Genomic DNA, 72,089 nt, shown 5'->3' on the forward strand with positions numbered 1-72,089 from the left:
AATATTAAAGAGTTAAACAGATTACAACATAGTACTTATCTGTAATATAAGACCACTATAATGACTCGCGTAAAGCTTAACTCACTGACCACCTAGACTCCCTTTAGATGTGAGACTCCGTCTCAAGTGTTCTTAGGCTCCCCATAAGTTTGACAATATTAGTGTTGACCACTCGACTTTTGACAATGAGTGAGACTCCTCGCACGATGATATCTTTCCTCAAGTCAGCGAATTCCCTTCACTAATGAATCTTAAGATCCTCATAAGATAGAGAACTCCTTCTCTAAAGCTGAGTCTTAGACTCCCCCTAAGACTGAGAATCCTTTCTCAGGCAGCAATGGCTTAGGTTCCCCCTAAGACCGTGATTTACTTCAAAGTATTGCACTTCAACGGATAAAGAATTTGCACAGTGGAACAGTGAATAACTAGTAAGAACGCAATGTAGAGCAAAGCGGTCGTCGAACAAAAATCGTCTTGCTCAATAAAATATGGCTAACCTAAATGGATAGCATTATTCTTTTAAGTAGTCGAATCTAAGAAAGGTAAAAAAAATCCCCATTTGTAATAGAAGAATGTCACGCTTCGTTAAAGGAAAATACCATACGAAATATTATAGTCAAATATTTTCAAATAAGGAAAATATTATGTAGGAAGATACTCTGATGTCACAGACAGATGTTAAGACTTTATTTGAGACACATGCAGAAACCACTGTCTTAGAAAAATATAAAGCCAACTAAACAAATCTTCAATAGAGTAGTTGTCAAACGCTCCAATTTTTTTTTTTCAAAATGACTTACTTTTTAATTTAAACACTTGAAAATACATTCCAAACACGATCTAACCCTTGAATAATCTCTTCTAGAAAAAACTAACCCTTGAATAATTTTTCAAAACTTAGGAAACTTCATAAAAGTTAGCTCTACTTTTGCTTTTCCAATTTTTATATTGTGTATATGTTTTATAATCATTAAGAGGGTTTTTGGAGCAATGAGTTGGTTATTATAGTCCTAGGTTATTATAGTTGGGTAATAATAGTTTGTGTTTGGGGTATAGATTATTTTAGTTTGGGTTATATAGTATGTATTTGAGGTATAAGCTATTTTAACTTGAGATGAAAATAGTAAATACTGTAACAAATAATAAAAAAATAATAATGAATGTAAAATAGTAAAACTTGTAGCAAATAGTAAATATTGTAGCAAATGGGGTTTTGAAATAGGGTTGAGTGTAGCTAATTAGGGACTACAAAATAGTATTTACTGTAGTAAGTCGTGGTTATTATAGTCTTGGAATAGTCTTTGCCCCAAACATCCCATAACTGCATAAGAGGTTTTTCTCTTTTTTGTTTTTTGTTTTTTTTTTCTAACAATATCTAGAGCTAAAACTTTTATAGGGTTAAAAATACAACACTATTTTAAGTTTAAAGTTAAGATTGTGATATTTAAATAAGTTTGAGGTGTAATTTGATGAAGCTAATAGTTTACGCTTAAATTTGATACAACTTGACAAACTTTATGGTCAAATTTGATTCTTCCCATGCTAATCTCTTTTCATTTGGTCCTTAATTTTTAAGCTATTACATTCTTACCTTTGAAATTTGGGTTTAAATTTTATTTGATTGTTAGGTTTCAAAATTTGATTTTAAAACCAATAATGTATAACTTTCACAAATGTATAAAACCTCTTTTAAGTGCAAGGATGAATATAAATTTCAAAACAAATGCATGAATCAAATAGATAATAGTTTTTTTTCCAATAAATTTGAGCAATTTTTCATATGATTTGTCTTCCTTTTTATTTACTTATTAGAAAGAATTACATGACAAATTTTCTAGCTATTTTTTTGGAATTTTGGAGAATAATTTTATTATGTAATTGTAGTTTATTTTAAATGAAATAAGTGAAAATAGCTCTAAAAATTTCTAAATTGATTCACTCATGAAACTTCATAGTTTAAATTCATCCCATAGGGTAGTTTAATAAATTCAGAAGTAAAAACCTAATTTTTATGAGATTGATGTAGGCAGTTTGTTTGTTTGTTTTTTTTAATAGATGTAGGCAGATTGATGCCTTTTTATAAATTGAATTTTTAAAATGTAAATTACATAATTTTACCAATTAAAAATGTAAGGTTTATTAATTGATCTAAAAAACTATAATTAATTAAGTTTATTAAAATTAAATTTAAAATTTCACTTTATAATTATTTTAATTTAATTAATGTCTAATGACTGAAAAGTGAGTATATAATTAAAAAAAAATTAAAAGTGGAAATCTTAAAACCTATGAACCAAATTGAAACAAATCTCCAATATCAAAGGTAAAATTGTAATATTTTAAACCTATGGACTAAATAGAAACCAAATTTAAAATTTAGACTAAATGTGTAACATTATGAAATATAAGAACCAAATAGAAACTAAATCCAAAAGACCAATTTAGAGACCAAAATGATTTTTTTTTCCTCAATATTTTTTTAATGTTAGAGGACAGACTAAATATTAGTTTTAACGACTTGCTACCATGACAAACAATAAATAGAGGTAATGTAGTATTGATTTTTTATTTTGTTTTTATTTTTTTGATTTTTTGTTTACAAAACATAGTGAAGATTTCTTTTGTTTGTCCTTGTTTACGTATCTAATTATATATATAAGAAAAAGGAAAATTGTATTTGGTAGCCAAATATAATTGTGTATTTGTAATTGTAGCTTGAGTTTTTAAACTTTTGCCTCTATAGTAAAAAGAACATGCTAGATTTTTTTCTCATTGTTATCATTTGCATATTTTTCTCTTTTTTTTTTTTTTTTTTATCATTTTTCTTGCTTTCTTGTGTTTTTCTAATGTTGTGCGTGAATGTTTATTATTTCTTATCTATGAGGTTTCTTTTTTTCTTTTTTAATTGTTGTTGTGATTTTGTCTCACATAATTTTTGTTCTTCTCTCCTCTAAATCCTGTGAATTATATTTTGTTCTTCTCTCAATCGGGCGTAATTTTTTATTCAGTTTGCCCTTTTTTTCTCTCTCAGTTCATTGTGATTTTGTTCTCTATGTCAATCATCTTCTCTTTTTCATGGTGTGATTTTTAAAATTTAAATATACAACTAGGAGAACAAAAAGGAAGAAAAAATAATAAGATTTACACATGTACCTGAAACCAAAGAATAATATTATAACAATATGTTCGATACTTAAATCATGCTTGGGAGATAGTAAATCTTTTTTTCTTTTTTTTTTTCATTCACTTTCTCAAATTTAGTATATCTAACAATAATCAATGTGCATTTAGTATATTATCTTAAAGTAAAACATGTGCTTCACTTAAAATGTGGTATATTAACAGTAACTTATTTTAAAAGCATGATATTCCAAATGTATCAATTCTAAACATGCATTCTTTTACCCTTTTTCTTCTCATATATATTGTTTCAAACTTCAAATTTCATATTAAAACCAATAAACCAAAATTTTCCAACTCAATTCTAAATTTCTAAATTTCAAATCTTTCAAATTCTCCAAATCCTCAATTATCAAATCTCATATCAAACTACGTCAAATAATTATTTTATCAATTATCCCAATTATGGATCCAAATATCAAACAGAAATTGCATGATAATCAAATAACAACTACAAAATACTCAGTATCAAATAGCAATTAGATAGCTATCAAATAACAATCGGTATCACTTATTGCTATTTGATTGTTGCAATTAGATAACAATCAGGCAACAATATTTTAATTTGACTATCATTATCATATAGCAATCTGTATCATTGACAACCAGTATTAGATAGTAATCAGACAACAATCAAATATAAATTGGTATCATTGACAATAAAAAACATTCAATATCAAATAGCAATCAAACAACCATTAGATAGCAAATCAGTATAAGATAGCAATTAGATAACAATCAATATCAAATAGCAATCAAACAAAATTAATATATATCATATAGTAATCAGATTACAATCATATAACAATAAATATCAAATGAAAATCAAATAGCAATCGCATAACATTTACATATAAATCAGATAGCAATTAAATTCCAGACAGAAGTCAATGAATCATGGCCGCATGGGTAAGATTTATCATATTTACAAAAGAAACATAAACCAGGGACACGCTCCAAATTTTCAATTTACTTTCTAATAAAGTTGCAATGGGTCCTTAAAAAAAAATTATTCATAGTCATGTGAATCATGATGATACATTGAATACGAAAAGATAAAATTTCATTTTTTAGCCTTTAAAGCAAAAGATTACATTATATTAATAAGGGAGAGAGGCATAATGGATAAATGGGTACAAACAAAACCTAAAAATGAAGAATTGAAGGCATGATAAGCATGGTGGAAGTTGCAAGTGTAATTACTTGAAGAGTTGAAGACATGGAGGGCAAGCCTGTAATTTCAAATCAAGAATTTAATCAAAATAGAATCCAAGAAAAACAAACAAACAAATCCAACAGGATTTGAAGCAAGAAATAAGAGGGAAAAAAAAAATTCATCTCCACCTCTAAACTTATCAAATTGTACCCATTTTAAGCACAATTTTTTAATTTCATCATATTACAATTGTTGCAATTTTATCCTTTAACAAATTATTTCTCTTAATTATAACATTAAAATAAGTTTTTTTTTTCTCTTGCATTCGATGAATTATTAACACGAATACATGAAATTAATTAATTCTTTTTTAACAAAAAAGTACTAAAGCTTTTTTTAAAAAAAAAATTATGAATTTTGACAAAGCTATTTTGTGGATGTTTAGTTTATGCATATATATATATATATATATATACTTTAAACTAGGGGTGAGTTAGCAAATTTGAATAGATGGTAAACATTGAACAACTATTTGAATTTAGGATCAAAAGTACTGAGATGAAATTAATATTATGATATGAAATTTTCAACATGTCAAAATTGTTGAAAGTTCAAAGACCAAATTAATATTAGAAAATTTTTGTTGACATGTCAATATTTCATATTTAACATATATACGCGTTCAACATCAATATAAAGGATGTGAATCGACATTTCTAACATCCTAAAAAAATAAGAAAAAATAACAAAATATCACTAATATGAATATAAATAAAAGTTAAGCATTTCGGCTCAAAAGTAATTGCAATGGGTTAACTTTTGTGACTAATAGTTAAGTATATAACAACATTTTAAAATAATTGTAAATATAGCAAAATCTATATGCAAATACTTTGGGTGTGTTATATTTGTAATTGTCTTGTAAATTTAGGAGTGTTTCGATGTTGAATTAGTTATGAAGTCTAGAGTTGGGATCATTTTAGATTGAGTAAAGAAAAATGTGTTTTTCAAAGATAAAATCTTTTGATACAAATTATTTAAAACACACTTTAAAAGTATTTCAAAATTTGTTTTGAGTCATTACCAAACACTTAAATTTTTTTTCAAAATATCTTATTTTCAAAACTGAACCATTGTAAAGCTAAAATAAACATATGAGATCGGCAAGAGGTTCACTATTTATGAGATAAGGTATACGGTTCTAGAAAAAAGTAGTTATGCTCAACCATGTACCTCGAAACGCATACGCCACTACATGTTGAACTATACGACCATATTGAGTGCAAGGATAGACCCACTAAAGTATCTGTTTGAAAAGTCATCCTTCACGAGCCAATAAGATGGCAGAGTATCGTAAAAGTAACGAGAAACCCTAAATGAGTAAGAAAAGGAGCAGGCAATAGCAGACCATTGACGGATCATCCCGTACTGGCTATGAGCTTGATTTGATTAGTAAGCAAAATTGATTTCACGAGTTTAAGAAAAAAGCTTTTGCACAACTCTCTACCTTTAATATATAGAATTAAGAAATTTGTATTTGAGACGTAGAGTTGTAAGATAGGCTTGAGAAGAAAAGATGAAGTTGTTTGATAAATATGTGAACTATAATAGTAAATTGGATTATTTAAAGGCAACTTACATGAATGATGGGCCAAACAACCATTAAAATTGATGAATGTGAGGTGACGAAATTACCGGCGTTATTAGCGGTGAGGCAAGAGAGAGGATTAACATGTTCCCCACATCGAGCGGGCAAGAGTTGGGCCTGATTGATATCGATGCCGGCCGCCTCTGCTCGATTGCTTCCTTCTCTGCTAATTAAACCACAAAGGCAATCAGGATTCGAATCGATGATCGATCTCAGAGGATTACAGCAACTTTCCGGCGGATCTCCAGTTCCGTTTAGGTAATTTAAACATGGAATTAACCTATTCACACACGATGTGTCTTGATTTTGAGCCATTCCCATGGTTGCGCAACCTACTACGGCCAGTAGTACTATCATTTTCGCCATCGCGCTTCTAATTTCCATCGATTTCTTTGTTAATTGATTTGATCTGTGCTCTGTGTTTATGAATTTTACAATATATAAAGTTGGAAGTAGAAGAAAGAGATGAAGACTGGACAGATTGGGTGGGTGATCCAACTGGTGCCTTTCTGAATAATGAGGGATTGTTTTTTGACTTTTGAGATTGTTGATGACTCTCATGGTTGTTGTGATTTGTTAGATTAGATTCATGAAGCTACCCTCTTATTACTATCTTCTTCATTTCTGCTTCATTTTGAATTAGAGATGTCCACGAGATAGGTTAGGGCCATTGTCGTCTCTGCTTCCCATATCACTTCAAAGTAAATTCAATGCAGGAATGGGATTGGGATTCTTCATGAAGAATTCACAGGGTTCGAATTTCAATGCATGAATGGGATTGGGATTCTTCATGAAGAATTCACAGGGTTCGAATTTCCAGCAAAAAAAAATTTATCTATTTGATTTTTTGAAAAAAATTATGGAATATTTCGTGTTTCCAAATATGTATTTGGTAGCAATTCAAAAATTAATTTTTAATTTAAACAAAATTTTCAAAATGCGATTGGAAATAAGATGTTGAATCGAACACACAACGGCCACAAAATTTGAGGCCATATGATTAGAAACTTGGTAGCTGAATATAAACTATTACTAATTAATTTTTTTAATTTGTTTTATATTAAAACTTTTTTGTATAATTATCATTTTATAATATCATATATATATATATATATATATTACAAAAACAATTGAGTTTATAACATGAAATAGTGTAATTGTTATTGTTTTTATCATATTTAGTATAATTATGTATTTTAAAATTTAAAATTTAAAATCTGGATATACTGAAAATATAAAACGTTGCTTTTAGAATTTGCATGTGTTAGATCACAGAATCCAGAAACTTGTCAATTCAAACACATATTCGCTAACAAACCCTTAGTTCGGCAATTTAAATTTAAAAGAAACTATTCTAATTTTCTAATAAAGACCAATCAAATTATTCATACATAATCTGAATTTAAATGTTAATTAAACATATATATTATTTTGACTATTAAATAATAAAATTTGAAATTTAAATATAATATTTATATAATATTAATAATAACATAACATTAAATTATTATAAGAAAAAAGAAGAGACTTAACAAAAATAAGGGTGAGGAATACATTCTCCGTCCTCGTCTTCTTTTAGCTAAAAAAATATCTGTCTACTCAAAGAATCCTATCCCAATTCCAATACATGGTTTTTCAATTATCTTCTAGCTTTTTTCCTTCCAACTTCACATAATTTAGGGAAGTTGTCAAGGAAGGACCATAAACATAATTTACCTTAAATTTAAAAGTACAATAATGTTTTGGATTTTTGTATTTTATGTTTAAAAAATTATTAAAATCTCATTCTCTCACCTCATTCCTTTGTTAACTACTACTCACCAAACCCTCATAATTCTTAAGTAATATAGACTTAAAAGAAAAATATATAAGAATAAACATGAGAGTGGTTCAAAAGATTCAATGATTCAAAGAATTCAATCAATTCAACTCATTTCATTTGAGTTTGATTCAAATAAATAAAAATTTTGTAAGTTAAATTTATTCGTAAATTTATTTAAAATTTGTTTGAGTTGAATTGAACCAGATTATTAATTTTATCATATATATTAATTTCATATTTTTATTTTAATAGTTTATCCTCCACCCATTCTTAAAATACAAAATTTTGACTTTTGAAACGTAATTTTTCATAATATATAGTGAAATTGAGTTGCAACTCTTAATCAACCACTATTTGCTTTTTTGTTTTTTGTTTTTTATTTTTAAAAATTAAGCCTATATATTACTTCTATTTCTAAATTTCTTCCTAATTATCTATTTTTTTTACCAATAGTTTAAAAAACTAAGTCAAAATTTCAAAACTAAAAATAAGTAGCTTATAAAAACTTGTTTTTATTTTTAGAATTTAACTAGGAATTCAATCACTATACTTGATAAAGATGCAAATTATGGCAAGAAAAAGAGAGGAAATAGACTTAGTTATCAAAAACAAAAAACAAAAAACAAAAAACGAAATGGTTACTATGGTTGGGTTGAAAATTACAACCTTAACAATTGAATTGGGACCACATTTACCAATTCATAATGAAAATTTGTGTAATCATAATGAAATTCTATTGATAGATCAATTGTAATACACCACAATTAAAAACGTAATTAGATTTCTTTTGATCACATATTTAAAATTATGAATCTGTCACATTTATTGTTATTATTACTGTTTAGGGTCAAACATTAATGAGAATAACAATAAATGTGACAAATACCAAACATAAAAAAATAGATAAATGTGGCTTGAGTCTTACAAGTATCTCAATCCGACTTAACCTAACTCATGAATACCGTTACTAAATACGGTCAATGATCTAATCGACATTGAAAGTGGGATAAAAAATAGCAGTTAATTGATTGAAGATGTTCGAGCTTGGAAGTAATTCACAGCCAACAAAAAGCACTTTCTAAAGTCATCATATTAGCAAAACTGAAAAGTTTATTAAACTACACATGGTTGATTTGGTTTATACCTTTATCCAACAAGTCGATTACAGAAGATGTAAAAAAAGGGGGTTTCCAACTCCAAACCTTTTCCTGTTTGCAAGCAAAAGCACCCACCCAGATGATGTTGAGTTTAAGCCTTTTTCTAATTTGTAAACTGACTCACAACAATGTCTCAGTGAAAGATACCCCACTTGCCCCCATAACATCATATCCTCTCTTCATTTGGAAAATGCATATCCAAATCTTAACCAACTTATCATGAACACTATCTACAGCCAATCTCGGATGCTACCACAGATCTGAATATCATGCTGTTGGGTCTTCCCCTACCCTCTACTGCCAACAGACTGCAGATGCCATCACCGGAGAATCTAAACCAACAGCATCTCTACTCCGAACAATCAGAATATATATTGTTCTTCACAGTACTAAACATAATATATCATCCCCACTTCAATAAGACTGATGTGAGGGATATTGAGTGCAACAGATGGGCCTCTGCAGTTCTTACGAAGGAACGAGTACCCGATATCTATCACAAGCTTTTTCAAATATGACGAAGATCTTCTGGCCTTCACATATGAGTGTCCCATTATATATGCTACACCGGCTTCTTTGGCTTGGATCAAGTCTATTAACTCTTCCCTAACTCTAGGGTCCATTGAAGGGCTGGGAGATAGCTGAAACCTCACTTGGCGCCTTCTTAGTTGTGGATTCTCGTCCTCATAAACAGATCGTAAACTTTGGAGTGTGGCAGATTTGCTGCTATAGATGGAGTTGCTGGTACCAATTTCTTCATGCCCTGACACTATTAAGCTCAAGCTTGATTGTATAGTCCGCGTGCTTATTACTGCCAACCTCCCATCAACTGAAGAACTTTCAGAGCTTGAGAATTGTGGTTCCTCTGCCTCCATCTGAATAAATTCTGCAATGTTTAGTATCAATTGGTTCTCAAAGTCCCCATCATCCTTTTGAATATCCTTGTAGCCATACCTCACTATGCACCGATACATGCGATATGGTCTAGGGCAGACTCTCCCAATGAGAAAACGTTCTTCGGGTGAGACATATGGAACTGGAACAGACTTTACACAAACAAAGACTAAAACCTTGTGAAATGCAGGTAGATTTGTCACAAAGTGAGAAAATATTGCAGGTACTCCTGTCGCTAATTCTGAGTATATGAGACCAATACCAGGGACACGAACTATACCAAGGCTAGGGCCTAATCCAAGCAACCACTTCAGTGAAACTTTGTTGTGTAGATCAAAGTTGTACTTCTTGCGAGTGCCATAATGCCAGACAAACATAACAATCATAAAAAAGGCCGATAGCACAAGCGGGACCCACCCTCCTTGAGGCACTTTTATGATTGCTGCTGATAAGTAGACACCCTCAACAGACCAGAAGAAGATGAGAAAAGATGCGGCCAGCAGGATACTTTTTTGCCAAACGAATACTATGACAAGTGCCATAAGAAATGTCGTCGTGAACATAACTGTCATGCAGGCGAGTCCTGGACCATGAACAAAAACACAAAGTTATGTACAGGAAAGGCATAAACATTGCAAGCAGGAAGAAATAAAAATACCTCTTAACGCAAAAAAGAAACCAAGGTAAGTTTTAGAGACATAAAACTAAAAAAGCTCCATTTGAATCAGAGTTAATATGTTTCAGAAAACAGACGAAACAAGTCTATGGTTATCAACTTTTCTATATTCTCCACTTCATACATTAGATAAGCACTCTTGAGAACTCATAGCTCGTCCCCTCTCCATCAAATGTTATAATTGAAATAACTTTCAAAGTCCCTTTTCCTAAGAAGATGAGGCCTTTGTTTGCACCAAAGGAGAGCAAAAGCAAAGATGAAGAGAGAAGTTCCTACAATCTACATTGAAAACTGATGAAGAGAGGATATAGTAGATGATAAACCCCTGATTCATTTAACCTAAGGAAGAAGATGGAAGGAAGAGGAAGAGAAATTAAACTACTCTAAGCAGGCAGGAAATGGCTGAATTTCCTGAGAACCTGAGTCCGTTGGATGGAGGCTTGAGCTACATGAATTGTTTATTGACATAACCTAAGATTACAAGTTAGAACAAGAAAGGCGGCAGGCAGCTATTGATTTGCCAATGACCTGGAAATATGCGGAAGGAAGTGAGAGATGGGTGAGAAGTTAGCAAGTGGGTGCAGCTCTAATATGAGAATTTTTATTTCCACTACCACTTACAAATCAGGATTCTCTCTCTCACTAATCCATGCAAGAGATCTTCATGAAATGCATATTCTTTTTGGATAACTAGTGAAGTGCATATTAATAGCCATGCCCAACAAAGGTTGCATGCTGGACTCATTTAATGAGTTTTCAAAATGTATCATTGACCACTTCGTTTGGATACAAACTAAAGTGGCTTCCAATCCAAGTGTATGCATTTTAAGTACAAAAACATATCAAAGGAGTAGAAGGTTTACAAGAATGCAATGACCTATGTAATTTTAAAAAGTCATCAAAGGTGGCAAAGAATGTGCAATTTAGAGACTCGTAATGTGTTAGGAACAGATTTTTAATATCTAAAACGTGTTTTCAACTAATTATTATTATTATTATTATTATTATTATTTTACAGAATTTACATGATACTGCCTACATTTTAAAAAGTGATGTACTTAAAAGCACTATTCTTAAAAGCAATCCTTTAACACACTTTACAAGTGATCCAATTCTGCAAGTGGAGTACAAGGTTTAAACGAATGCAATGATCCTTATGTAGTTCAGAACTCATCTCAGGTGGCAAAAAAATGTACAAATTAGAGACTATTTATGTGTTCGAAATAGAATTTCAATATCTCAAAAGTGTTCTTAACTAATTAAAAACGTTTTACAGAATCATATGATGTTTGGCAACATTTTAAGAAGCATTGTGCTTAAAAATACTATTCTGAGAAGAAATCCTTAACACACTTTGACTTGACAAGTGATCCCATTACTTTCTTTAAAGCAGGTGGTAATTATAACCACTTACATACATCAAGTTACTGTTAGGTGACCTAAAATTGTTATTATTAAACCTCCACCAAAAACTAATGTGCATAGTGTATGCACACACCTGCAGATGAAGGTGTGCAATGTGCATGAGAGAGTGTCTAAAGCTCTTACCATAAGCATTTCCAATCAGTGTTGTATCTCGAAACCCTATTGTAATGGACAGAGTGAGGACCATTAATATCCAGTTTATTTCTGGGATGTAGATCTGCCCATATATGTGTTTAGAGGTGTGGACAACTTTCACTCTTGGAAAGCAACCAAGGGCGTGGCATTGTTTGACAATAGAGAAAGTAGCAGTAATGACAGCCTGGCTCCCCACAATAGCTGCAAGGGTGGCAATAACAAAAACAGGCCAAAATACAGGATCTGCAAGAGTAAATAACGGCAACAACAATGGTTAAGATCATAATACTTGAAAACCAAACGACTGCTCAGAAAACAAGTTTTGTCAACTAACCAGGTATTGAGTCATAAAAACTGTTTGGAAACAAATCAAGGTTCTTAGACAGAAAGGCAGCTTGACCCATGTATTGTACTACCAAACAAGGGTAGATAACAAATGCAAATGCAATCTGCAAGAGCATAGGTTCCGTATTAGTTGCTTACAACATTCATTAGTTGTTGCTAAATGAAACCATTAGTCATTGGCTTCATGCACAGAGCTAAGATCAAGTCATTGTCACTAATAGACTATAATATTCCAAAAAATCCTGCAAGGAGGAGCTTCTTTAATGTCATGGACAATCCAATTATCTCTACCATATTTTTTATACGAGTGGAATCGAAAAGGTGAGTATAGAATATATAAGCTCCCCCTCCACTCATTATGGAATTTGATTGCCCCGATCTCATGTCTATTTATTCTGCTGCACAATACTCAGATGGTCATAAAGCAAAGCTCACCCTTATCGACAAAGCAGTGAAATGACCAAGATCTGCAAACATCGCCTCAGTACCTAAGGAAACCGCAAAATTCTCATTAATGAGCTTGAAAGAAGAATAATAATTAACATTATGGTCTTATCTAAAAAAATCACAACCTTATAAGGATCCTATAGCACTCAATTTTCTAACAAAACTAACACCGAACTCTACTGTACTAATTGACAAGGAAAAGTCCCATTAGGCTAAGGAAAACAAAACTAAGCACATTTAACAATTCCAAATTCCACATACCAGTTATGGATAGAAGAATGCCTCCAAGAGAAAGCCAGCCATCTTTACCAGTGACTCTTAAGAACTTGATAACATAATGAGGGGAAATTGCACAAATAATACGTGGGTTCCAATGTATTATGTTGTACAGACCAATGGAGAAAATTGACAACAACCAGATGATAACTATTGGAGCAAACATAAATGCAACCTTATGGGTGCCACAATGCTGCAGAGCAAACAGACCAACCAATATGGCACAAGCAATCAAAAGGAGTGTCCCTACAGAATAGATCATCTTAAATGAGAATCAGAACAGAATATTATGATCAATGACTTACTCTTAAACATCACAGTTAGTCCTATGTAAAGATAATAGATTACCATTGGTCAATTTTGCTTCAGTAACTTGTAAACCTGACACTGAGGATAGAACTGCAAGGCAAAGGACATAATATATATGAGCCCAAAAGTCTTAAAGATCATGAAGACCAAAATTGTAGGCATTCAAGAGCCATAAAAAGGTGGTACCAGTATGGCAGCGAAGAATGACTTATTGAATATTGTTCATGCCGGACACAAGGATCCTTTGGTCCAAGAAAGTAGTAAAAGTATGAAAAGAAATGGTACATAAAGATAGCTTCCATTGGAAGATTTTATTCTCTTTTCAAATTGACAACTTGTTTACTACAATTGAACAAAGACACATGGTATTATTGAAGCATGGTGAAATACAGATCTCTAACCATAAATTCATGCCCACCATTTTGCAATTTCTTTTCAGAAATTTTGAAGAGTATTCTTCTTCACTATTGACTTCTTCTATCTTTACTTCATGGCAAATGATAGGCTGGGAAAGTCGGAGGTTGTTCTATGACTGATAGTTATTACTTAGTAATCATCTATTAATAGATGATAGTCAAAGGAACACATTCTTTGTTTTTTTGTTTTGTTGTTCCTTTTTTTTTTTTTTTTTTGTGTGTGTGTGTGTGAGAGAGAGAGGACAGAAACAACAACTTTCATTGAGAAAAAATGAAAGAATACAAACACAAGCGTACGAAAAACCAAGCCCACAAAAAGAAACATCACTCTACAAGGGACTCCAGCTATGCAAAAGAATGCCTATGGAGTAGTTACAAAAGGTCTTCGAAATTGAAGTCCACAAAGAAACATGATAGTGAACAAGAGACCAATCACTAGGATCCCTATCCCTCCCTCTAAATGTCTATCATTCTGCTCACCCCACAAATTCCATAAGATTGCACACCTCCTAGCAAGCCACAAAAAGCAACTCTCTCCCCACGCAACAGATTGAGGAGGAGCTCCTCGATCATACTGCTAGTAACCCTTTGACAAGCAACAGAAATGTCAAACATCTAAAAGAATAGCTTCCAAACAGAACTAGCAAACTTGCACTACCAAAAGGATATGATCTAGATCTTCTTTCGCCTTCTGACAAAGAATACAACAAAACGACCCAACAAGCAAAGGTAACTTCCTCACAAGCCAATCCATCGTATTAGCACAATCGAGAAGAACTTGTCAAGTATAAAATCGCACTTTCCTAGGAATCTTAATCCTCCAAAGAACGGAAAAGGCTGAGTCACCTAAGGGAGAATGATCGACCAGACTATGAAGGAAAGATTTACACAAACTTTTCAAGGACTGGTTTTCAGACTCTCATATCTCTTCTCCCACACCTAAAAGACTGACCCTCGAGTAAAGGAAGAAGAGAGGCCACATCTGACGCTTCCCTATTGGAGAGAGAACGGCAAAACCCAAACAAAAAGTAACATGAACTCCCAGACCAAACAAGAAAATCAACAATAAAGTGGTTTTTGAGAGAAGTGTAGAAGACAAATGAAATAGTCTCGAGAATAAGGCATGTAGAGGTCTCTCCTCCACGCAATGATCTTTCCAAAAATAAGCATTCCTCCTTCCTCACCACACAGTGGACTAAGTGAACAAAAGAAGGGAGCTCTTTCAAAATATCCTAAACGAAGCGTACCATTAATCCCCATAGACAACCACTTGAAAGAATGGGGGCCATGTAACAATGGTTTACGCTAAAGAGAATTGGGCTCAGAGGAGAAACACCCCAACCATTTGGGTAAAAGGCCTTTATTACGTAATCACAAAGATTTTAAACACAAATACTCAAAGAACCAGGCCCCCCCTCCCTCCCCGCCACAAAAGAAATCGGCCACTCCACAATCTCCCGCTTGACCAAATGTAAGCCATTGCCTTTCCCTTAATTGACCTCTTCCTAAAGGAAATCACAAATCAATCACTCCAAGCTCTTACAAACCTTGCATGGGGCTCTGAAAAGGAAAAAGAAGTAAATGGACATGTCATTCAAGACCGACCTAATCAAAGTAAGGCTACCAGTTTTAGAGAAGAATCCTTTTTTTTTTTCAAGAGGCTAACGTACTCCTACCTAACTTTATCAACCACAGGATCCCACAAAGCAATTGACTTAGGATTGCTTCCAAGGGGGAAAGCAAGATAGGAAGAAGGAAAACCTCCAATCTCACAAACCACCAACTCTGACCACCTCTTAAACTTCTCATCATCACAACTAATCCCCATAACACTATGCTTCCCCCTATTAATCCTCAAGCCAAAAATCTCCTCTAAAAAGGCCAAAATATGATTTTTTTTTTTTTTCCTTATTTTTTTTAAAAAAAAGTCCTCATTAAAAAACTAGAACAATATTGTATCATCAACAAACTAAAGATGTGAAAGGGAGACTCTATCCTCAGACACCTCAAAGGGGGTAATAATGTTGCCATCAATGCACTTACAAACAATTCTACTCAGAACGTCCACCACCAAGAGGAACAAAAAGAGGGATAGAGGGTCTCCTTGTCTAAGCCCTCTTGAAGCCACCACTTTACCCCTCAAACTCCCGTTAATAATAAGGAAAGAGTAACTAACATTCCTCGAGCAACTCTATATCCACATCCTCCATTTATAACCAAAGCCCTTTTTATCCATCACCTTATCCAAAATGTTCCTATCCACATGGTCATAAGCTTTTTCAAAGTCAATCTTAAAAACCACTCCTTTCTTCATAACTCTATAATCTTCAACAGCTTCATTAGCAATAAGAGCTTGATCCAAAATCTATCTCATAAAAATAAAAGCTCCCTGCGTATCGAAAATAGTCGACGAAAACACCCTCTTTAACCGATTAGCCAAAACTTTGGCAAGAATTTTGTATACACTAATAATTAAACTGATGGGTCTAAAATCCTTCACCCTAGTCACAGACTCGCATTCTCCTTCGTAACTAGGCAAACAAACATCTCAGACATCGAGCCATCCAAGATACCTCCTTCAAAGAATTTCTAAAGAACTTTGGCCAGATCCTCTTTAAGCAAGTTCCAATTATCTTGATAAAAAGTCACAAAGAAACCATTAGGACCTAAGGATTTAGATCTATCACTTGCAAAAACTACCTGTTTAATCTCTTCCAAAGAAAAGGGCCCAGTCAGCCCCTCCCTCTTCTTTTGCGAAATCAGACTCCAACCAATCCCGTGGATAAAAGGTTTAGGAGACACTACAAGCCCGTAAAGATTCGAGAAGAAAGATATGGCCTCCTCCACAACCTCATTATCATCCCTAATGACCTCTTCTAAATCCTTGACCAAAGGACCAATTGTATTCTTACTTTTCCTTCCACTCACAACTCTCTATGGAAGAAAGAGGTATTGCAGCCACCATCTTTAGCCCAATCCACCTTCACCTTTTGCCTCCAAGCACAAGATTCCTTTTTAACCACCTCAACAAATGGACATTTTAAGGACCCCCTCTCCTCTTTCAACGTTTCGTCCAAGAGACCCTCCACCTTCAAATTATCCAACCCTCTAATCCTAGCCAGAAGCTCATGCTTCTTGATCTTAATGTCTCCAAATCTTGAGCTCCCCTTTTAAGGCCCTCAACTTACCCATAAATCGATACCCTTCCCACCTCCCTTGAATAAGAGAATTCCACCAATCAGGGAGAAGGGCTTTAAATGAAGGGTGTTGAAGCCACTTATTCTTGAAGCAAAAAGGGCTTGTCCCCCATTTCTGACATCCCGAAGTAAGGATAATAGACCAATGGTCTAAGGTAACTCTCGGGCCACCCACCTGCTGCACTTCCCCAAACAACTCAACCCAAACCAAGGACAACAAAAATCTATCAATCCTACTTCTCGCTCTACAATTAGCTCAAGTAAACACCCCATTTAACAGAGGAGGACCAACCAAATTACAACCCTCGATAAAGTCATTAAAACAACTCACAAATCTAGTGTTTATCCCCAACGGAGCCCTTTCCACTTGAGAACGAGTAATGTTGAAATCACCAGCGATGCACCACTTCGAATTATGGAGTCCAAAAAGATCACCCAACTCATTCGAGAAGTCAACTCTACCCCTCGTTCTAGAAGGGCCATGGACTCCTCTAACCCAACAACTATCACCCCCACCAGCCTAAACAAAATTGAGATAGAGAAAACACCTCTAATCACCTCAATAGCCAAAAACAAACTATTTCAAATAATCAGAATGCCCCCTGATTTTCCAACAAAATCAATACTTTTCCATTCCACCCTTTTCAACCTCCATAGTTACCTCTAACATTCCAAGAGAGGATTTTCAACATTGAGATATAACTATACCCACTTCTTTTGAATCCTTCTTCCTCTCGTAAGTAACTGAGCTTTCCAACTCTCTGAGCTCCCTCTCAACCTTATCACTCACTTCACAACTAGCCTTTCTCCCTACACCTTTTTTTCTTTAAAGGAGCCCCTCCGTCTTTATCCTTCTCGATTTCCAGTCTATAAACACCAACAGACGCTAGCGCACCTCATTCCCCTTGCTAGTTTCCATAGGCCTCCCCAAAAGGTATCGGCTATGGAACTGGAAGGGGTTAAGTAAGCGTGAGATGATCACGCAGCAAAACCCCAATAGGCAAGAGCACACCACCCCCTCCTAACCCAGCACCAGTAGCATTAGACCAAGAAGTAAAATCAGAAACACATACTTTGTTTTCAATAAAGCTTACATGCAAGATTTTGCTCTTAGCGCGTTGGTGTGGGGCTGTTGGTTAGAAAGAAATTAGAGAATGGTTCAAGATACGTTCTTTACTTTCTAGTTCTTTTAAACGGTGTACAGTTCACAGCCACTTGATGCCAGTAAAGATGTCCCATGGGATGGGGACCATCCCAAACGCGCGCACGAGTGCAGGGGGCTTATACACATCTAGATGTGTATAAGAGACAGATCTAATATCTACCTATCGGTCGACCCCATCAGCTCCTTCGTCTCCTTGGAACATTTGTATTGCTACAATCATGTTGACCGATATGCAATTGATCTGCCCAATTTGGATTTGCACATATAGGACAAATGCCCCGATAGCATAATGATTTAATGTTATGTTATTTATGTTTATTATATAAATAATATATTTAACTTTCAAGATTTATTGTTTAATGGTCAAGATAATGAACTATGGTTGTATTCGTGTTAAAAAAGGATATATTTGAATTCTAATAAATTTAGATTATGTATACGAATAATTAAATAGATAATTATTTCCTTCAATTTGAAAATTTTGAGTAATTTCTCTTTAAATTCTAATTGTACATGTAGAACTAATCATATAAAAGTTGACCATTTAATTAAAACTTTTCCATAATAGTGATTTATGTTAATTGATTTTTTTAAAAAAAAATCAAATGGGGAAAAATTCCCCGCGGGAAACCCCGTCCCCGCGAATTCTCTGTAGGGAATCCCTGTCCCAATTCCCATGGGGTGTTTGACAGAGACGGAGAATGAAACGGGGAGCGGAGAAGCACTCTGCCCCTGTCTCTTATACACATCTAGATGTGTATAAGAGACAGGTGTATGTGTCACTTGTCTATGTAATTGTCTATGTGCCATTTTTTTTTGTAATTATCTAATATTGTTGATCATTAACAATTCACATTCGCAATTTAGCCTCTTTGGGAGGGAGATTCCTCTTCTCCTGCTCTTAGGTTGTCTTTTTTGTTTTGAGTTATACTTCCAGGTTTCTTATGCCTTACACCCTCAGAATTTGCATAAGCCAGACTGAAAATCAATTGTTAATGTAAAAAAACAAAAGTTGCTCACGCTCTAAAAGAAGTTGGCAAAACATGTGTATTTAGAGAACATGCATGATACATTCTATTGAAATCAGAAAACTGCCAGAACACTTGAAGGCACGTCTATTTATTCAGGATCCTTGATTATAATGGAAAGAATATTTAACACACCTAAAGGGTCCTTGCAAACCTTACGGCTTATGGCAAATAGTAAATACCAAACCTGAAATTGCAGGAGTTAGCACTCCATCACCAATGACCATGCAAGCACCAAATAATACGACAAGAAGTAAGATCGTCCTAAGTGTTTTATGCCTTTCCAAAAACCTTTTTAGTTGACAAGGGGCTACTACTGCATTAGAGGATGGACCATATCTGTATGCTGAGAGTTCCTCATCAGCTGCTTGTTGGTTAGGAAGTAAACTCAACTTAGCATGTCGGCAGAGCAAGGAGTAAAGAGCAAAGGTTCCTCCTGAAGCATAGAACAGATGGTGCATAAAAGAACCTTAGATGATTGATTAAATTTCACATAAAGTAAACGAGCTAAGTTCTGCAATCCAATCCATACCTTCACCATTGTCATCTGCGCTCAATACAATGAAGACATACTTTAATAATGGTATCAGTGTAAAAGTCCAGAAGATCAAGGAGAATGCACCAAATACTACTTCCTCAGTTCGATGTTTCTGCAACTTCCCTGCAAATGTACTTGAGTAAACGTAGAGGGGTGAAGTGCTCAAATCTCCATACACTACACCAAAACTTTGATATGCAAGTATTAGATTCCTCGTAAGACATGCCCGCGAAAGCTGCAAATGCAAGACATAAGATGCAGTTAAAACTCAAAAATTAATCAACTTTATTGAAAAACCAACGGTTGAAAAGAGTTCCCATTGTACTATCTCTATCTCTAGCAAAAAGATTGTTAAGCAGGGAAAGACCACAAAGATGTGGAGGCGAAAGCACCATCAGGTACGGCCTTTCACGATTATATACAGGCACACTCCTCGACTGTTTGGGAGTAAATTCTATTTACAAAAAACAGTTCTTTTAACAGATATGCTGTATCTATGAATTAGTTCCACTTCCACCACAACATGCCACTGTTTGAGATGAGGACATCTTTGGGAATGATTTTAAAATTCTTAAAATCACTTTTGTCATGTTCAAAAATAACTCCGAAATACACTTTTAGTCACTGAAAACTAATTTAATATTTAATTTTAACACTTTTAAATACCATTTCATCATAATTGATTTTGAATGATTAAAACCATGGTTTGGGGTGATTTTGAAAATGTCAAAAGTGATTTTAACCATTTTAGGATCACTCCCAAACATCCGAAAATAAGCCTTGTGAATCAGATGAATCAAAAACAAAAGAGTATAAACTTAGGATGGAGAAATATTTTCCAATGCTTCATAAAATTGCAAGTTCAATCATCATTATCAATTGAACAAAACTATACGGTTGAGTTGACAAGAAGATACTGCCCAGTCACAAAATTGGAAGAGGAATTGTACACTATGACCCTTTGCCAACAGTAACAACTTAAGTTAAGAAAAAACAGAACATCTTGTACCAGAAAAGGAAGCCACTATCCTTTCAATTGTGAGTTCACACGTATTATCAACGTTCAGCGGACTAAAGAACGTGCTTAGACCTCCAAATAAAATTCTAAAACTCCAACCTAAATAATATTATAATAGAAAGAAAACACCATCCAAAGAAAACTAAATAAAAGAAAGACCTAAGCTTATCGCTATCCGAAAGAAATTAAAAAAACAACAATGATGACGACGACAATGATGGTTATGATAAGAATCAGTAAAATAATTGTAATAATTGCAACGAACAAAAAAAAAATGCTGATGACAGGAGGGAGCCAAGAAGAACCACCACAACAATCTATAGAGTGAGAAAAGAAAAGCCGTAAACAAGTTGACGAAGAACAAAGACAGGAAAAACGTTAACGACGAAGACCGTAAATCTACATATCTGTGATGATAGGAAGAGAATGGCAACAAAACCCAATAAAGAAATCTGATAAGGATGTGATTTCCGATTCAAAATAGAGAATCAGCAGCCTGAAAAACACCCATTTGAGGGTGTAATCGAATGAAGATAAAGGAGAAGAGGGAAATGGGGAATTGGGTATATGAGAAAGGAATTAACAGAGAAGAGATATAGAAGAGTAAAGAAAGAAGAAAACCTGAGAAGGGTTGGAAGGAGTGGAAATCCCAGATCCTTGCTCCATTGGAACTCCCAAGTTGAGAGAGAAAGAGAGGCAGAAAATAGAGAGAGTCGGGGATGGCGCAGAAACGGAAACCAAGAACAAATTGCTGTCTGCGCTTCTCTTTTTCTGCTTGCGTTAATTAATTGAATATAATAATATAATAAATAATTAACAATAATAATAATAATAATAATGGTGATGAGGGGAAAGGAAGAATAAGCCAATTGAAGGCGGTTGCGTTGGCGTCCCATTTCCACCGCACCCGCGTTGTCAACTAATATAGTCTGTTTGCCTGTGTTTATCATCGAAATTCACTGTACACTCAGACCAACCTACTGTCTTTATTGGCCCAATTTGGAGTATGTATAATTCACGTCACTCTGCTTTTAAAAATAATTTTAGGTTCGCTAGTATCTATGAATACAATTTTTGAGATAGATTCTATTCATCGTATATAACATAATTTAATTTGTTGAGCTATAATCAAATTAACTCGTGATGGGTTGGCTTTTTAGGTTGCTTTACTTCACCTACTCATTATTAGGTTAATCAGATCCTAACAAGTGAAGGCTCAAGCTAAACCTAACCCCAAATTTAGTAGGTTTTAGATATTAAGGAGGTGTGTTGAGGGAGTTGAACTGGTTATTGTAGTTTGTAGTGACTAAAACACAATAACAAAGAGATAATTGAAATAGTAATATTGTATTTAGTTGTAGATTATTATAGTTGGAAATATTAACTATTATAATTGAAGTCCTACTAGTGAACTTTAATAACTCAATCTATCCCCTTGAAGTTTGGGGCCTGAATACCCCCAATAGTCAAGCCTATAAGTACAACAAAAATCGAAAAACTGAAAAATTAAACCAAATCAAGTACATCCATGGGTTTGGCTCGATTTTTTAATATAAAAGTGAACATCTTGATTTGTATTTGGATAAAACCAAAAAGTATTGGTTGGGATTGGTTTTTTCTTTAAAAAAACCCAATCAATTGTATATAGATGAGTGCAATACATAATCAAAATTTGGGTTGAGCTTCGATCAAATTCAAAGTTTTATTGGATTAGTCTATTGTATAAATTATTTAATTGTTTAAAAATATATATTTCTTGTTAGATTCTTTTAGTTAAATGTTATTAAAATTTATTGAATTTTTATTTTTATTTAATAATTTAATAATATTTTTATTTTTATTCTTGGACTTTGAGTTGGGTTGGGCTAAATTATTAAAACTTTGACTTTGGACCTACTTGAATCGAACATGAACTAAACTTAAAAAGCTTGAATCGAACATGAACTAAACTTAAAAAGCTTGAATCGAACATGAACTAGACTTAGACTGATTTTCGATGAAGTTGACTTATATTTCTACCCATTTCATTGAATAACCCTACATCATTTGGATAAAAAAAAAAAAGTTTTGCTAAGTTCTTAATATTTTAATGGTTGATGTTATATTATCCTTTAACTAATCACGTTAAAGTTAACATACTTCATAAACTTTCAAAATATTTATTTTAATAAATTTTCAAATGATAATCATTTCGCTATTATTTTGTTATTTAAAATTCATTATTTGATCGATTTAGCCTGTCATGCTTATATGACTTTGATATATGTCTACATCAACGAGTATACACATGTTCAAAGTGATATTATCTATTTGTTAAAAGCAAGTGAACATAAATGACTAAAATGGTTGGGTTTTTCTTCTTTTCTAAGCTTAGTTAAGCAGATAAGACACACCAGTTGATAATTTGGTTATATTTCCACAATCATCATTGTTCAACTAAAAAAAGTTGATTTTTTAAGAGTCTATGAATTAAAAATAATAAACCAAAAGTTATTCAATCTCAAGTGTAATCTTCATTTGATAACCATTTGATTTTTTATTTTTTATATTTCTAGAAAATAAGCTTATCTTCAAACAGGATTTTTTAAATAATGTTATTTTCATAATTATTAATAAAAATAGGGTTGGACTTAAAGTAATGTGAAAAATAGAGTAGTGTAATCGTGGACTCAGTACATGATTAGACCTGGAACAAGTAGATTGCCACATAGACAGTCATGCAATGTTGACCAGGTAATCGTGGATGGGGTCCACAACTACCCTCAGTCGTGTGGGTACACGATTTAGTGGTCCCAAAACGCTCCCCACAGCCTTCTCCCCCTTCACTTTGATAACACCAAAAATGTGTTATTTTCCTATTCTTAATTCTAGGTCGTTACTATGTTTAATGTGTTTATTTAATGCTTTTATAGGTATCGAGTATCTTGGAGGTAGAATCAGTCGTTACGAGCTTTTTGGGGTTAATTTGGAGTAATTAGGAGCTAAGTTGAGCAACCGGGCTTCAAAAGGATATGAAATGACGAAAATGCCCATGGACGGAGCATTGCAAAGCTACAAGGCAGTAGTGATTTGACGCTGGAAAACAGGGCAACATTGTAATGCTCGATTTTTTATGGAGGTGCGCGCGAGGCCTCGCAGCATTGCAACACTGCGACTGCAGTTTATAAGCTTTCTTCTTCATTTTAGGGCAGAAGTTCATGAAATAATTAACCCTCAATCGGCTTCTAAGCCAATTTCTTCATCTTCTCACCTCTCCACTTGTAATTTTCTCTAATTTCTTCCTTTCTCTTATGTAATTAATGGAGATGGAGCCCGAATTTGTCTTCTTCATCCTATGGGAAGGTAAGTTCTAGGCTTCTCTAGTTTAAAGGATTTTGGATTGAACTCTTTGTAATTTTGGGAGGTTTATTTTAATGCAATTTTATATATCTTAATTATGAGTTTCCTTTCTAATTTAATCGCTTTGTAATCATATTTTGTCTTGATTGTCTGATAAACTACTTGGGATTTTATGATTGAATGCTTGCGAGATTGGCTTATAATATGTGACATAAAACTATAAGTTGGTTTCTAAGAAGCAAAAGATTAGACAAGCTTTCGATTTGTTGTCTATAACGAATAGTATTGTTTCTATTGATTTAGGGGGAAACTATATAGAATGTTTGGTTAGACGATGGAAACTAAATATTCATCCTAGTGTAAGCCTTAAAGTGTAATGCAGTTAGATAAATGTGTTTAGTATTGAATTCATCTTGCATGTTTAATTAATTAGGTAATTAGGACCATTAGTTGGATGTCTAATCAATTGGACTAGGCATAATTAGGAACCACAAGATTACATTTGAATAATTCAATGAACAAGATTAGTCATTATGATATTCATCCTCTAAGCTAGAACGTCTCTATTAAGTGCATTTCTATTTTTTATTTTCCTGCACTTTACTTTTATGCATTTCCATTTATCCAATCCACATAAAACACCTCCCTTTTCTCCTCCCTCCCTTCGCCCCCCCTATTTTTCCACTTTAACTAAAAATGCGCTTCGAGGAACTAATCTTCCGTGCTTCCCTGTGGTTTGACCCTGGACTAGCCACCTGTATAATATAAGTTGTTTACTCAGTGATTTATGAATATCATTTGGTCGGTGGTCTTTTAGGAGCGACATGAAAAAGATATCAGCTGTCACACTTTCTTCCCATCTCAAACTTTTCACTTTCTGCCTCTCTCTCATAGTCATCGGTCCAACTGTCGTCTGTCATCCATCGATTCATTTGTTGTCGTCGTTTGCCATGTCTACCATCCGCCATTCTTCCTCGTCGATTGTAGGTAAAGTTTGTTTATTTCTTTTTTTTTTTTTTCCAATATATGAGATTGTGCATAAAAGAATAAAGTTTCCTCCGTATTTAATGTATGCTCTGTAAATCTACTATTTTGTTTTCATTTAGGCTTATTCGTTTTTTTTTTTTTTTTTGTAGTTGAATATCATAACTTGGACTGTCGATTTTTTTTAAGTGTATTCGATTTTTGGGCGATTTTTTGGGTTATATCATAACTTGGATTTTTTTTAAGTATATTTGTCTGCCGATCCACTTGGATTGTTACATTTTGGTTGATTTAAGTATATTCATTTTTTTTTATTTGAATTTGGGCTGATTTGAATTTTGGTTGAATTGGTTTTTTATGTTAAAAGAAAATATTTGGACTGTTTGGACTCGTCATAAAATAATATTTAGATTGTTTGGAGTATTGACCAATTTAGACTGTTTAAAAGAAGAAACAAACTTTTTGGCTGTTAGTATTAACATATTTTTAGTCAACTATAACAGTTGTAAAATTTGAGTAAATATGTCCATGTGTCCTGAAGATTTAGTCATTCTTGAACCTGAAAATGATGGAGACAATGATATTGACGTAGAACTCGATGAACTATTTGGAAACGATAGAAGTGCAGAACATGATCTTGAGTTGGTACCGTCATAGATGTTTACACAAACACATTGGGAGGGTCAACATTGGAGGAAAGGAGTAGATGTTTAGATAATTTTAGTTTAATACAGAAATGAATGTTATTTGAATCGAAAGAAGATTTACAACTGGCTCTAAAAAAATATTGCATGACAAAACACTATGAGATTTTCGTAGTAGAATTAAATCAAGATATTTGGTATGTGAGATGCAAACAGTGAAAGGATGGTTGTGATTGGAGGTTACGGGCATGTTGGCGTAAAACTCATTGGATGTTTAAAATTACCAAACTTGAAGAGGAGCACTCATGTTTGTACTCAAAATTGACATAAGATCATTCACAGCTTCATTCAAATTTTATGAGTATCGAAATCTAAAATATGGTTAGAGCTGATCCTAGAGTACCTGTGGCCCTACTTCAATAAGCAATTAAAAAACAATATAGGTATAATGTTAATTATAGAAGGGTGTGGCAAGCCAAGAGAAAAGCATCGATTGTTGTGTTTGGTGATTGAGAGAAATCATATTCAGAGCTTCTATATTGGTTAGGTGTTGTTGTGCATTACAATCCTGAAACACGATTGGATTGGTATTTTCTTCCGTCTGATGTGTCAGATACCACTATTTTTTGTCGAGTTTTTTATCCTTCGATCCTGAAAGAGAAAGGTTCAAATATTGTAGTCCATTAATTTAGATGGATGAAACTCATCTCTACGGAAAGTATAAGGAAAAATTATTGACCGCTTTATCTATTGATGCAAACGGGTATATATTTCCCCTTTGTTTTTGCTATTGTTGAAGGTGAAAACTCGTCCAGTTGGTGGTTTTTGTGGGCATTGCATAAATATGTTACCCAATGAGATGATATTTGTTTTATTTTTGATAGACATAAGGGCATTATTGCTGCAATTAACAATGATAAAATTGGTTAGAGTGAACCTAGAGCACGAAATACAAATCGAAGCAATTAAAAGATTTGGTGTTTAAGGCAGGAAATCAACACCAAAGGCGTAAATTCATTAGGAACATGAAAGAGTTGAAACAATTGAACCTTAAGTGTCTTGAATATTTTTCTAATATTTACTTGAAAAAATGGACACAATCACATGATGATGAGTACCGCTGTAGGTAGATGACAAGCAATGCAATTGAATGTATGAATGGTGTTTTCAAATGTGTTAGAATGTTACTAATTACTTCTTTGGTTAGGCTAACATTCTATCGCACAATACTGTATTTTGAACATCGAAGACAAGAGATAAGTGAAGCATTCGATCGTTGGGACATGTATACAAAATATGCCATGAGAAAGCTTAAGAGGTGGGAAAAACGAGCATCTGTACATACAATGATATCTATTTACAGGGAAACCCAAACTATAAAGGCCAACACACACAAGTTGTGAGCTTGAAAGAAAGGGCTTGTTCTTGTAATAAGTGGCAGTCATTCAAGATTTCATGCTCTCATATAATTGCAATTTGTAATTACATGCATTTGACATACATACCTCTTATTGATGAATGCTACAATTTGTCCCATTTCAAGCGATGTTTTGAAGGTCACTTCCATCCAAAACAACACCCAAATTATTGGTCAAAATTATCATATACAGAAGTTCATCCAAATTATTTTTTTTATAATTTTAGGTGGAATGGTGTATTAGCTATCTCCAAACAGTCAACAAATATGTTGCTAGTATATCGACAAATATTTGACATATTGATGCACAATCAGGTAACAAATATATATACAAATGAATATTAAAAAAATTTTGGGTGTCAAATTATTATTATTATTTTCAGATTAGTTGGACGCCAGATATTTGATCATTACTGTCTGATTACTGTCGTCATGGTCAAGACATCTGGTTGACCGTTATTTCTTTTATATGCTTCCATATAGTAGAATGGTATCATCCAGATCGTGTGTAGAGACAGTTCGGCCTGCAACAAACGGTACCTTTATTGTGCTATACACTCTTGGCACTACATCAGATTGATTTGAGAGGTAAACACGACCAAGACTAAAGTCGAATTCACGCAGAATATATATTATACTGGCGTGCAGGTCATGATTGTTGTGCACATGGAGAAATAACAAATGGACTAGTTGTATCAAATGACTATTTTTTCTGATACGATTCAATCATACATCTGACGGCGCTTACTATTACTGTATGGTAAGAGATTTATTATCTTACATTTTCCAAATATATGATATGAACATTATTTAATATTAATTTTTTTTCATCATATAGAATAATTTTATCCAAGATGTACAATAGTATTTAGTACAACATAATTTACCAGAGTTGGGTTTAATGTGTGACCAAACCTTGGTAAACGTAGAGAGTATTATTCAACAAACAAGATGATCCAGTGTTGTTGACACTGATTGAAGATGTATTCGTCGTAGATGACAACGGCAACAAGACGATGCTAATTTAGAGACACACGAAGATAACCCCCTATGGAATAAGCATTAGGGGGTCGTCGTTTAACTTCATGTAAACTTCTATTTTGAAATTAAAGAACTAATTTCTCTTTTTCTAAAGTAGACTCTACCATACATGAGTTTTATTTTCTATTTGTAGAATATTTACTCTATTTTCTCATAGAGAAGCATCACTTAGTGAAGTCAAAATTTTATTTTTAAGTTGCCTGTAAACTACACAACAAAATATAACTAAGTTTAATATGGAAGAAATTTGTTAGTTAGAAATTTTTAAAAACAATCAAAATCGGAAAAAAAGAGAGATGGTCAAATCGTGGACCCCATCCACAAGTTTGACTTTGACCAAGTCCATCAGCTCTGACATGAAGTTAACTGGATTAAAACATAATCGTGTACCCGGTACATGATTATTCTCCCCATAAAACTACAATATTTTTGTTAGTACTTTCAATTTCAACACTATTTTTGAAAATTCTTTTCTATCTACTCCATTTTTGTCATTACTTTTAAAAACCACAATATTCTTGAACTTTATCCCTTCAAACGTCACATCAAATTTTGAAAACTAAAACCCACTTAATAACTTTTTTATTTTTTAAAATTTTATGTTTCTTTCCGCCCAATTTTTTAAGTTATAGTATTCACATTTCTTAAAGAAATACTTGAATACCTTCCAATTCTAAATACAAAAATAAGTTTTCGAAAACTTTTATTTAGTTATCAACATTTGACTTGGTTTTGAAAACATTAATAGAACGTGAATATCAAAATATAAAAATTTATAGGTCGAAAGTAGTTTTTATAATCTTAATTTTCAAAAACCCAAAATTAAAAATCAAATGATTATCCAATAGGGTCTAAAAGTTTGTTTATAAAAAAATAATTTATATCGTTGAGTCCCACATAATTATTAACAAATGTTGATGCCCAACGATTAGTTAATAGAATTAGTACTCGTGTTATGGTAGAATGGAAAATTTTATCCGAATATAACATAACATGTGGCATAAAGCCTTAATCCAATGAATTCCTCGTTTATTGATTACGTGTCATATCAAAGTTCAAATCGCAAATGCCCAAAACTTTCATCTACTGTTCCACCCAAATTCAAAACTCTTTATTATTGTTTTTGTCCTAGCTTTCATTTTCAGACTTCAATTTATTTTATTTTATTTTATTTTATTTTATTTTTCGGAATTTATCCTTATAATTATTTAAGATGTTATAGGTTGAGTTTAGGCTATGTCAAAAACTACTCTATGTAATAGATTTTAGTTAGTGATTGAAATAACATGTTGAAGTACTAAAATCAAGTGTGTTTGGAATAATTTTTTAAATAATAACATTTAAAATGTATTTTAGTATAGTTTATTAAGTGATCTTGACAATAAAAAACAATAGAAAATTACTTTAATATATTGGATTAATCTAAATTTAATAGATACTTAAGAGATATACCATCTAAGATGTCTTACAATTAATGTTCTTAAAATCGACTTTGATGGTACTAAAAAAATTATTATTTAAAAAGCTAAAGTATATAGAATCAACATATAGAGTTAGTTTTAATTACAAATTTATAACTTCCATACATGCTATGTGGTGAACAAATTGAGGAATAAATCCAAAAGGATAGAGGAAACTACCGATCTGATTTGGGGTGATAGAACCTATAATTGGGTAACACCACATTCATAAAACAAAATTCGATAGTTAATTAGGCCTAGAGGCATGTTCGAGGGGGAAAAAATCTAAAAATCCACCTCAACAAGTCCAAGGCATTAGCATTAGAAAGACTACAAAAGCATTATAGACCGACTACGAGATTAGGACTACAATACAAGTCATGAACAATAATGAAACTGCAAAGGATATGGAGCGTTTAGGCAAATGGTAAGAGATGAGGGAGAGTATAGATAAGTATTAATACTTTTCCTACACTTTTCCTGTCTCTCATTAATCAATAGACACGAGTGGAGACTTGCCTCTCACAATCAACTAGGCCTAGGAACTTGAAAATTGTCAAAGTTTTATAGTTGTGGATCATCTCATAGATAAACCAAGAGTTTATTATCATTATTATAATTATTTAACTTTTTTAAGTTTGTTTTAGAAAGTATTCTTAAATAAGTTGGGTTGAAATGGTCGTTTAGTTGGAATATTTTCTACATAGAAATTGACAGATACATACAAAATCTATGTTTATTTCCCAATTTTCGATATACATCTTCATTTTCCACTTATAAGAGTTTTCTACTCCTTTTCAAAGTTGTCATTTTTTTCTTTTTTCTTTCAAAACTATGAGTTTTCTCTTTCTTCTTCTCCATCTATTTTTCATTTTATATATAATTTCATTTTGAATATAGTTAGTTTATTAATATTAATTTTAAAAAAGTAATATAAATATTTATTTTAATAAATCAATAATAATATATTAAAATATTTACTTGACTTATTTTTACAATAAAAAATTATTAAATGAATGCAATGATCTTTTTACATAAACAATTCATTAATTAGCTAACAATATTTAAATATATTTAATTGGTAAACTAGGATTAGTTAAATTTAGTTAATACAAAAATTTATTTTCAATAATAATAATTGATTGTTTATTATTCCGTTTAATTAAGCAATTATTTATTGAAATTAATTTTACTTTGATCTTTTATTACAAACACACATTTTTTTATCTCTTTTTTTTTTTTTACTTTTTATATAATATATTGTGTATTAAAATATATTTTCTTATATTATATAATCAAAATTAAAATTACTAAAGTTGAATTTAATTAATTATAAAAACGATTAAGTATTAGATTATAATTAATATGATGTTCGTTTAATATATTAATTAGTTAATTTTAATTATGAATTACTCAATTTTCAAATATTTATAATTAAATTTTTTATTAATTCTTAATTAATTAACTTTTATCGATATATTGAATGATATTTATTTTTTTAATTAATTAGTCTATTACAATTATCTAAAATTATCATACTTAATTTCATAAATTAAATACAAACATAAGTTTAGTTCATAAAATTCTGATTGCATTTCTCATGCACAACTAAGCACATCCATTTTGATTGCCAGACATCCTATTCTTAGACATCTTTTATTCTCAAACATCTATAAAATATTAAACCAAACGTCCTAAGAAGTTATTTCTTTTTTAAAATGAAGACTAAAAGCCATAGTTGATCTTTTTGAGTTGGGGAGAATACGTGGGGGTAAGATTGGAGAAAATCAAACCTTCACCATCATAGTTGATGGTATAGGTTTCAACTAGTTGTGTTGTGTTAAAAAATAACAAGGATAATTGAAATTAATTTGAAAAAAAAATGAAAAGAGTAAATAGTTAATCACAGTGATTAAAATATCAATGTTGATATAGATCTCGAGGACAAGATTTCAATTCTATTGATATATTGATGGATATATCAATAAAACATTAATGTCGACAAATATTCTTGTAAATCAAATAATTTATAAAAATCATTTTATTTTCATGTAAATCAAATAATTTATAAAAACCATCTAAACTTATAATCAAACTCCTTTACTCTCTAAATAAGTTATTTATCTTATTATTAGTATTTAAAATTATATTAGTGATTAATTGATTGTATTTTTCATATCTCATAAGTATTTATACGAGATGTCAAAGATATCCATTAAATCCTAATTTGATATCAAACTCTCTCTTTGATGAATATATTGACATATCGATGGATGTTTTAATTGTTGGTTAACGTTGAGAGAAATGGTAAGCAAAAATAAAAGGTTAAAAATTACCTTTGGTCCCTAAATTTTCATAGAAGTAAGATTTAGTCAATGTACATTTAAATTTGTAATAATTTAGTCCTCAAACTTCAACATATAACAATTTAGTCGTTATACTTTCAAATTTGCAATAATTTAGTTCAAATCGTAAAAATTCTCATCAAATTTAATTATCAATTTAGTCGCTGATGCTTCTTGGAACAAGGAGAAGTGCTATTGTGGTGTGGGTTGGTTGGTGCATGACTCTTATGAATCTCTGAAAGTGGTAGGTTATAAGAAGATTCTCCATGAGTGACCCACACAAAGCTTCTCGAAACTCAAGCTATCATCGATGGTTTAGCCTTCCTTTCCTTTTCTACTCTTCATCTCCTTCTGTCCTTAATGGTTAAGTCTGATGCGAGGGAGGTGGTGAACTTGATTAACAATTACTATGAAGTAAACTGAGATAAAGGATGCAATTGACAAAATTTGAGATTTGACGAGTTAGTTGGGTCCTACTCCTTCTCGCTTTGTCCCCTTGTGTAATAAGATTGCTCACTGTGTAGCCCAATATGCTGTTTGATTTGATAATTTTGTTGGTTTTTATGATTATTCAATTTTTTAAAGATGGGTTTTGGATGCCATTCTTGGTGACTCGTTGGTTCCTTTGTTTTTTGAGGTGGACTTTTATGAATATATATATTTAAAAGTTTAGTAATTTTTTAGAAATTAAGAAAAAGAGTATTGTTTTTTTCAAGGAAAAAGAAGAAGAAAATGGAAGAAAAATGTAAGACGCAATAGAGGCGTCACAAGAAATGCGGTGAAAAAGGAGAATCGGCTATGGCCGTGGGGAGGTCACGTGCACGTGCACGTGAAGTGAAAACCCGTCAAGAAGCGCGTGACTCCACATCAAACGCAATCCAAAATCTTCACATCATCTACTTCTACTCCCACTCCCTCAAACGACGAATATGCCAACTAGAACAACCAGACAATAAAAACTACAATATTATATGATTATTATCCCTTTTTTTTTTCCTACTCTTAATTTCACTTTCCAATTAGTATCCCATTGTATAAATATATTATAACACGCTTTTTCTATGCAAACAAATGAGCTTTTATATATATATATATATGTATGTATGCATATCGAGCTTTGTCATATTTGTTTAAATTAATTGGAAGACACGTGTGATGCATGTAGTTGAAAACCTGCATAACATAAATTTTAAAACGAATGTGTTTTTAGTTAAATTTAAAAAGTAAATATCTTGTTATTGGTGATTTGAACCAGATGGTATAATAAACAACAATAGAATCTAAGACCAAAATAACCCGAGAAATGAGGGTTGGCTGAGTTGGCTAAGGTCGAGTTTAAATACCTAATGACGGTAGTGAATCCAACACTTTATGATAGGGGGACAAATTCATATATATAAGGTGAAAATATTAGTTATAGAGTTCAATATTTGTGTCTATATATCGTCTATTCATCTAATAGGTCCCTAAATTTCTAAAATTATGTCTAAGATATTCCTAAGATTTCAATGTCTCTCACATATTCAAAGAATGTTTAAAAAATAAATATATTATCAGATCTAAAATTTAACTTTGTGTCTATTAAGTCTTATTGAGCTTTTTAAAAAATTAATGTAGCTATTAGTTACAAAATTAAAAATTTTGTAGGCTTAATTAGACAAAAAAGTAAATTTTATATCTAATAAAATATTTTTAAAAAAAATTAGAAAACGTCTAAAATCTATTAGATACAACTTAAAAATTAGGGCTTATGTCCAAAGTTGACAATATCATACCATTGTGGAGATATATGGAGGGTCGTTGTTCTTATCAAGTACTCAATATTATTCACCAAAATAATGAAGCAAATAATGTAATTTGAAATAGTTATCATTTTTTTTAAAAAAATAAAGGTGACTTTTTAAATATAGAAAAATGGGTCAAACTATTTACAAGTTACAGCAAAATTTTAGAAATTCGCCAGTACCCAATTACAACCGAGTGAAATACCAAAAAAGCCTAATCCACATGCAAAAAGCATGCCGAATCCACGCCGATGACCCTGAACCAACTCAGCCGACTCGTGATTAATCGGACCCACGATTTTTCCCATGACTTTTACCTCCAACACACGCGTGCTAACAGTTCATCTTCATTTCCATCGTTCCAATCTTTCAAATTCCTCTCTATCATTCTTCTTCTTCTTCCACCGCTGCTGCTTCTACTTCTTTTTTTTCTTCTATTTTTGTCGTTATTGCTTCTTGCTCTTCTTCTTCTTCTATTTCCGTTGCCACTACTGTAATTTTTTTTCCTCTTTCTTTTGCCATCGTCGCCGTTGCATTAAGATTTAATGAATCAGCTACTCAATTATTCAAGGTTATAACTCATTTCTTTTCTTCTCATCAATTTATAAGCGGTCATAGTTATTAAACCTAATTTTTGTTCAGTGGCCATAGTTATGAAACCTAAATTTTGTGAACAGATGGTAAGCAACATCAAAAGGAAAATGTTCAAAGGTGAATCATTAGACAAAGAAAAGAAAATAAAAACCGAGAAGAAGAAGGAGAAAGTACAATCAAAGATAAAATATTAATCATAAACTTGTGACTGGAGGTGATAGTGTTTTATCACTGTCTATCATTAATAGATAGTGATAGACCACTACATTTGTCTATCAGTAAGAGGTAATGGTAGCATTCTATCACTTTCTATCATTATCTATAAATTTTGATTATACATATGTTATGTTTAGGTATAGTATTCTATCATTGTCTATCACTGATAGTTGATAGGTAAATAAAAATCTAATTTTATTGATGGTAATTACTGATATATACTTGTTATATAATGTTATTGCTATGGCTAGACTATTTTTCTAGTATTTAGTACTTGTTCTAGTATTTTGTACTCTATGTTTCTTTGTTCACTGTGTGCTTACTGGATATTAGTGATAGAAGTCTATTACTATCTATTAAACCTATTCCTAGAATATTATCTTTGTTGAGATGGTATTGTTGTATAATAAACAATCGAAATTGATAAACCAATTAATAGTAGTCTATCTCTGTCTATCAGGGATAGAGTGATAATCTAATATCACTGTCTATCTGGGACAAAGAGTGATAGGGTTTTATCAAAATCTATCCCAGATAAACAATGATAGTGTTCTATCAATGTTGTAGAGATGAAAGCCCTAACGTAGTGGAAATCACAGAACCAAAAAGGTTATTAATTTAGGATTTCTAAAATACTCAATCTTATCCCTATACTATAGACCATTTAGATTGTATCTTGAACATTGATTACTGTATGTATCTACATACAGTTCAAGACTCATTAGACAACCTAGGATGTTAGTTTATTGGATTTAAGCTTATTAAGACAAAATAGAATACAACATAATCAATAACACTTATTGAGATAACATCGATAACTCTTTATTAATGGTAGTCAATTATTTACATTTACTATCTACGAGTTTTAGGGCATAAAACCCAAAAAACTCCCACTTGAACTAATACTCTAGTCAGTGGGATGTATATAATATCACTATCCAAAACAGCGGGAATGGTAAATAAATACAATAAACTAGGGCATCCATATACCTATTACACATCCCCCACTTATCGTAGATTATATAATGTACATGTCTCGTAGACCTAGATTCTCTAGATGACTCTCGAGCACTTTAGTCGAGAAAGACTTCGTACATGGATCAGCAATGTTGTGTTCCGAAGCGATCTTTGTGACGATTACATCTCCTTATTGCACAATCTCCCATATTAGGTGATACTTCCTCTTAATATGTTTTCCTCGTTTGTGGCTGTGATGCTCTTTAGAGTTAGCTACTGGCCCACTATTGTCACAGTATAAGGTGATAGGCAAGTCCATGTTTGGAACCACTTTTAAATCATTTAGAAACTGAGCCTAACTGCTTCATTTGCTGCTTCACAAGTAGGGTTGGCAATAGGAGCGGTGATGGGTTTAGGGATGACCCCCCCGTCCTCATCCTCGTGGGAATTTGTAATCTCCGTCCCCACCCCATTTTTCGTTTTGGGGAGTCGCGGTCGCAGTCGGGGAATTCTCTTTGGGGATTGGTCCTCGTTCGAAAAAATTTTTTGTTTATATTTTTTTATTTTTAATTAATTATTTATTTAAAATAAATTAAATTTGTTTCATATTAAAATTGTAAATTTTTAGATAATAAATTAAATATTATTATTGTTTATTTATTTAAATTACTAATTAAAAAATAGTTTTTTTTAAAATTTAATAAAAGTTAAAGTTATTTATTTAAAATAAATAAATAAGTAAAAAAAAAAAATAGAAAACAGTAGCTTATATATGTATATATAAGTTAATTAAGTTAATTATATTATATATATTAAAAATTATATATACAAAAGTTATTATGTTATATAAAAAAATAATAAAAAGTACCACACACACACTATTTATTTAATATTATTAATATTAATATATTCGGGACGGGGTCGGGGATTGGGGATTGGGACGGGATACCTCCTCGTCCACATCGAGGATCCGGTTTGTATCCTTGATTTGACCCCAATCCTGGTCAAACCGAGGATTCCCTGCCCTAATCGGGGTGGGTATCCGTGGAGATTTTTGCCAACACTATTCACAAGTAGCTACATATTCAGGCTCCATAGTGGAGTCTATAATGCATCCTTACTTGATGCTACCCATACTATAGCTTTCCCATTCAGGGTAAACACTGATCCCGATGTGGATTTCCTAAAATCCTTGTCAGTTTGGAAATCAGTGTCGATGTATCCCATAAGTCTTGAATCCTTAGATCCATGCACCAGCTTGTAGTCCCTCGTTCTCTTAAGATACTTGGGAATGTTCTTAACCACAGTCTAGTGGTCTAACCCTGGATTAGACTGATACCTACTGACTATTCCCACTGTATAACAAATATATGGCCTAGTACAGACCATAACATACATTAAGCTACCTACAACTGAAGCATAGGGAATATGTTCCATATCCTCAACTTTTTGAGGTATCTTAGAACATTGTTCCTTAGATAAGTGAACCCCATGCCCGAAAGGTAAACTCTTCTTAGAGTTCTGCATTGAATATTGAGATAACATTTTATCGATATAAGTTGCTTGAGACAGAGTCAATGTTCTGTTCTTGCGATCCCTAATAATTTGGATCCTAAATACATACTGCGTCTCTCCCAAATTTTTTATTGGAATTGGGCTACTAGCAATGTTTTAACGGCAGTAAGGTATCCTACATCATTCCCAATGAGTAGAATATCATCCACATAAAGTACCAAGAAAGCTACTTTACCGTTGATGATTTTCTTATAAACATAAGGTTCGTCAACGTTTTGATCAAAACCAAAAGATTTTATCATAGTATTAAATCCAATGTTCCAAGATCTGTACGTCTGCTTCAACCCATAAATGGATCGATTCAGCTTGTAAACTTTTTTCTCTTGACCTTGGGCTATGAACCCCTCGGACTGAGACATAAAGATGTTATCTTCGAGATTACCATTCAGAAAGGCAGATATTTTCCATATCTCATAGTCATAATATGTGGCTATGGATAAGAGAATTATTATAGACTTAAGCATAGCAACAGAGGAACAATTTTCCTCATAGTCAACTTCTTCCTCTTATGTATAACCTTTTGCTATAAGTCTAGCTTTGAAGGTCTGTACCTTTCTAACTACATCTTTTTTTTTATAGATCCATTTGCACCATATGGGTTTAACCCCTTCAGGTAGATCTATAAGACCCCATACTGAATTGAAGTACATAGACTCCATTTCAAGATCCATGACTTTGATCCGTTGGTCCTTGTCTATGTCATTCATTGCCTGTTTATAGGATAATGGATTCTCAACGACATCATCTGGTATAACAACCTGAGTTTCAATTAAACCCAAGTAACGATTAGGTTGTGATATAACCCTCCCACTGCGTCGACGCAGTCTCAATGATTGAGAAGGACGAGACTGACCTGAAGTGCTGACTTCTTCATTAACTTTTGATGAAGGACCAATTACATCAATAACCCTTGTTGATTTTTTAGTAGCTTTATTTAATACTAATTTTCTCCGTGGTTTATGATTTCTTATGTTGTCTTCCTCCAAGAATGTAGTGTTTGTCAATACAAATACCTTATTTTCTCGAGGGTTGTAGAATAGACCACCTCTCATTTATTTAGGGTAACTAACAAATTGACATAACCTTGAACGAGGTTCCAACTTCTTAGGATTTGTCACTAGCACGTGTGTAGGACAAAACTAGATTATGAAGTAACATAAACTAGGTTTACGCCCCCTCCACAACTCGAAGGGTGTTTCAGAAACATTCTTTGAGGGAACATTATTCAAGATATGAACTATAGTCTCTACTACATACCCCCAAAACGAGTTAGGCAATTGAGCATAACTCATCATAAAACGAACTATGTCTAACAAGGTTCTATTTTTCTTTTCTAATAAACCATTCTGTTGTGGTGTACCAGGTGCTGGAGTTGGGATTGGATTCCCTGTTCTATCATATAGTCTTGGAATGCTAAATCCATGTACTTTCCATCCCGATTTGATCGAAGTGTTTTAATCATTTTACCTAACAAGTTTTCAACCTTAGCTTTATACTCCTTGAACTTTTCAAGGGCTTCAGACTTATATTCCACTAGGTATAAGTAACCATACCTCAAATGATCATCTATGAAAGAGATGAAGATTCATACCCTCATCGAGCTCTTATATTCATTGAACTACAAAGATCTGAATGTATGAGCTCTAAGGGGTATTTGGGTCTATAACTTTTTCCATTAAAAGGTCTTTTAGTCATTTTTCATTCAAGGTAGGATTGACATGGAGACAATGAATCATCTTTTAACTTACTTAAAAGTCCATTCTTTACCAGTCTCCTGATCCTATCGAGATTTATGTAACCTAATCTCAAATTCCAAAGCTAAAATTATTTGCCTTTTTTGTTTGAGTATTTGCAATTTTAAACATTTCATGATTTAAAAGTGTTTTTGATTCAGTTGGTCTTAACACATATAAGTTATTTTCTAGTTTAACTGAACAAATAGTCACACCGTTTTTCATAATGAATGCTTCATTCAATGAAAAAAAAACAAAACAAAATATGATTGTTCAATTAAACAAGAAATAGATATAAGATTCCTTTTAATTTTGAGAACTATATACAAATGATACAAAATTAAGTATCTATTCCTAAAAAATAACTTAGCAGCTCCCACTGCACGAGTTGAAATGATGTCTCATGTTCCAACCTTGAGCGTCCTCCTCGAGCTGCTATAAGGAACTAATTCCCTATAAAGAAGAACAAACGTAATTAGTGCTTCCCAAATCAAGTATCCAGACATTATGGACATATTCCACTAAATAAGTTTTTAGAACCAGTAAATCATATTTACCTTCATTCTCTTTCTTCTTCTCGACGATGTACTTGGGGCAATTGTGTTTCCAATGGCCATCCAAATTGTAGTGAAAGCACTTGTCTTTGTCAGCCACCTTGGCCTTGGCCTTGCTTTTCCTAGCAGCGGAAGCCTTCCCTTTCCTTCCTTTTTTTTTTTGGATCTTTTTAGAATCAGAAGATGAGAGAACAGACTTAGTTTCAAAGGATGAATCCTTGTGGAACTTCTTGAAATGGGCAACATTTGTATCTCATTTTATTGGTCCTTTATATTTCATAAGAGATTGATAAGTCTGGAATTCATTAAGGAGGGTAGTCATGGTGTACTCTATTTTATTCATAACCACATTACTGGAGAATTGGAAGAAACTCTTCGGAGGAGATTACAAAATAAAGGACATCTGACTCTGCTCGTCTATGATTGTATCGTTCATCTCGACGACTTTGAAGTGGCCATCAGATCGAGAACATATTTTCTCACTGATTGGCCTTCCTTCATGCACACTTTATAAACGTACTTGAGGATCACATGTTAGATATGAGAGGACGGTTGTCCAAACATCTCTTAAAGTGACTCCATGATCCGACGTGCAGTGATCATGGCCTTGTGTTTCTTGGTAAGAATGTCAGACAGACTTACCAAGATATAGACTCAAGCCGTGTCATTGCCTTTCGTCCAACGATCATAAGAATCCCTAATTGCTTGGGATGCATTACGAGTGGGGATTGGAGGACATTCCTCCATTAAGTCAAATTATAGAACATTCATAACTAAAATCGTATTCAAGTTAGATTTCCACGTCGCATAATTTTCACCGATTAGTTTTTCGTTCTTAAGCAAAGAAATTATTGTTGAAGACATGCTGAAATGAATAACAAACAATTGACCGTATTAGTTATATTTTTCTTAACTCATTACATAAAGAAAAAACAAGTATCCAATCAATTCAGCAAATAAAGTAATCATAGAACCCTAATTAAACTATTGATTTAGTTTTTGCAACGATACTTCAGAGATTTAGAGCAATAGTTACCGAAGGGTGATCAGTTACCTTCTCTCTGAATTCAGACAATCTCAGCTAAATACCAATACCAAAATAACTTTTATTCCTATAGTTCTTAGCTATCATTTTTTGGTCGGAGTCTCATTAACTAGCTTAATTCATCCTGTAAGTGTGACCCTCCCATTTTCAGATCTTAGAGGTACACTTCAACAGGCTATTGTAAGGAAAGACAACTGTTGAAAATTAACCTAAGAAACTGATAGCACAAAAAATGTGCTATTTTTCTCCTCTTAATTCGAGGTCGTTACTATGTTTAATGTGTTTATTTGATGATTTTGTAGGTATTGAGCATCTTGGAGGTAGAATCAGTCGTTACGAGCTATTTGAGGTCAATTTGGAGTAATTAGGAGCTAATTTGAGCAACCGAGCTTCAAAGGGAAGTGAACGAATGAAAACACCCCTAGCAGAGCGTTGCATAATGCTATAAGGCAGTAGCTACACATTTCGTGCAAAACAGGACAACGTTGCGACACTACATGTAGCGTTGCAACGCTATGCATTGAAGATGGAAGATCGCGCGAAGCAGAGTAGCGTTGCAACGCTTATCTATGCAGCATTGCAACGCTGCGATGTTGCTCTATATATAGTAGTTTTCGCTTTCAGTCAAAAATAGATGCCCACCTTCGGCCTCCAGCCGATTTTTCCCCTCTCTTCCCTCTTCCACTTATTCTTTGGACGTTTCTTTAGTAGTTAATTGAGTAGATGCCAGATTGTAACTTCTCACCCTCCATGGGAAGATAAGATTTTAGTTTCTTAGTTTAGGATTTTGGAGGAACTCGATGTAATTTTGTGAGATTTCAGTTTAATGATGTATACAAACTTGTTTATGGGTTTTGATCTGAATTTATATTTATGAATTGCATGATGTTAATTATTAATTAACAACCAATAATTCTATCGTGTGATTCTAACGCTTTGTGATTACCTTGTAATATTTGATACATATTTATAGGTTAATCCCATTGGAAGCAATAGGTTAATTAGGCAAAAAGGACTGTTCCTAGGAACCTAGAGAAAAATTGTATTGATTGTTTAATTAGACGTTGGAAGTTAAACACTCATCTTAGCCCTAGAACTTAATGCGATTCATTAATTTGTATGGAATTGATTCGTTTTCTGTGCATTTTGATTAATTAGATAATTAGGACCATTTGTTGGGATTTCAATCAATTAAGCTAAGCATAAACAAGAAGTTCAAGTCATAAATTGGTTCAATTATCTAAATTACATTGGGTGAATCCATTTCTCTAAGCTAATAACATCTCGATTAATTGCGCTTCTATCTTTACTTTTCTCACATTTTATTTTCATGCACTTTCAATTATCAATCCACACCAATCCCCCTATCTATCTCTTTAACTGAAAACGAGCTTCAATGAGCTAATCTTCCATGCTTCTCTAAGGTTCGGCCCCGGACTTGTCTCTTGTACTACCAGTTAATATAAGTAGTTCGTTCGGTGATTTATAAATATTATTTGCGTAGGCGTGGGTTTACGTGCGACAGTAAACTCAATGCTAGCCAGAAACCCTATCCATTACTGGAGTTTACATTGTTCCGAATCCTATGATCAGGCCCTCCGAAGGGATGGTCACTCTAGGACGACACGCAGGTGGCCCGTAAGAATCACACGATATAGCCAAATGGAGGAGACCGTAGGATACGTTGACACATGTCTTTCTCCTATTTACTATGAATACTTCCTCTATTCACCTTAGTATTGACCCATGCAAACACTTTTCGAAGGGAGACCACGCCCAGGGCGATAGAAGCTGAGCATGGATCTCATGGTGTGAACTCTTTAAGGATGTGAGAGCTAAAAATATATATATCCCATATACCATTTTTCTCCCACTAAAGTATTATACTATTTTAGGGTTTTATCATACTTAGTTAAATTCCAGATAATGAATCTATCTAAGTCAATGTCTATTATAACTCTTATAATAAGGTTTTTACTCTAATGTTCTAGATGAATAAAACCACTTAATTAACCTAGTGACATTGCATGCTAATAGGATTAAGGTTAATTCAACTCAAGTTAGGGATCAGTTCCTAGGTAGGATTTTTTTTAAACCGTCATCTTAAGAACCCCCAACCTATCGGTAGAGTTCTCTTAACAACTTAATGTCCTATTTGTCCTATCAATCATATTTTAAATCTATTAAAACAAATAGGACAAAATTCTAATCTCATTAGGAATAATGTGATCTAAGGTCTAGATTAATTTTAAACATTTTAAAATTAAAACCAATTCCCTAAGTTCTTAAGTTTGCATGCAACTCTTTGTTATAGATTGACGGTTACTAAACATTAATTTTATAACTATTACAAAATTAATTATTTGCCCTAGAATCATGCTTTCTATGGTTTACTTGAGTAACGACCAAATTCTAATTAACAGGAAAATCATACTATATGCATCTCATGATTTTAATATAATAATTATATTAAACTATAGATGTGTCATGCTCAATGTAAATTGATTTTCAATTTTATTAATATAATATTTATATTAAACCACTCATGAAAATCTACCAAGCATATACAAAACATTAATAAATATAACTCTTTATATTTATCTAAATGATGTCATGCATCATGCTTTTCCAATTTCATATATTTAACGTATCATAATATATTAAATAACTCATGAAATTGTTTCCACATCATGCATTAAAATCATACATTATAACACTTATAACATATTAAAAATGAATGATCAGGCTTAACCTATGGTGGGATTTATCTAAATGACATCCATAAAGCATTTAAAAAACAAATGAATCGGTAATTTTGGCTCCTAGAATAAAATAAAGCAATAAATTACAATAATTATGCTAATCTTATCCTAAAATAAGCTTCTCCACTCCAGAACCGGACCAGACCAACTCGAACCGCTTCAAACTGGACCCCAAAACCACGAACCGAGCTAACATAGTGCTAAACCGGACCAAACCACTTTGAACTGGCTAAATTGGACCAAACCTCCCTAGACCACCGTTGAACTATGCACAATGCAACCCTAGCATTGCATTGTCGCAGCATTGCAACGTTGTGACTCCATGTCGCGTTTCTGGGCAAAATCTACGACTATTCATCGTTTTGACCAAAAATGATCTCGATCTTCATCAAACAAAACCCTAGTTCTAGATGCAGACTTACAGAATATATCGAATTTCATGATAAATGCCCAAAAATGCAGGGACCTTTACAATTTTTGATCAAATCAAAACATGAAAATCTATGACCATAAAAATTACCATAAACATTCATTCACAAAAATTAACATTCACAATGCAATTTAATCATACAAAAAACCTAGTGCAAATTTCAAAAATCTAAATTAATATAATGAGATGGTTTTGATATCAATTGTAGGAATGAAAGCCCTAACACAGCGGAAATCACAAAACCAAAAAAAAAGGTTATTAACTTAGGATTTCTGAAATACCCATACCCTGAACAATTCATAAATAATACAGAGACCAAATTAAACAAAAAAAAATAGCCTATTGTAAAATTAGAACCTACGTTAAGCATGTTTAAAATTAAATCTACAGCAAAAGGGAGAGGAAGCCTTACCTTTGTAACCTAGATAGAATTTTCCAATTCGTCAATTGGATTGAACTCAACACCACCACAAGGGTACAATCCTATTCTTTGAGATTTGAGGGCTTTGGTTTGAGAACCAATTGAATTGGAATCGGAGAGGGAGGGAAAAATTGAGAGAAAAATATCCAGAATTCTTATGTAAAAAGTTATCTTCTCTGTGATAAAAAAATAATGCTTTTGATCAATAGAGAGAGGAACGTGGGATCAACCACATTTCGGATAACTTCCCTACGAGGGAGTTATCTGATTAATTAATTTAATTAATTAAATAATAATTAATTAAATCTAATTTAATTATTAATTTTATTTAAATCATATTGAATGAAACATCTCTCACATAATCTATAGTTTTAATTCAATTAATTTAATTTAATTTAATAAAATAAAATAAAATAATTATCTAATTCTCCAATCAAATAATTACTAAATTAAATATAAAATATTTAATTTAGTCTACATTTGAATCATATTCAATTGTACTTTCTCATAACCTATAGTTTTAATATGCATCAAATACACATTAATTTTAAGCTATAGTTTAATATGAATCCAATTTACAATAAATAAATATTTGGACTCCTTCAAAATTTCAATTCTTCCATAAATTAATTTTCAATCATATCCAAAATATTATAAAGTTTAATTGAAATATAAACTCTATATTATAATGTATCATTATACATTATAATATTTCTTTAAGTGAATTTGAATATTTCAAATTCAGTTCCAGACATAGTTACCTAAATTCCCTTTATGAGTTAGGAAGGGGACCTCATGGAACTACAGATCAAAAGCTCCAACGATATGAGATTAATTAGCTAAACTCATTAATTAAATTAATCAATATTCGTTAATTGTGGGTATACTCCACTGAAGACCTATAGTTGCACTATTCTTAGCGCAGATATATTTTTTCGTCCATGGATATAGACTAATAACAGTAAGTTAGTCATTTACGAGTGTTCATAACACCAGTTGGGTCAAATTATCGTTTTACCCCTAGGTTACCTCTGTATCCTTAAGTACCAGTGCTCCTCTAGCGAACAATCTGTTTATGGTCCAACCAATAAATAGAAACTCCTCTCGGGCCAATGAGAGAGTAGGGCCCTTTGTTTAAGTCTCGAAGATACCACTTAAGAGAACACTCATATACTTACCTTAAAGTCGAGAAGGAGTGAAATCCATTTTGTATTATTATGTTTCCAGCTTCCTACTCGGTATTGTCCCTAAAATGGTAGGCTTATTGAGTTGGAAAATTGGCCATTCTCATCCATACAAATTAAAGGACAATCCCTCGTGAAAAGGAGTTCATAATACACTTAGGATTAATACTAAGTCGCCTAGGTCATCCTACTGAAATAGAAACCTATCTAGTTACCGGTGTTACATCTAGTGGTTGCTATTTCATGGTTCAATCTTATGCAAACTCATTACATAGGTCATCCAATTGAAATACACTCAGAATTAAGACTAAGTCGCCTAGGTCATCCTATTGAAATAGAAATCTATCTAGTCAATGATGTTATGTCTAGTGGTTACTATTTTGTGGTACGGTTTTATGCAAACTTATTACATAGGATACCCTCACTCACATGTCACCTACACGAACGTGTTGGATCATTGCATTTGTATCAAATAGAAAGTGGACCATCAGGATAAGGTACCTAGCCTTATCCCTATACTATAGACCCTTTAGACAGTATCTTGAACATTAATCTCTATATGTCTCCACATACAGTTCAAGACTCATCAGACAACCTAGGATTTTAGTTTATTGGATTTAGGGTTATTAAGATAAAATAAAATACAACACAATCAATAACACTTATTGAAACAACATCGATAGCTCTTTATTGATAACAGTAAATTTTTTACATTTAATATCTACGAGTTTTAGGGCATAAAACCTAACAAATTTCTATCAAGGATAGATAGTGATAAACTACTATCAACATCTATCAACAGACAATCGATAATGATTTTGTTCTTACATACGCTACATAATGTTATCGAAAATGTAATTACTAATATATTGTTTTAATATAACTTTTCAATTGGTGGAACATGAGTTTATATTGAAAATTGAAAACAAAAATACAAGGTTTATAGTATACTTAATCCTAGAAGTTTTGAAGATTATTAAAAAGAAATTAAAGTTTAATTGAAGTTAGAAATAGGCCTTTTGGACATTTTCTTAATCTTAACATAAACAAAATTCCCACACAATTTCTAAACTATCTAATTAGAAGACAGTGGTATACCAAGAAGCCAAATGTCTTAGCTTCTAACTTCAATAGACATATAACTGAATTTCGCTTGAAAGAGTTTTGCTTAATCACCGGATTGAAAGGAGATAACTTTCCTCCCATAGATATAGAAAAAGCTCAGATATCTGAACTTAAAAATGCTTTCTTCCAAGAAGATGATAATATTTCTAGGAAAGATATAGAGAGAACTTTCAAGATGTTACACAATTATGAAAATGACACACTTAAGGTTAAAGTTGCCAACCTCTACATCTTAGAGAGTATTTTAATCCCCAAGTAACGATACACAAAAATCAATTGGAAACATTTAGATATCATGGACAATGAAGAACTGTTCAAAGACTGTCTTTGAGGAAGATTGTCTTACAATATAACTTTTTAATTCTTTAAGAAAACTTCTAATAGTGAAAAGGAAACTATTTACCTTCAAGGATTCCCATTAGCATTAGTTTATTGGGCCTTTGAGATAATTACAAAATTTCTCACCCTAGATGTTGGTTTTGGAAGAAAAATTCCAAACAAAGGTCCAAGAATAATAACATGAGAGGTTTAGACTCGGATCAATGGAGGATTTTGCATGAGAACATCTCCGAAACAGATGTAAGTAATTCCTTATTTTCATTTTTTTTATTTGCACAAGAAACATTGATGGACAAATTCATAAATAAGTGATAGGCATCTATCACTGTCTATCACTTATCTGATAGACAGAGATAGAAAAGTATCACTATCTATCTCGGATAGATAATGATAGATTACTATCTCTGTCTATCTGATAGTAGTCTTTTACTGTCACTTGCAAAAGCTTAAAAATCAAATGAATTTATAAACATGCGGGTGCGGGTCCCTCAGGACCTTGACTCAATCAAGTCGGGGAATCCCCTGTTTGATCGGGGATAAGAGTCAAACCAAGGACCCTTTTCGGGTCCCTGGTCGGGGACGGAGCGGGGATGCTTCGACCCTAATTCCCGACCCCACCCCATGATATATATATTTTAATTATAATATATGTAATTATATATTTATTTATTTAGCTCAACCCATATCAACTTTATCAAATATTTATTTGATCCACTTTTATTTTATACTTATTTGACCTAAAACTAAAGCCCAAAACTTAAAAATTGGTTGTTTAAGACATTTGAGTTTATTTTACTTTAAACTTAATTCAAACTTTATTTGATATGTGAATTTGTAGAATTTGACTTGTGGATTTGTGAGCTCATGAAATTTGTAGAATTTGACCCATGAATTTGGTGAGCTTGGAAATTTATAGAATTTTTTTATTTTATTTCATGGATCTGTGTTTATAAAATTTTGTTTATTTTTTATGACTCATTTTTTAAAAATTAAATATATGAGATTTAAAAGAAAAAGATTAACAATTTAAACGAGAATCTCTACGAGGATTAATAGGAAAAACGGGGAATGGGTCTGGGGTAAATTCCCCCCTGAGGATGGGGACGGGAACCCTCCCTCCTCTTCGACCCGACTCTGTCGCCAACCCTACTTTAGTATAAAGGGGCACACTTACACATTTTTTAGACGAGGACCACGAAAGCAAAGAGAAAGCATATCTTTTCTTTAACGAAGCGATTAAATAAATAAATATTGTAATTATTTGAGGGGGGAAGTGCCCTTCACCCCAATTTGGATTAGTTGTTATATAACGAGGCACGCCCACATATTTCCCGACCTAAGAACATCATTCTACGACTAAAATCGACCTAGGAAAAAGTGTTTAGCCTTGACCTTAACCAAAGCCAATCCTAACAAAATGGCCAATGAGGCATGCCCTGAGTTAAGAAGATTAAGGATTATCATAATGTAGCTCCAAAATTTTATAAAGGATACCATAAATAACCTATTACTATGATTTAGGAAAAGACAGTTAATTTTATTATACTCGAAAGTGATTTAAATAACCTTAATTACAACAGTTAGAAGGGCTTAAGTGGTTTATAGGAACCTAACACAACTGTCCACGTATTATTAAACAACTAACAATAAAACCTCAAATAAACCTTTACTTCAAATAATTACAATAAATATAAAATAAGTAAAAAGGCAAAATTTGATATGCTCATATTTGAAGCCTATACTTACTGAAGCCCAAAACATTTGTTATATGCGTGGCTTGAATGTCGGTTACTTCGAGTATTTGAGGGCTTTCATGCGAAGAAGATTTTAGTGAGTTGTCTTCCCTTCCCTCTCAAACGCAATGTTATAGGAATAATGTTGAGTTTAGACTGCACCTCAACAAATTTTCCTTTTGTCAAAGTGATAATGTCATACCTTGACAGCACTAAAAATGTGCTATTTTTCCGCTTCTTAATTCTAGGTCATTACTATGTTTAATGTGTTTATTTAGTGTTTTTATAGGTATCAAGCATTTGGAGGTAGAATTCGTTGTTATGAGCTGTTTGAGATTAATTTGGAGAAATTAGGAGCTAATTTGAGCAATCGATCTTCAAAAGGATGTGAAATAACAAAAATGCCCCTGCATGGAGCGTTGCAATGCTATAAGGCAGTAGCCTCCATAACGTTGGAAAATAGGGCAGCGTTGCGACGCTCCGATTTTTTATGGAGTCACGCGCGAAGCCTCGCAGCGTTACAATGATGGTTGTAGTGTTACAACGTTGCAACTGCAGTTTATAAGTCCCCTCTTCGTTTTAGGGCAAAGTGGCATGAAAAGAATCACCCACAGTCGAGCTTCAACCCCTTTTTCCTTCTTTTCTCTTTTCCAATTTCTTATTTGGGTGCTCATTTTGTAACTAATTTAGTAGATACTGGATTGTAGCTTCTTATCCTCCATGGGAATGTAATATTTTGGTTTCCTAGCTTAGGGATTTGGAAGAACTCAATGTTATTTTGGGAGATTCTTAATTTATGATGTATATGAACTTGCTTATGGATTCTCACTCTGAATTTATTGACTATGTAATGCATTTCCACGTATTTGATTGACAACCAATACTTATTTATGTAGTTCCATGTTTAGCTTTAACCTTGATTAAGGCAATGAATCATAGGAAGCAAGAGATTAAATCAACGTGCTTAGTTGTGAAGTTAACCGCACTACGTAATGCTTTAATCAATCTTGATGTGAACGTTGTATTGAACGAGTTAACTAGACGGTGGAAGTTAACTAGTTCATCCTAGCATATCCTTAGAACTTAATGCAATTAGCTAATGTGATTAGAGCGGGTTTGTCTTCTCATGCTAGATAATTAGATAATATGGATGGTTAGTTAGGGTTCTAATTAATTTGGATAGGCATAAGCAAAGAGTTTAAGTCATATGTTATGGTTCAATGATCTTAATTGCATTGGGTAAATCCATTCCTCTGACCTAAGACATCTCACATAATTGTGCTTCTAACTTTACTTTTCTTGTACCTTATTTCTTTTATGCATTTCAATTATCAATCCACACTAATCCCTCCCCCCTCTCCCCCCCTCCCATTTTACCACTTTAACTGAAAATGAGCTTCGATGAACTAATCTTCTGTGCTTCCCCATGGTTCACCTCGGACTTGTCGCTTGTACTACCAGTTAGTATAAGTAGTTCGTTGGGTGATTTATGTATATTATTTGTCTAGCAAGGTTTATGGACGACGATAAACTTCGATGTTCATCAAATTGATGCCGTTACTAAGGAAGCCAGTTAGTTCTTCTTAGTTAGTTTTTAGTTAAAGTTTCTTTTACTTTGATTTATTTTCTTTCTTGTGTCAGTTAAGCATGATAGGATTTCCAAATCAATCTTGGACGTCTGAAAGTCGAGTTGCAGGTCTTGATGATGAGATGAATGGCCTTAACCGCCACATTGCTGAGTTGATCGCCTTGGTTGGCCACGTGACGGAGTGGATTTTATAGCAAGTAGAAGCAGCAGGCCCGAGGTTGCAATGGAGGCCAGTACCACATGGTCATTCCGAGGAGGGGTATTATGGTCATTTGGACTACGAACCTCACCATTCTTGGTGAGATGAGCCCTTTTACCATGGATACTCAAGATGGTAGTAGAGCTTGGATGGCCGAGATTTCACAGCACCACACCAGTCGACTCATGCTCAGTCTTTAGGGCCAGGTAAGTCTTTAGAGGCTTTGGTTTTGAAGCTTGCTGACTGCACTTTTGAGCTTCAGTAGGACAACTTCCATAGGCAGCAGGAGTTTGAGCGCTTACAGTAGAAGAGTCTTTGCCCCGAGATAGAGGCTAGAACTGACTTAAAAAGTCTAAGTGACCTTGTTGCTCAGCTTAAAATTTTAGTTGGGAGGCCGGACGAGGTGTTGCCAGACCATTCCTTGGATTTCCTAGAGGCTTAGAATCATGAGGTAGTCCATGTCGACGCGGTAGAGGAAGAAAAACCACTTCCTGGAGACTTGTGCAAGGTATGACTTTGGAGTTCTTAATTTTTGAACTTGCTAATAACTCTCTTCAATTTTAGCAGGACCTTCAAGCTCAACTGCAAAGCATGATCGACCATGTTGCTCAGCTAACAGAGGCCGTATAGAGATTGGAGATCGTGCCAGAGGAACCCATCGTCCGTACCTTAGAGGCAGAGTTCTATGTGAAGTGCTACTACTTTAGTGATGATGAGGACGTCACTCCATGCTTTCCAATTTATGAGGCTATGGAGGATCCTGAGCTAGACCTGACGACATGCAGGTGATAAAGTTAGAGGTCGAAAGACCTCGCCTTATTCTAACTCCTAGTATTTCGTATATTTGAGTTTTGTTCCCCTAGTTCTCACGAGTCTATTAAGTTTTTTCTTTCTTTAAATTTCTTTTTACCTTTTTTTCCATATACAAAAAAACTCAAATTCGACCTATCTGGTTCTCTTAAGAAGATGAGGAGCCTTATAGCCTTACCAGGCTATATTGACTCATCCAAGAAGGGACTAGAGAAATGCGAGAATTTCTTTATACCTTGACAGGGGACAGGTCACATCGAGTAATCGACATTAAAAATTTGCCCTATCTAGAGGGAGCCAGGTGATAAATTTTACCTTTACTGCTTTCTAGATTCATTTCTTGTTTTTATTTTGTAGGCTCTTTACCTCTGCCATAAAGAAGAAGAAGATCAATTTAAGGCCCTCTTACCACCATCCCGTGTGCCTAAACATCATAAGGAGAGGTTTTTTGTTCCCTTGACTTTTTTATTTTATTGGGCTTAGATTAGAAATACATTGGGGACAATGTATCATTTTAAGTTGGGGGTGGGGTATGTTGTGATTGAAGGAAATCTAACACGAGGATTTCCATGAGCAGCGAAAAGATCATTCCAAATTACAATCATATATGAACTTTACAATTACAATCATAAACAGAAACATACGGTTATGCATTAATTACAGAAATTACAACATGATAAACAAAAGATCAAGGGCAAATGTTACACACTTTTGTAGACTCATCGCCAAGCTCCTTGATCATGAACGCTTGAACACAGCAACACAGCAACTATGAACGTTCGTCCAACACGACCACTACACTGCATGAACACTGCGCACTCAAACTCAGCGATCACCTTGGTCACAAACACCCCAACAACATGAACAGCCTCTACAGAACCTCGACGGTGTCGAGTTAAGTATGACACCACCAAGAAGGCTACCTTGGTATTCTTGGTGTGAGAATCCAAAGGGCGGGCTCTGTGTGGACTTGGTTTGAGGCAGAAGACGAAAAAAACAACAATCGTGTAAACGATTGAGCAAGTGGGAGATGGAAGAATCTATCGTATAGGTCGATGCCCAATCATTTAGCAAAAGCTAAGCGATCGTCTAGCAAAAAGTATCTGATCATTTAGCTCATCACTTAGCTAAGTATCTATCGCCTACAAACACTCCACGATCGTTTACTTTATCCAAGCTGTCGCTTAGTAAATCCTATTTACTTGAAAACTTCCGTGAGAATATTTCTGAGAGAGAACAATCTTAAATTCACAAAATTCAACCTTTTTCTTCTTGCTTATTGAAAATAGGAAAATAATTTTCTTTTTATTTTACTGTTACCATGAAACCACCAATAACGTCTCACTCAATTGGTTATTAGAGAAAAAGAGATAATTATCCAATAATTAATATTATTATAAATATAAATGATAACTAACTTATCATACTATATTTATAACCTATAATATTTCATCTCATGAAACATATAAACCATAACTCTTTTTCTATTCCATGGTACTTAATGTAAATCTCATTTACATTAATCCTCCACTAGATATATCTCATACATCATACTGATCATATCATATATAATCGAATTACCTCTTGTCAATTTGGACATTTCAAATCAACACCAAGAACTGATCCTCAACTGAATCCATTGAGTTACCAAGGGGATCTTATGAACCTGTAGCTCAAAGCTCCAAAGGTACGTGAATAACTGATAAAACTTTTTAGTCACAAGATCCACCATCCGTTAACTGCCAGGCATTCCACTAAAGACCGACAGCTGAACTCTCCTTACCACAGATATATTATGTGTTCATCTTAACCAATCAACAGTGCGACAACCCTTCACAGATCGTTCGTTAGTACAGCTCGGTCAATAACCGTTATGCCCCTGTAGTTACATCTAACTTCTTAAGTACCACTGACTCTCTAATGACTGAGTTCTCTCTTCCAAAGAGAAGTTGTGGCCACTATGTTCAAGCCCATAATCAGCCTTTAAGGGAGCAATCTCTCTACTTATCCTTGCTTCGGGAAAGGAGTGAATTTCATCTTGTGTAATGAGTTCCCAGCTCCAAGATCAGACAAGTCCCCAAAAAGGTAGGCATGTTGAGTTGGCAATCTGGCCACTCTCACCTATACTAATCAAAGGACCGCCCTCAAAGGCAGGAGTTTCCAAAACACTCAGGATTGAGGTCGTGTCACCTATGGTCGTTTAGGTGAGATGTAAGTCTCTAGTATCAACGACGTTATATACAGAGTCTAGTCATCTTGTGATTCGATCTTTTACAAACTCTTTGTATAGGACACCTCTGCTCGCACGTCTCCACATGAATGGTCAGGATCTACTATCTGTAGTAGTTTACAACACTTGAAAATCTCTACAAAGCGAGCCATATCCGTAGTGTCACCAAGATTAGGTATACCACCTTAATCTTTATATTACAGACCTATTTAGGTTATCACTTAAGTCATGATCCATTTGTATATCATATATACATGCTTAAGTTTACATAAGATAACCATAGAGCTTTGTTTATTGGATATGAGTAAATGCCAGAATGAAATAATAGTTATTTTATTCATCAAACAATGTGTATCATTATAAACAACGAGACTCCGGGAGAATTAGGACATCAATCCCAACAACGATAGCTTGAGGTACTTGAGCGTTATGCTCGGACGATGTTTATGTGCTTGAATTGGTTGCTTGCTCTGTTGCTTGATTTGTTATGATGAATAGTTGATGACACACCCTCTCTGTGATTAGGTTTGTATGAAACTATGTTTAAAGAGCATGATCATGATTTTTAGCCCATTTTAAAATTTTTTCTTATCTCTCATGCACGCTTAAGTCCTTTGTCTAATGAAATTAGGTCTTGCATGTTTAGAATTGTATTATGTGGCTTGTACATTTTTTGTCACCCTGAAAGGCCCAGGTGATAGGTGTTATGTGATTGAAAGCTCAACCTAGTAATAATGCTTAAGTTTTCTTGTCAAACTCTTGTTTTGTATAGTAAAAGCCAAGTGTAGAGTAAATAAAAGGAAAGTTTGTAAAAGGCAAAGTATGTTGTAAAGTAAAAGAAAGTTTGTATGTTATTTTTTAAGGGATATACTCCGCTTTCTTGCGGCTATGATTAACCTAGGGTAGCTATGACACCCGTAATTTCCCTTTGTGCTAAAGTACCCCGAGGAATGAGTAGGTTTTGACACCTTGTTAGGAGATGTTGCTCGTGGTTGGACGTCTTTCACGTAACCCGTGTGGGCAAGCCAAAATGAAGGTGACGTGTCTAGATAAGGTTTCCTCTTTTGTGTAAAGTAAAAAAAAAAATGAGAAAAGTCAAAAAAAAAAAAAAGAATAATAGTTTGGTTTCCTTAAGTGTGTCTTTGCATTGTTGAGTCTAGGAAGTTTAGCTCTTGAACCTTTGAGCAAGAGAAGGGGAAAACGAATTGAGAGCCTTATAAAACCATTCTGGGTTTTGTAGGCTTAATTAATTGGGCTTTGGACTCGTTCCTGCATGGATAGGTTTAGAATCATTTTTAAAATATGCTTTATTGATTGATTGTAATTGGATTTCATTTTTTATTGCAAATATTATCCTTATGGACTGTTGAGACTAGAGTAACGACCCTTGTGATTGAGCAAACATATTTTTGTGTGAATGTGTGATTTTACCTTGCTCGAGGGCGATCAAGAATTAAGTTGGGGGTGTTTGATAACACAAAAATGCTCTATTTTCCTCTTCTTAAGTCTAGGTCATTGATATGTTTAATGTATTTATTTAGTATTTTTATAGGTATTGAGCATCTTAGAGGTAGAATCCGTCGTTACGAGCTGTTCGGGGTTAATTTGGAGCAACTAGGAGCTAATTTGAACAACCAGACTTCAAAAGGACGTGAAAGGATGAAAATGCCCATATACGGAGCGTTACATCGCTATAAGGCAGTAGCCTCCATAACACTGGAAACAGGGCAACATTGCAACGCTCCGATTTTTGATGGAGGCGCGCGCGAAGCCTCACAACATTGAAACACTGCGACTGCAGTTTATAAGTCCCTTCTTCATTTTAGGGCAAAGTAGTATGAAGAGAATCATCCACAGTTAGGCTCCTAACCCTCTTTCCCTCCCTTCTCTCTTCCATTTTCTTATTTGAGTGCTCATTTTGTAATTAATTGAGTAGATACCGGATTGTAGCTTCTCATCCTCCATGGAAAGGTAAGATTTTGGTTTCTTAGCTTAGGGATTTGGAGGAATTCAATGTTATTTTGGGAGATTCTTAATTTATGATGTATGTGATCTTGCTCATGGTTTCTCACTTTGAATTTATTGACTATGTACTGCATTTCCATGTATTTGATTGACAACCAATACTTGTTTATATAGTTCCATACTTAGGTTTAACCTTGATTAAAGCAATGAACCATAGGAAGCAAGAGATTAGATTAACATGCTTAGTTGTGAAGTTAGCCGCACTAGGTAATGCTTTAATCAATCTTGATGTGAAAATCATATTGAACGAGTTAACTAGATGGTGGAAGTTAATTAGTTCATCCTAGCATATCCTTAGAACTTAACGCGATTTGCTAATGTGATTAGAGTGGGTTTGTCTTCTCATGCTAGCTAATTAGATAATAAAGACGGTTAGTTAGGGTTCTAATTAATTTGGCTAGGCATAAGAAAGGAGTTTAAGTCATATGTTATGGTTCAATGACCTTAATTGCATTGGGTGAATCCATTCCTCTAAGCTAAGACATCTCAATTAATTGCACTTTTATCTTTACTTTTCTTGCACTTATTTTTTTTTACGCATTTCAATTACCAATCCACATCAATTCCCCCCCCTCCCCCCCAAATTTTATCACTTTAACTAAAAACGAGTTTTAATGAACTAATCTTTCATGCTTCCCTATTGTTCGACCCAGACTTGCCGCTTCTACTACCCGTTGGTATAAGTAGTTCATTTAGTGATTTATAAATATTATTTGTCTAGCAAAGGTTTATGGGCGACGATAAACTTTGATGCTCGGCAAATTATGAAAACGTGAATTTTCCTTTGATCAAAGTGATAATGTCATACCCCTTCCTAGATTATCCTCCAAACTCGAGTAGGGATGTGAATACAGCAATTACCAATCCTTGTATGACAACTACTGTCCAATGTTCCTTTGAACCTGTCTTCTTAGCATCTATTAAACCTAATAGTAATTTAAAATCTCTACATCTACCATAATCTCATCATCAAACCATTGAACATATATATATATACATACTGCTACTCAGCTGCCAAACTAACATACATTAACAGATTATGGAAACTTAAGTTTAATACAACAATAGTTTGACACAAGTTCTACTCTTCCCCTATGACATGTCAAGACAAAAATGAGGGTCTAAACATAACAAAGTGGACCACCTAAACTTCAAAATGCTTGGAAGATCTTGAGTAGTGACTGACTGGAAAATCTGCTAGGCTTCGGGACGTTGACCACTACCTGTGGAGGAAAACATTTCAAAGTATGAGCTTAAAATGCTCAATGAGTGACTACTTTTAAGAAACCTGCTTTCATACATAGATAACATAAATATGCTTATCATAAAACATTTACATTTTCATTTTTAGGGTTTGAAAATGAAAATTGAAACATGAAATCATAGCATATAAAAACCCTAAATTAAAATATTAATTCCTGTAAAGCACCTCTACTCCTCTGCCTGAACATGAGGGAGAGCCCTTTTGCTCAATCCCTATCAACCTTAGTTGAGAGAGAGTTCTATTGCATGATCTCATCAACATCGAGAACATAAGTCATACATGCACGTAGAGCTAAGATGGAACCTTACCACCTTACCATACCTTCAGTGTCAAGGATTCCTGAAATTACTGAAATCCAGGTACCTTATCATACTTTCAGTACCAACATTGGAGTAGGGTTGTACAAGACACAAAACATTCAAACATTTCGTAAACATAAACCAACATTCTCATGTAAAATGATCATACTTTACAATTCACATGTCATCGCATAGTGCCTTGTAAACTTTTTTCATGCTTATAAAATTCCTTTGTAGAAAATCATCACATTTCATAACGTGGGTACATGCTTACTGAAACGTATGCCAAATTCACATATAAAATCTCGTTCTTTGAATTTATGGACTATGCAATCAACATATAAATAAAGCATGTGTAGAGGAAAACACGTTATAAAACAACATGATAAACTGGCTATGCACTGAAAATCATTTATGAGTTACTCATTAAAAATATTTTTTGAAAACATGTCACTCACTGTCTTAAACTACTTATCTAAGGGTATGTGCACCTCTTCTATTTGTGTCTACTTTGAAATAAGGAAAGGTCCTTTGGTTAGTATCATATGTTCCCTTTTGAGCTTAACACACAAGCTTAACTTCATCGCATATTAGAAATTTCATCGCATCATGACTAAGCTCATCACATCGCTTACATTTAGCCAATTTTACCTTCTACTTGGCTTTAGATAGGCAACCCTCTCTACCGGGTGCTCGGGAAGTCATGAAGAGATGCCTTGTGCCTATGTGATGAACGTCTGCTGCCTACAATCGAATAAATCCTGGCTGATTGCCTATGCGCTTCATTCCTTGTCTGGTCAGTTACTTATTTATCCCTCAGATGCAGCTACCTGCTTGTTCATCCATAATACCATTCCATATTTCAACTTCTAAATTCAATAACTTAAAATCCAGCCATCAATGAACTAAATTTCTTTTTAAAAACTTATCCATAACATCTTAACTTTTCTTACCTTAGAGTTTGAGCATTAAATTCCTTTGAATAGGCCAAAAATCCCTTTAATCTCTTGAGCTTGTCGAGAAATTCTTCAAATCCTTTAAGCTTTTAAATGGTAACAAGACTTCCTCTTATCTGTAGAATTTTTTTTTGGCAAAATAGTTCTCTTCTTCCCAAGCTCTATTAATACTTAGGCTTGCATGTAGGCTTATCTTAATTAAATGCCACCTAGCATGTTAATCCTTAATTCAACGTTTCGAAGGCTACCATGTAGCCCATTTATTAATTAATTAAGTTGAACTCTTCAGCTTAACTTCATTGCATTGAAGCTTGCAATCACATAAGCCATTTCCTAGTCATCACATATTCTAGGCATTGTTGCATTAACTTAAATTAAACATACATGGTACGACTTACCTGAATAACCTCCCTCCATTAACTTCCTTAAGTTATTTCATTGCATCATCTAAATGACACCATCATCGCCTCAGTCCATCGTCGCCTCGTTTGTTAACTTAGCCTTTCGACCGATGCTTACTTCACGACCCTCCTAACACATTGCTCTTGCATCCTCTTAGAGTTCCCATTTAGGCAACTTGGTCGCCCGCAACCTGTCTACATTAACCTTCACCAATTTCATATGAGGTTGGTCACATATTCCCCTTATACCAGTCTTGGCCATTCTTTCTCACTCGAGAGCCATCTTACTTCTTCCATGGCTTTCCGTACACCACATAGTTGTACTTAGCCGTAAGGTCCCCTTGGATTTCTGGCCGCTTAGCGTGAGATAACTTCATCGCATGAAATTTCCTATTTTTCTTTAAGTGTTATACTCCTACTTAGCCCAAGAGCTTAACATTCCACTCTTAGCATATTTTCTACCCTCTAAGTACCCGAGAGTATTGCTTCCTAACACTTAGAATATTTTCCTCATTTTAACCTTTACATAAAAACACAATAAACCTTCCATACATTTCAACTAATACAAACATCATAAGTACATACTTACAAGGGCTTAAATTCATAATTAAGAAAACTTAAACATAATTAACTAGTAAAAAAAAAACTAGGGTTTACAGATAACTTTTAGAAATATAAGTTATTGTAATTCAAAATAAGAATAACCAAGAATTTTTGAGAAGGATTTCGTTGGAAGTAGAAAGTTAACACACCGAAATATTCCATAATGCATTGAATGAGTCAAAACTAGAAAGTTGAATAAATGAATGTTCTAAATATCTGAATTTCAAGAAAATAAAAGAAACAGATGGAGAGAAGAGAAAAATGCTTTACGCCCGAACAACCTTGCAGTGACCAAGCTATATGATGAACTATTGAACTTTCAGCGCAAGTTAAAAGGGAACCATCGACAGAAGAAATGCAAGACGTGAAAAAGAGCCTACCATCTTAGTCTGCTTTTCTAGAATGGCTAAGTTGAACTGAGAGCCTTCATCTGGACGACACTACACTCATCCAGCCCATCTCTGCAATTCTTTTTCATTATTGTGTCGTTATTGTATTTCAAACTTCTTGTTGAAACATATCATGATAAGTATAGTATATCATGACAAGCTTTCTATCCATCTCTTTTCTCTCAAATCACATTGTTGGCTTCGTTTGGTCAATCGAGATAAGTAGTAACTTTTCAACTGCTCGAGAGGGTAAGAGAGAACGGATCATGTTATTCGAGGGAGGACGGTTGTTCTTAGAGATAAGGTTCATGCCTCATGTGAAAAACAACAATGCATGCAACCATAGAGATATGATAAATGTGGTGAAATAATCCAAGAGGATATATATGACTAATATGTTGTTGTTAGAAAAGAAATGTGGAGGATAAATATGAAAAATGAGAGATATATTGTCCATTCAACTAAGTATGCCTTTATATAGGCTTACAAACATAACCATAGGAATGCCAATGGTTACAAAAGTCTCATAACTCACATAACTCCTATAACTTAAAAATGCCATCAAATGCCCATAACTCACATAACTCCTATAACTCATAAATCACTATTGGTTACTAAAAAATAAAAGTTACAATATTTAAAAGTCACACTAAATGCCACAAATAAAGTTTAATAATGACAAACATTTCACCCCCCCCCCCCCCTATACTTGATTTGTTACACCAAGTAAACTCCTCATTTTGATAAAAGTCTCAAACTTGAGGGGCTTTGTGAAAATGTCTGCCACTTGGTCTTGTGACTTGATATATTTGAGTTCCACTTCTTTCTTCGTAATGCAATCCCGAATGTAGTGAAATCAGGTATCAATGTGCTTGCTCCTCCCATGAAATACCGAATTTTTGGCTAAGGCAATGGCCGATTTGTTGTCCACAAAAATCTCCATTGGACCTTCCATTTAAAACTTCAACTCCTTCACTAAGTTTCTTAGCCAAATTACATGACATACACATGAAGTTTCTGCGACGTATTATGCCTTGCATGTTGATAATGTGACTATGGGTTGCTTTTTTGACATCCATGTGAACACCGTGTCACCAATAAAAAAACACAAACCCTGTAGTGCTCTTTCGATCATCCAAATCACTACTCTAATCACTATCACAATAACCAACAATATCAAAATTACTAGAAGAGACATAGGAAAGACCATACCCAATCGTCCCTTTGATGTAGCAAAGTATCCTTTTTTCCATTTTGCAATGTGTTGTTGTCGGTTCCTCCATAAATCGACTAATAATTCCAACCGAATAAAGAATATCCGATCTTGTACATGTCAAGTATCTCAAACTTCCAACCAAGCTTTTGAAATATGTAGAATTTACCTTCTCTCCTCCATCTTGCTTGGTGATTTTGACTCCATATTCCATCGGTGTTCCAACTGGATTAGCATCATTCATATTGAACTTCTTGAGCACTTCTTTAGCATAGCCCTCTTGGGATATAAAATTTCCATCTTCACCTTGTTTGACCTCGATCCCAAGATAGTAACTCATGAGATCAATGTCCATCATTTCAAACTACTTTGCCATCTCTCTTTTGAACTCATCAAACATGCTAGGATTGTTTCTGGTAAATACTAAATCATCAACATATAAACAAATGATTAGTATGCTTTCACCTTGCATTTTGATGTAGAGGGCATGCTTATAAGGACACTTCATATACTTCTTCTCTTGAAAGTACTCGTCAATCTTCGAATTCCATGCTCTTGGTACTTGCTTTAAACCATAAAGTGCCTTCTTCAATCGAAGTACTTTATCTTCTTCACCTTTGACTTCATAACCCAATGGTTGTTCCACATTGACCTCTTCCTTAAGAATTTCGTTCAAGAATGCCGATTTGACGTCCATTTGATGTATCTTCCAATGATTATGGGCTGCCAAAGCAATAATCGAACGAATAGTTTCAAGGCAAACAACAGGGGCAAATACCTCATCATAGTCGATGCCATGTAGCTGGCTATACCCTTTCACCACTAATCTCGCCTTGTGCCTCTCAACATCGCCATTTACTTTTCTCTTTGTCTTGTATACCCACTTCACTCCGATCAGTTTTTGTTCTTTTAGATGCTTGGTCAACTTCCATGTGTCATTTTTCTCTATCGCTCGAATTTCTTCATCCATTGCATCCTTCTATTTCTTGCTTGCAATGGCTTCTTGGAAACTAATAGGCTCACTATCACCAAAAAGACAATAGAGAATTATGTCATTTTGATTTTCATTTACCTCATTAAGTTCCCATAGACTTCGAGTTCCTCTTGGGCCAATTTCGTTCTCCGAATCGCTAGATGAACCTTGAGATGATGATCGATCGGTCGAGTGAGGTGGCACTAGAATGGGCAAACCTTCACCCATTTCATCCCTAGTCGGCTCATTTTCATCGTCTTCTTCAAAATATGGAAGGAAATCATACTCCTCCTCTTGTATATTCCAATCCCAAGAGGCTTCCTCATAAAAAACAACATCACGACTAATAATTACCTTCCCATTCAAAGGATTGTAAAGACGATAACCCTTTGAACTTGCATCATAGCCGATGAAGATGAGTTTCTCTCTTCGATCATCGAGCTTGGTCCTTTTTTCTTCCGACACATGAGCATATGCAATACTCCCAAACACCTTGATGTGACCAATCCGAGCTTTCTTCCATTCCATGCTTCTTGAGGCATCTTGTCAAGCACACTTTTGGTTGGTGCTCGATTTGTCAAATAAACCGCACAAGCTATAGCCTCCGCCCAAAATTCCCTCAGCATCTTCTTTGTCTTTAGCATGCTTCTTGCCATGTTTAAGATTGTCCGATTCTTCCTCTCCACCATGCCATTTTGTTGCGGTGTCCTTGGGACTGTTAACGGATGTCAGATGCCTTTTTCATCACAAAATTGTTTGAACTCATTTGATGTGAATTCACCACCTCGATCGATTCTTATGGTCTTGATTGTAAGGTTGCTTTCATTCTCCACATGTGCCTTAAATCTCTTGAAGATTTCAAATACTTCTGATTTTTTCTTCAAAAAGTACACCCATGTTTTTCTAGAAAAATCATCAATAAAGAGAAGGAAATATTTACTTTTACCATGAGACTCTGGTTTGATCATTCCACACACATCGGCATGGATGAGTTCTAAAGGCTTCTTTACTCTTGTCATAGACTCCTTCGGAAAACTACTTCGATGATGTTTGCCAAGCAAACACCCTTCACAAACTTGGTTTGGCTTATGAATGTGTGGTAAACCTCGCACCATCTTCTTCTTCGACAAATCTTTTAGACTTCCAAAATTGAGGTGTCCGAACTGTAGATGCCATAGCCAAGAGAGATCTTCATAACACGTCTTCAAGCATTTTGGAACATCATTACATATATTCAAAGGAAACATTCGGTTTTTGGTCATGGAGACTTTAGCAATAAGTCTCTCATGATTATCCCTCAAATACAAACAATTGTATTTTCATTTGAACTTCAAAACCTTTCTCTAACAATTGTCCTACACTCAATATATTTTTTTACATTGGGAATGTAATAAACATTTGTGATATATTGATTTCTCCATTTTTTAACCGAATGAGAATTTTACCTATTCCTTTGATGGCAGCCAAAGAATTGTCTCCAAAGCAATATTACCTTTCTCCATCTCGTTCAACTCCCACAAACATCTCGCGGTTTCCACACATGTGATTCGAGGTTTGTGTTCAAGATACACATACTATCTTGACTCTCTTCTTCTCCCTTTGAAACCATAAATAAGGTTCATTCTCCTCTGCATAATTGGATTGCCCTTGATGAGCTTTTGATGTGCTAGCGGTTGATCGGTCCTGGTGCTTTCGATCAATCGAATATGTTTGAGATGAGTAACACTCATTCGCATAATATCCATACTTGTTACAATTATAACATTTTACCTGAGATTTATACTCTCCTGGACCTTCCACCATCATTCCACGACCTCGACCTCCTCTTCCTCTTGAGGATTCAGACGAGTTTGAGAAACATCAGTGTTGGCTTTACCCTCTTCCACCATGGCCTCGACTACCACGACCTTTTCACATCCACGACTATTCTCCTCCTTGATTTTGAGTTGGAGAAGTTGTTCAACGTCTCTGTTTGCTCCATCCTCCTTTCTTTTTCTCCTCATAGGCTTGTAACGAGCCTATAAATTGTTCAATTGTCATGTTCTCGAGATCCTGTGTCTCCTCGATCGTCGTGGCATAATCTCGAACTTTGTATTTAGGCTTCGTGAAACCTTCTCCATGACATGAACATCGGTGATTTCTTCACCATTCCGTCTCAATTGGTTGACGACAACCATTACTTTTGTGTGATATTCGCTATCACCTCCGTCCTTCATTTGTAAAGAAATTCAAACTCACCATGTAAGGTTTGCAACCGTACCTTTCTCACACGATCGACTTCTCTATGAGTCGATTGGAGCTTGTCCCATGCCGCCTTTGACGTCTCCGCATTGGCGATGGTCTCAAACGTATCTTCGTCCACCGATTGATACAAGATATAAAGGGCCTTCTTGTCCTTCTTTCTTGTCTCCTTTAACGCATCTCTTTGCGCTTGATTGGCTCCAGCTTCTGCCTCTTGGAAACCATTCTCCACGATCTCCCACACGTCTTTGCTCCTAGTAACTCTTTTATCTTGATGCTTCAATTGATTAGTTGATGGTAAGCATTGGTAGTCGAAGTGAACCCATCCCATCGTTGGCCATTTTTCTCTCAATATTTCTTGCTCGCTCTGATACCACTATGTTAAAAAAAAGTGGAGGACAAATATGAAAAATGAGAGATATATTTTCCATTCAACTAAGCATGCCTTTATATAGCTTACAAACATAACCATAGGAATTGCCAATGATTACAAAAGTCTCATAACTCACATAACTCCTATAACTTAAAAATGTCATCAAATGCTCATAACTCACATAACTCCTATAACTCATAAATCACTATTGGTTACAAAAAACTAAAAGTTACAAAACCCAAAAGTCACACTAAATGCCACAAATAAAGTTTAATAATGACAAACGTTTCAACAGTTGTTAGGTATACCAAGTTTATCATTCATAAGTTTATTCAAAGGAACAATGGTAACGAGCTCAACCCTTTTTTTATCATCTTAATACTACTCTCATTTTCACATATTCTACATTTTCTCTTGGATTTAATAATATTAAGTTTTAGGATAGATTACTTAGCTCGCTTTGAAGATTTATGAATTCCCTTATTGTTTGCTTCTAAAATCCCCGAGTTCGATCCTTGTTCTTACTAAGTACTTCAAGCTTTTTTAAGGGTTTATACTTATGCTTCTGAAGAAGATTTGTAACGTATTTTGCAACCTCTTAGTATACCTAATACAAGATAATACAAAGGCTTTGTCAAACATCTACAAGTTGTTTCTCTTAAAGAACAAAACGAACATCAATTTCTTTGTGTAACGCCCCACATTATGAAATTAGGCTAATTTGGATTAAGTTATATTTTTTACGACTCTTTTGGTCTGTTACTCTTAAATTAATGGGACTTTAGTTATCGGTTTTAATTTGAAAAAAAATAGAATTTTAGTTTAGTTTCTTAAGTTAGCCAAATTAATTTATTAAAATGTTGGAGAAAGGTATTTGTTTTAATTAAAAACTTTATTTTCAAGATATTGAGTTTGATACTAGCTTATTTCCAAAAACATTTCTAATCTTTTGCTCTGGCGTACTAACCAAGTCTGGGGCAAAACATGACAATTTTGTAAACTTTCTTTCATACTAGATAACTGACATGCCACCTTGAGTTAGATGTAGAAATTCTGTCTCCTTATCATCCTTCATCGTGTTAGGGAAATACTAGTCATACAACAAATCCTTGAATCTAGCCCAAGTGACAGGTTCGTCATTGTGGTCCTCTATAGCTTCGATAGACTTCCACCACATACGAGTCTCATCTTTAAGCATGAACATTGTTCCTTTGACTCTTAAGCGATCCTCATAGTTGAGGTAATCGAACATTGATTCCAGTTCTACAACCCATTGCTCAGCTGCAGTTGCATTCTCTGAACGTCTATCGAAAGTAGGAGGCCTGTAGTGCTTAAAGTCCTTTACAAGCACTATGCCAATTGAGTTATCTATCAATACGGTAGAGGATCATAATGATGAGCTTATCACTTGGGCTAGATTCAAGGATTTGATGTATGACTACTATTTCCCTGGCATGAAGAAGGATGATAAGGAGACAGAATTTCTGCATCTAACTTAAAGTGGCATGTCAGTTATCCATTATGAAAGGAAGTTTACAGAATTGTCAAGTTTTGGCCTAGATTTGGCTAGTACGCCAGAGCAAAAAATTAAATAGGATCTGGAAACAATCTAGTATCAAATCCAATATCTTGAAAATAAAGTTTTCAATTCAAACAAATACCGTTCTCCAACATTTTAATAAATTAATTTTGCTAACTTAAGAAACTAAGCTGAAATTCTATTTTTTTTAAAAAAAATTAGAACCGATAACTGAGAAATCCCATTAATTTAAGATTAACGGACTGGAAGAGTCTTAAATAATATAACTTAATCCAAATTAGCCTAATTTCGTAATGCGGGGCGTTGCACATTGTCTATTACCTTATCAAGCTCTACATGCTTTCTTCTTAAATGAAAAGCTAGATTAGTTGAGAACATTGATATCAGCACACCAAACAACAGGTATGCATGAGTTTTTGGAACCATTTTTTTGAAGTGGTGCTTGAATCAAACTAATTTTAGTTGTTATATGTGCGAGGGACCAATACTCTACCTCAGTATTGAAGCATGCCATAACATGCTATTTCCTAGAGCACCACGACACCAAAACATTCCCTAATAAAGATACAATGGGCTAAAATTGATGGTTTATCATCAATATCGCATCCCAAATTGAATTTGAGTAGCTCGTTGATAACACCTAAAATATGCTATCTCGCTCGATTTAATTGTAACTTGTTCTTATACTTTCGTGCTTATTTGATGATTTTGTAGGTTTCAAGCATCAGAGAGGTAGAATTGAACATTAGGGTGAAAACCAAGCTTAAATAGAGCAATTGAAGCCCTAAAAAGGAAACTACATCAAAAGAAGGACGTGGATGCCCCTCCGCTGCAGCGATGCTGTGTTGAACGATGCCATCCACGACGCAGAAGGTATTAGTTGGAGTTTTAGACAGTGCCGCGATGTTATCCTGTGACGCCGTGTCACCAATACATTTAAGGAAAATGAGGTTGCAGCAGTGAAGGCCATTGAATCGCGGCGCTGCAGGCATCACAAATATGGGATCATTAAGAGGTTAGTGCTGCAGCACTCTCGATGGTCTATAAATAGGATCTTTTTGCATTAGGTCAAGGCATCAAGAAATCCATCAGCCTCTACTCCAAATTCCCATTTACTCCCTCTTTATTTCCTCTGTATTTTCACAATTTTATGCTGTTTTTTGGTCTTCCACACTTATATTCATTCAAGAAAAAGGCTTAGGTTAGAGGTTTTCCGATTGTTACACTTGAGAGACTTGTTCGAAGTTTGATTATTTCTATATTATCTATGGATGTTCAACTTGCATTGATTTTATGATTGTGTCTCTTTGAGAATGTCGACAAGATAGTCGAAATTGCATGATCTATTGCTATAGGTTAAGTCTTAATTTGTAATAGTTAAGATCTTTAATCGCATGATAGCAATGTAAAGTTAAACTTGTGAAGTTGTTTGGCATCTAGTCAATAAGCATTATTTAAATAACTTAGTTGAATGTCATACTATTTGGCTTGTGAGACATTACCCACTTTTCACGCATCTTAAGTTTATCCCTAGAACTTGATGCAGTTCATGATTGATATATTTATAATGCATTACATTTAAATATGTTGATTGTTTAGTTATTTTAGACTTCTATTTAGCAGTAATCTGTTGGCTAAACATAGATAATAATAAGAGTAAATTTGCATGTGATCGATAATCAAGTAAGCAATCGGAATACTTTGAAAACTTAAGCTAGACTTTTGAACGATTGATCTTTTTAAACACTTTTCACTATTGCCTACATTTACTTTTTGTACTCATTACTCTTTACTCTTTACTATTGTCATTCACAGCGTTGCAACACTCTCGATAGACTATAAATAAGTTTATTGGCATTAGGTCAAGGCATCAAGCAATCCATTCGCTTATACTATAAACTCCCCTTTACTCCCTATCTATTTCCTCTGTATTTTCACATTTTTATGTTGTATTTTAGCTTTCCACATTTATATTAATTGAAGAGGTCAATTCTAATTTAAGTTAGAGGTTTTCTAGATTGTAACACTTGTGAGACTTGTTCTAGGTTTAATCATTTCTATATTATCTATGGATATTTAGCTTGCATTAATTTTATGATCTGTTTCTTTGAGAATGTCTGGCAAATTAGTCAAAGTTGCATGATTTATTGCTATAGGTTAAGTCTAAATCCGTAACCGTTGAGATCTAATACATTACATTTAAATATGTTGATTGATTGGTTATTTTGAACTTCCATTTAGCAGTACTAAATATGTTGGCTAGATAATAGGAGTATATTTGCTTGTTATCGATGATCAAGTAAGCAATTGGGATGTCTCGAAAACGTAAGCTAGACTTTTGAAAATGATCTTTTCAGAACATTTTCACTATTGCCTACATTTACTTTCCATACTATTTACTTTTTCTTGTATATTCAACCCCTCCCTTTTTGGTTACTTTGGTACTTTGAGCATATTTTGTGATAAACTATATTGATTCTCTGTAGATCGGCCTATACCATTTACTGCAAAGTTTAAGAAGAATGATATCTTTATTTGATCAAAGGATTTGACAAATCTTGCTATAAGCAGCGATATGCAAATTAGTACATTTGGGTATGTAAAGTCCATGAATCCCAAGCACTCTCTTCACTGCCTTCTGATATGTGCAAGTGCATGTGTCAAGTTATAATATAATAAAACGACCTTAACAGACCGTGTATCATCCTCAAGAGATCAAATGCATAGATTAGTTTAATAATTTTAGAATTGTGTCGATGTTATCTAAGGATTGGAAATAAGATGGATGATGTAATTTTTAAACTAATAAAAACTAAAGACAAAGATCAAATCTTAGAGAATAAAAGTATTCCAGGGTGTTCATTTCATTTTGGCCGGCAAAAACATATTCTTATGCATTTTAACAACCCTTCAAAGAAGTAGAAATTGAAATGAGAAAAGAAAAACTACAATAGAAGTGATTTTCGTCAATGAAGTACATCGACAACTCCTTAATTTGCACCTCAAAATCAATGAATGACCTCCAAGCACTCTTCTCACTTTCTAACCTCTTCTTTACTATCAAAACACTATTTAGGACTCCAAAATTAGATTTAATGGCGATATTAACTAAAATGTGCTATCTCGCTCAACTTAATTCGGGTTTGTTCCTTGGTTTTATATATTTATTTCATGATTTTATAGGTTTTAGGTATTAAGAAGGTAAAATAGACCCTTAAGGTAGAAACCAAGTTAAAATGGACCAAAATGTAGCCTTAAAGCATCAACCAGGGAAAAGATATTCAAAATAACCCTTGAGGGCTAGCACCACGATGCCGTTAACAGAATTGAAGGCCATGAGAGAGCATCGCAGTGCACCTTGGCATTGCGTGTGGCGCTCTTCACAGAATCACTTTTGAAGGCAATGCCCCTCATTTGTTGCCCACGTCACTGCGATTAAAGGCCATAGCATCACGGCGCCAGAGTAATTTCTATAAATGTGTTGTTAGCCGCCTAGGTCAAAAGTATTATGATTTTTGTATTATGATTTTTTCGATTCTCCCATAGTTTTTCCCCTTCTTCTTATGTTCTTACTCAATTTGGTATTAAATTTATGCATTTTTTCCATTCTACATTGAGCATGAAGATGATTCTTGGCTAAACAAGTAATTTCTAGCTTGGGTTTAGTAGTATTTCCCTTTTATGTTAACTTGTGAGATTTTTGCTTAATGAAATTGATTTATACTTTGTCTTTGGATTTTATTCTTGATTGAAACTTTATGATTGTATTTTTTTTGAGATTGTCTGACAAACTAGTTGAGATTATATGATTAATTGCTATAGGTTTATACTTAATCCATAATTGTTAAGTCACTAAATTGCTAAGTAGTAAATTATTAGATTAACTTGTGAATTGCTTGGCATCTATTCAATGAATATTGATTAATTAACTTAGAGGAAAATCATACTGAATATCTAATTAGCCATTACCTATTGGGCATTCATCCTAGCATAATTCATAGATCTTTATGCAATTAGTCAAGTGAATAACATGTGTTCATCTATTCATACTGGGTAATTTGGTAATTAGGACATTTGGTTAGCATTATTAATCAAATTGGCTAGACTTAGGTATAAAGTAGGATATAATCTAACGAGTTCATTGATCGAGTAAACTAATTGGAGAAAACTTAAAAAAAAAACCCAAGCTATGCCTCTTTATCATAGTATTCTTTCTCAACTCTCATTCGCTCACAATTGCCTATAATTTACTTTTCGCAACATTTACTTTCAAAGCATTTTTAAAGTCTTAACCCTCTCTAATTACCTAGGGACTTTAACCATTCTAATTGAGAATCTCGTTGGTTCTTTGTGGATCAACTCGTACTATTAATAGACATGAAATTTATTTGGACAAGGGATTCAACAAACTCTTGCGATCAAATGGCTGGTTGAAAACCCTAGAACTAATAGGGAAAAGATTTCTAGTAATGTATTGGGATCGCAAGGCCACTTTACAGTGTCTCGACACTATCTGAAATATTGTTCTCAGGTCTGGGTGTCATGCATAACACACTTTTTTTAGCACTCTTAGTCTCCTTTTCTTCTTTACTTGAAGAATTAACTTCTTCTTGACTTTATTGGGCAAAAATGAACTATTTTCACTCTATATTAGACTCCAAATCACATCCTTATGCTCATCTTCAAAAAGTCACTAGCAAATGACATCAAATCTAATAATATTAGGTAAAAAAAAAAAAAATCTAAATTAAAGCAACTCAAGCATTTCAATTGATTGTTGGATGTTGTAGCAATTGAGTTTGTTGATTACATATGAAATTTCTAGCCTTGTATGAGTAAGATATTGTTAAGCTTCAATTGCTCTTTGATAGCGTGTTAGATTGTCCATTAGTTCTCCATCATTCCTTGTATATTGTCTTCTTGTCACTGCTGATGTATTGAAAGGTTTAAAATGATTCAAATTCAACATATCTAATGAATCAGTAATGTACTTTGTCTACTTTAAAAGAATTCTAATATCATCTTTGTAGACTTGAATGCCTAAAAATTAGGATGTCCCATAGATTAGAGAAAATTCTTCACTGAGAGGCTACAATAAACTTGTAAATAAGACACATATTTTTACCTATTACAAGAGTATCATCTATATAGACAAGTATGTAAACTTTGGTTTGTTCTGCATCAATAAAGAATACTGAGTTATTTGCTCTAGATTTTTTTAAATCCCAGTTGAAGATAACCTTTCATACCATGCTCTTGGAGTTTACTGTAGTCCATAAAGTGATTTATGTAGCTTGTAGATGTAGTTAGGCTTCTTCTTGTCAAAAAAATCCCTCAGGTTGTATCAATAGACCAAAGAAAGAGTTTCATAGACCTCTTTTGGTTGATCAAATAGAATTTATAAATACCGATCAATACTAAATATGCTACTGAGTAGTACAAGTGGCAAGATCAGATCGATCCGCACAGAAGCGTGAAGATTAGTCTCACAACACAATTCTTTAGTTAAAACGATAACCGGGAGGAGGTTTGGTGTGGTTTAAGACTTAAAGTGAGGAAAATAAATTGCAAAAAAGTAAACTGCGGAAAGTAAAAGTACAAGAAAATAAAACAAATAGCTTAGCCTAGGAAATAAGATCCACCCATTTGTTCAATTTATAATTGGATTTCTAGCGGTGTTTTCTTGTGCATGCAAGTGCTTAGCCTACTTGCCCTAAAATGCCACGATAAGTGCCCAAATACATTAATTAAGAACTTAATTAAACTAAGTGATCGGTGGATTGAGTATGAAAGCACAAAATAAACATTTAACACCTACATTACAATTATTCGCTAGGATGATTAGGAAATGCCTAAGAAACTAACCCATTTCGTTCTTAATCCTAAACTGATCAAGACAACTATGTGATATTCTGTTAATGTTGAGAGAAGCCACACACCTAGGGCACGGTTTGTTGCTACTTGAATAATAGTTTAGTTCCTTTAAGTTTTACACTGCCAATTTGAGTCTAGGAAGCTTAATGCTTGATCTTTCGAGTCAGAGTAGGGGAAAACGGGTTGAAGGTTGAACAAAACCTTCCCAAACTAGTAAAGACTAAGATAGGATTGGCTAAGTGCGCACACACGTAAAGGATAAAGACTTAGTTTTAAATTTCTTAATTGATTGCATACGTTTGAATGGTTATATCTTCGTGAATTTTGATTTATCTTCAGCTTTGAGTTTTGAGTCACTCATTTGCAGCATAAGATTTATATATATATTGTTTTTCCTTGCTCGAGGTCGAGTAAAGTTTAGGTTGGGGGTGTTTGATAGCTCTCAAAAAGGGCTATTTTTATGTCTCTAATCTTCTTTATTTGTTATGTTTAAGTGATCAAATTTTTATTTGTAGGAATTCGAACAAATCATGCATGTCGAAGTGTTACAGGCTATTTGGGATTAATTTGGAGTTATCAGAAGTGAAATCGGGAACC

At 33.7% G+C, this 72,089-nt stretch overlaps 2 protein-coding genes across 2 annotated transcripts; both read right to left on the reverse strand.

Annotated features, from left to right (window-relative positions):
• Positions 1 to 4,132: 4,132 nt before the first annotated feature.
• LOC120088455 (non-specific lipid transfer protein GPI-anchored 30) lies at positions 4,133 to 6,727 on the reverse strand. The gene is made up of 2 exons (XM_039045772.1): positions 6,032 to 6,727; positions 4,133 to 4,412 (listed from the first exon to the last, which is right to left on the reverse strand). Exons 1-2 carry the CDS (start codon positions 6,543 to 6,545, stop codon positions 4,327 to 4,329), a joined length of 600 nt encoding a protein of 199 aa, XP_038901700.1. The 5' UTR covers positions 6,546 to 6,727; the 3' UTR covers positions 4,133 to 4,326.
• A 2,081-nt stretch (positions 6,728 to 8,808) lies between these two features.
• Positions 8,809 to 21,720, reverse strand: LOC120083015 (potassium transporter 4). Its single transcript, XM_039038495.1, has 9 exons — positions 21,454 to 21,720; positions 19,809 to 20,049; positions 19,464 to 19,712; positions 13,510 to 13,560; positions 13,147 to 13,407; positions 12,874 to 12,926; positions 12,428 to 12,542; positions 12,082 to 12,336; positions 8,809 to 10,440 (listed from the first exon to the last, which is right to left on the reverse strand). Exons 1-9 carry the CDS (start codon positions 21,496 to 21,498, stop codon positions 9,353 to 9,355), a joined length of 2,358 nt encoding a protein of 785 aa, XP_038894423.1. The 5' UTR covers positions 21,499 to 21,720; the 3' UTR covers positions 8,809 to 9,352.
• Between the last annotated feature and the right edge of the window lie 50,369 nt (positions 21,721 to 72,089).

Source organism: Benincasa hispida, chromosome 1 (assembly GCF_009727055.1).
Source record: "Benincasa hispida cultivar B227 chromosome 1, ASM972705v1, whole genome shotgun sequence".
In the NCBI taxonomy this organism is placed as follows: domain Eukaryota; kingdom Viridiplantae; phylum Streptophyta; class Magnoliopsida; order Cucurbitales; family Cucurbitaceae; genus Benincasa; species Benincasa hispida.

Coding starts and splice junctions, on each gene's coding strand:
- LOC120083015 (XM_039038495.1), bottom strand. CDS start 21,498: ATGGAGCAAGGATCTGGGATTTCCACTCCTTCCAACCCTTCTCAG. Junction 13,408..13,509: donor TGAAGCAAAATTGACCAATG/GTAATCTATTAT, acceptor TCTATTCTGTAG/GGACACTCCTTTTGATTGCT. Junction 10,441..12,081: donor ACTGATTGGAAATGCTTATG/GTAAGAGCTTTA, acceptor TTCATGGTCCAG/GACTCGCCTGCATGACAGTT.
- LOC120088455 (XM_039045772.1), bottom strand. CDS start 6,545: ATGAGAGTCATCAACAATCTCAAAAGTCAAAAAACAATCCCTCATTAT. Junction 4,413..6,031: donor CCTCACCGCTAATAACGCCG/GTAATTTCGTCA, acceptor TTGAAATTACAG/GCTTGCCCTCCATGTCTTCA.